This window comes from Tachyglossus aculeatus, chromosome 25 (assembly GCF_015852505.1).
Source record: "Tachyglossus aculeatus isolate mTacAcu1 chromosome 25, mTacAcu1.pri, whole genome shotgun sequence".
NCBI lineage: Eukaryota > Metazoa > Chordata > Mammalia > Monotremata > Tachyglossidae > Tachyglossus > Tachyglossus aculeatus.
The window spans coordinates 17,011,323-17,083,411 of record NC_052090.1 but is presented as its reverse complement, the minus strand read 5'-3'; the positions used below and the strand labels follow the sequence as shown (position 1 = coordinate 17,083,411).

General features: G+C 45.4%; 2 protein-coding genes across 5 annotated transcripts in view; one reads left to right on the top strand and one right to left on the bottom strand.

Annotated features, from left to right (window-relative positions):
* Nucleotides 1-16,792: 16,792 nt before the first annotated feature.
* On the top strand, nt 16,793-37,319 carry SDR16C5 (short chain dehydrogenase/reductase family 16C member 5). The gene is made up of 7 exons (XM_038766735.1): nt 16,793-16,897; nt 24,910-25,257; nt 27,101-27,232; nt 27,838-27,937; nt 29,515-29,659; nt 33,482-33,607; nt 35,981-37,319. Exons 2-7 carry the CDS (start codon nt 24,937-24,939, stop codon nt 36,072-36,074), a joined length of 918 nt encoding a protein of 305 aa, XP_038622663.1. The 5' UTR covers nt 16,793-16,897; nt 24,910-24,936; the 3' UTR covers nt 36,075-37,319.
* A 34,343-nt stretch (nt 37,320-71,662) lies between these two features.
* Nucleotides 71,663-72,089, bottom strand: part of CHCHD7 (coiled-coil-helix-coiled-coil-helix domain containing 7) — a 12,725-nt gene continuing 12,298 nt past the window's right edge. For all 4 annotated transcript variants that reach the window (XM_038766785.1, XM_038766788.1, XM_038766787.1 and 1 more), the window contains exon 4: nt 71,663-72,089. In XM_038766785.1, coding sequence (XP_038622713.1) covers nt 71,985-72,089 — 105 coding nt within the window. In that variant the 3' untranslated portion in view covers nt 71,663-71,984.

The window sequence follows — 72,089 nt, the reverse complement described above, 5'->3', positions numbered from 1 at the left end:
TGAAGCAGTGAACTGATGACCGAATGGCTGCTCTGGAAATTTTGTTAATTGGGATTTTTTCTTCAGAGAGCTAGTCAATCGATCGGTGCTATTTATTGAGCACTTCTTGTTGAGCACCAATTGTTTGGGGGACTACAACAGAGTGGATAGACACATTTCCTAAGGGTAATAGAGTACTTCTCATGTATAAAGCACTGGACTAAGCGCATAGGAAAGTCAATAGAGTGGTAAGTACAATTCCTGTCCACAAGGAGTTTACAGTCTACAGGAGAGAAACGTTAAAATGAATTCGACAGGGAAAATAGTATAATAAATGTGTTCGAATGTCGTAAGTATAAGTGTGGGTCTTGGGTGAGTATCAAAGCGCTAACAGGGTACACAACCGGGTGCATAGTCAACACAGAGGGGAGGGTGGGTAGGAGAATTGAGGGTTTAGTCAGGGAAAGAAAGCACTTGAGGGAAGATGTGATTTAGGAGGGTCAGCCTAGCCCTGCAATGTTATGACATCTCTGAAACTTCAGGCCGGTTTAGCTTCGAAAGAGTCACATGCAGTAGCTTATTCATTCATTCAATCGTATTTATTGAGCGCTTACTGTGTGCAGAGCACTGCACTAAGCGCTTGGGAAGTACAAGCTTATCCCAGTGCTCTAACGTGCAAACAGTTCCCCAGAAATTGCTTGATGGGCATGCTGAAACTCAGTCAGAGATTCCCCTCTCATCTGTCTCTACCATTTGCAGAGCCAGGCTGAGGAAGCACACTGGAGATCAGAACACCTCAGCCACATTCATTCATTCGATCGTATTTATTGAGCGCTTACTGTGTGCAGAGCACTGTACTAAGCGCTTGGGAAGTCCAAGTTGGCAACATATAGAGTCAGTCCCTACCCAACAGCGGGCTCACAGTCTAGAAGCGGGCTAGAAAACGGTGAAATCAGCCTTCCAGTCTGAGGACCCATAAAATTAACCACTACATTGGGATGTTTAGCAGCTTGCATTTAAGATTTACTGCTTCGGGAGTAAAGGGTGGAAAAAAAAGTCTAAATTTGTGTGAAATTAGGTGAAATCAGGAATTAGGATGGAGGTTTTCACCTGTAATACCCAGTTCCACTTCAGCTCTGGACTGACTACCTGATGACTAGTTTCCAGACGGTAAGCCCACTGTGGACAGGGTCTGTCTCTTTTTATCGCTGCATTGTACTTCCCAAGCGCTTAGTACAGTGCTCGGCACACAGTAGGTGCTCAATAAATACGATTGAATGAATAATAATAATAATATGGCAATGGCATTTGGGAGTCAGATGACCTGAGTTCTAAGCCCAGGTCCAGCATCTCGGGCAGCTCATTTAATGTCTCCGTGCTTCACTTACCTTATCCATAAAATGGGGATGAAATAGCTCTTCTCTCTCCCTCTGAGACTGTGAGCGCTTTGTGGGACCAGGCCTGGGACAGACCTGATGATTTTCTATGTACCCCAACGTCTGACCCGCTAGTAAGCACCCATAAAATACCACAATTAGTAAGCCTACGGGCTGGGTCAGAGGGTCCGACCGCCAATCCCAACGAAAACTCGGGATGGAGCATTTAGGGAGCTAAAATGTGGGATTTTTTTCAGCTATTCTCCAGGCATCGGGCAATGGGAGCCCCAGTCCATGGGCTGGAAGCCCTGTCCCCTCAGCTCTGGACCCCGAGGGAGGTTTGTCCCCCCTCAACCCGGCTAAGTTAGAGAAGCAGCGTGGCTCAGTGGAAAGAGCCCGGGCTTGGGAGTCAGCGGTCATGAGTTCTAATCCCGACTCCGCCACCTGTCAGCCGTGTGACTTTGAGTAGGTCACTTGACTTCTCTGGGCCTCAGTGACCTCATCTGTAAAATGGGGATTAACGTGGGACAACCTGATTACCTTGTATAAATCTCGGCGCTTACAACAGTGCTTGGCACAGAGTAAGCGCTTAACAAATACAATAATTATTAATTATTATTGTCTGGGCCTCAGTGACCTCATCTGTAAAATGGGGATTAAGACTGTGAGCCCCACGTGGGACAACCTGATTACCTAGTATCTACCTCGGCGCTTGGAACGGTGCTTGGCACACAGTAAGCGCTTAACAAATACCATAATTATTAATTATTATCATTCTCTGGGCCTCAGTGACCTCATCTGTCAAATGGATATTAAGACTGTGAGCCCCACATAGGACAACCTGATTACCTTCTATCTATCCCGGCGCTTAGAGCAGTTCTTGGCACATAGTAAGCGCTGAATAAATACCATAATTATTAATTATTATTATTCTCTGGACCTCAGTGACCTCATCTGTCAAATGGATATTAAGACTGTGAGCCCCACGTAGGACAACCTGATTACCTTGTATCTATCCCGGCGCTCAGAGCAGTTCTTGGCACATAGTAAGTACTTAATAAATACCATAATTATTGATTATTATTATTCTCTGGGCCTCAGTGACCTCATCTGTTAAATGGGGATTCAGTCTGTGAGCCCGACGTGGGACAACCTGATTACCTTGTATCTACTTCGACGCTTAGAGCAGTTCTTGGCTCACAGTAAGCGCTTAATAAATACCATAATTATTGATTATTATTATTCTCTGGGCGTCAGTGACCTCATCTGTCAAATGGGGATTAAGACTGTAAGCCTCACATGGGACAACCTGATGACCTTTTATCTACTCCTACCTACATAATAGATGACCTTTTATCTACCTTGGCACATACATGTTGCCGATTTGTACTTCCCAAGTGCTTAGTGCAGTGCTCTGCCCCAGTAAGCGCTCAGTAAATACGACTGAATGAATGATAATTTAATCAATCAATCAATCAATCAATCGTATTTATTGAGCGCTTACTGTGTGCAGAGCACTGTACTAAGTGCTTGGGAAGTCTAAGTTGGCAACATATAGAGACAGGCCCTACCCAACAGTGGGCTTACAGTCTGAAAGGGGGAGACAGAGAACAAAACCAAATGTACTAACAAAATAAAATAAATAGAATAGATATGTACAGGTAAGATAAATAGAGTAATAAATATGTACACACATATATACATATATACAGATGTGTGGGGAAGGGAAGGAGGTAAGATGAGGGGGATGGAGAGGGGGAATACCACCATTAATATCATTATTATTGTTATTAAGTGAAGTCACCTGTTCATCACCATTTGTTCCTCGTTCCCTGCTGGGGGAGGGACATTTTCAAAATGCCCTTTTCTTGGTTCACGAAGTTCACGAACTTGCACTTCCCAAGCGCTTAGTACAGTGCTCTGCACGCAGTAAGCGCTCCATAAATACGATTGAATGAATGAATGAATGAGAGCTTAAGCACCTGCGCCTGCGCAGAACGACCCTGCCAACCCAGAGCACGAGGGCGAATTGGTTCACGAGCCTCGCGCCAACGAGAGTGACAGGCCTGCGCCTGCGCAGAACGAAGCCCGCCAACCCGGCGCACGAGGGCGTATTGGTTCACGAGCCTCGCGCCAACGAGAGTGACAGGCTTGCGCCTGCGCAGAACGAAGCCCGCCAACTGGGCGCACGAGGGCGTATTGATTCACGAGCCTCGCGCCAACGAGAGTGACAGGCCGCGCCTGCGCAGAACGAAGCCGGCCAACCTCATCCCCCTCCCCACCCCCCCCACCTTACCTCCTTCCCCTCCCCACAGCACCTGTATATATGTTTGTACAGATTTATTACTCTATTTATTTATTTATTTTACCTGTTCATATTTATTCTATTTATTTTATTTTGTAAATATGTTTTGTTTTGTTGTCTATCTCTCCCTTCTACACTGTGAGCCCACTGTTGGGTAGGGACCATCTCTATGTGCTGCCAACGTGGACTTCCCAAGCGCTTAGTACAGTGCTCTGCACGCAGTAAGCGCTCAATAAATACGATTGAATGAATGAATGAATGAATGAATGAATGAGAGCTTGCGCAGAACGACCCTGCCAAACCGGAGCACGAGGGCGTACTGGTTCACGAGCCTCGAGCCAACGAGAGTGACAGGCCTGCGCCTGCGCAGAACGAAGCCCGCCAACCCGGCGCACGAGGGCGTATTGGTTCACGAGCCTCGCGCCAACGAGAGTGACAGGCTTGCGCCTGCGCAGAACGAAGCCCGCCAACCCGGCGCACGAGGGCATATTGATTCACGAGCCTCGCGCCAACGAGAGTGACAGGCCCGCGCCTGCGCAGAACGAAGCCTGCCAACCCTCATCCCCCTCCCCACCCCTACACCTTACCTCCTTCCCCTCCTCACAGCACCTGTATATATGGATATATGTTTGTACAGATTTATTACTCTGTTTATTTGTTTATTTTACCTGTACATATTCTATTTATTTTATTTTGTTAATATGTTTTGTTTTGTTGATGTCTCTCCCTTCTAGACTGTGAGCCCACTGTTGGGTAGGGACCGTCTCTATATGTGGCGCTTAGTCCAATGCTCTGCACACAGTAAGCACTCAATAAATACGATTGAATGAATGAATGAATGAATTTATTTTACTTGTACATATTTACTATTCTATTTATTTTATTTTGTTAATATGTTTTGTTTTGTTGTCGGCCTCCCCCTTCCAGACTGTGAGCCTGCTGTTGGGTAGGGACCGTCTCTATGTGTTGCCCACTTGGACTTCCCAAGCGCTTAGTACACTGCTCTGCATGCAGTAAGCGCTCAATAAATACAATTGAACGAATGAATTTATTTTACCTGTACATATTTACCATTCTATTTATTTTATTTTGTTAATATGCTTTGTTTTGTTGTTTGCCTCCCCCTATCTAGACTGTGAGCCCGCTGTTGGGTAGGGACCGGCTCTAGATGTGGCGCTTAGTCCAGTGCTCTGCACACAGTAAGTGCTCAATAAATACGATTGAATGAATAAATGAATTTATTTTACTTGTACATATTTACTATTCTATTTATTTTATTTTGTCAATATGCTTTGTTTTGTTGTCTGTCTCCCCCTTCTAGACTGTGAGCCCGCTGTTGGGTAGGGACCGTCTCTATGTGTTGCCCACTTGGACTTCCCAAGCGCTTAGTACACTGCTCTGCACACAGTAAGCGCTCTATAAATACGACTGAACGAATGAATTTATTTTACTTGTACATATTTACTATTCTATTTATTCTATTTTGTTAATATGCTTTAATTTGTTGTCTGCCTCCCCTTCTAGATTGTGAGCCCGCTGTTTTGTAGGGACCGTCTCTATATGTGGCTCTTAGTCCAGTGCTCTGCACACAGTAAGTGCTCAATAAATACGATTGAATGAATGAATGAATTTATTTTACTTGAACATATTTACTATTCTATTTATTTTATTTTGTTAATATGCTTTGTTTTGTTGTCTGTCTCCCCCTTCTAGACTGTGAGCCCGCTGTTGGGTAGGGACCGTCTCTATATGTTGCCAACTTGTACTTCCCAAGTGTTTAGTACAGTGCTCTGCACACAGTAAGCGCTCAATAAATACGATTGAATGAATGAATGAATTTATTTTACTTGTACATATTTACTATTCTATTTATTTTATTTTGTTAATATGTTTTGTTTTGTTGTCGGCCTCCCCCTTCCAGACTGTGAGCCCGCTGTTGGGTAGGGACTGTCTCTATGTGTTGCCCACTTGGACTTCCCAAGTGCTTATTCCACTGCTCTGCACACAGTAAGCACTCAATAAATACAATTGAACGAATGAATTTATTTTACTTGTACATATTTACCATTCTATTTATTTTATTTTGTTAATATGCTTTGTTTTGTTGTCTGCCTCCCCCTATCTAGACTGTGAGCCCGCTGTTGGGTAGGGACCGGCTCTAGATGTGGCGCTTAGTCCAGTGCTCTGCACACAGTAAGTGCTCAATAAATACGATTGAATGAATAAATGAATTTATTTTACTTGTACATATTTACTATTCTATTTATTTTATTTTGTCAATATGCTTTGTTTTGTTGTCTGTCTCCCCCTTCTAGACTGTGAGCCCGCTGTTGGGTAGGGACCGCCTCCCTATGTTGCCCACTTGGACTTCCCAAGCGCTTAGTACAGTGCTCTGCACATAGTAAGCGCTCAATAAATACGATTAAATGAATGAATTCCGTTGCTAAAGTGTCAGCACCACCTTGTGGAAGGCCGAGGAACCAGTAACCCGGAAAACAACGCCGGTTTTTATTAATCACCCCCCTTGGCAGTGATTTAGATGCTCAATCAATCGATCGCATTTATTGAGCACTTAATGGGTGCAGAGCACTAGGGAGAGGACAGTGTAACAGAGAGAGAATGAACATGAGAAGCAGCGTGGCTCACCGGAAAGAACGCGAGCTTGGGAGGCAGAGGTCATGGGTTCAAATCCCAGACCCGCCACTTGTCAATTTGTTGTTTGTTTGTTGATGATGATGATGGCATTTATTACGCGCTTACTATGTGCAAAGCACTGTTCTAAGCGCTGGGGAGGTTACAAGGTGATCAGGTTGTCCCACGGGGGGCTCACAGTTTTCATCCCCATTTTACAGATGAGATAACTGAGGCCCGAGGAGTGAAGTGACTTGCCCACAGCCACCCAGCTGACAACTGGCGGAGCCGGGATTTGAACCCATGACATCTGACTCCAATGCCCGGGCTCTTTCCACTGAGCCACGCTGCTTCTCTATCTTCTATCTTCTAGACTGTGAGCCCACTGTTGGGTAGGGACCGTCTCTATATGTTGCCAACTTGTACTTCCCAAGCGCTTAGTACAGTGCTTTGCACACAGTAAGCGCTCAATAAATACGATTGATTGATTGATTGATCTCCTATCTTCTTTATCTTCTAGAAGATATGTTTTGTTTTCTTGTCTGTCTCCCCCTTCAAGACTGTGAGCCCGCTGTTGGGTAGGGACCGTCTCTATATGTTGCCAACTTGGACTTCCCAAGCGCTTAGTACAGTGCCCTGCACGCAGTAAGCGCTCAATAAATACGATTGAATGAATGAATGAATGTCAGCTGTGTGACCTTGGGCAAGTCACTTCACTTCTCTGGGCCTCAGTTACCTCATCTACAATGGGGATGTAGACTGTGAGCCCCGCGTGGGTCAACCTGATCACCTTGTATCCCCCCAGCACTTAGAACAGTGCTTTAATAATAATAATGGTATTTGTTAAGCGCTTACTATGTGCAAAGCACTGTTGTAAGCGCTGGGGAGGTTACAAGGTGATCAGATTGCCCCACGGGGGGGCCTCACAGTTTTAATCCCCATTTTACAGATGAGGTAACTGAGGCCCAGAGAAGTTAAACGACTTGCCCAAAGTCACACAGCTGACGGTTGGCGGAGCCGGGATTTGAACCCATGACCTCCGACTCCAAAGCCCGGGCTCTTTCCACTGAGCCGCGCTGCTTCTCACATAGTAAGCGCTTAACAAATACCATTATCAGTAGTAGTATTCAATATAAATGAATATGATCATTTAGCCTTTTTCACAAATGCTAAGCAGCGTGGCTCAGTGGAAAGAGCCCGGGCTTTGGAGTCAGAGGTCATGGGTTCGAATCCCGCTCCGCCACTTGTCAGCTGTGTGACTTTGGGCAAGTCACTTCACTGCGCCTCAGTTACCTCATGTGTAAAATGGGGATTAAGACTGTGAGCCCCCCGTGCGACAACCTGATCACCTTGTAACCTCCCCAGCGCTTAGAACAGTGCTTTGCACATAGTAAGCGCTTAATAAATGCCATTATTATTATTATTATTAAGAAGTAGACCTTTACCTGTACACAGACGTGTGCTGTTTAGGAAGTATTCAGTCTTACAAAAGAATAACTTTGGTGTGTATGTGACTTCCGAAGCAAGGAAGTGATTGGCCTAGTCAAGCTCTTCAGAGGGTAATGAATTACTATTTAAACTTTATCAATCAGTAATAATAATGATGGCATTTATTAAGCGCTTACTATGTGGAAAGCACTGTTCTAAGCGCTGGGGAGGTTACAAGGTGATCAGGTTGTCCCATGGGGGGCTCACAGTCTTAATCCCCATTTCACAAATGAGGTAACTGAGGCCCAGAGAAGTTAAGTGACTTGCCCAAAGTCACACAGCTGACAATTGGCAGAGCTGGGATTTCATTCATTCATTCATTCATTCATTCATTCATTCATTCATTCAATCGTATTTATTGAGCGCTTCCTGTGTGCAGAGCACTGTGCTAAGCGCTTGGGAAGTACAAGTTAGCAACATCTAGAGATGGTCCCTACCCAACGGCGGGCTCACAGTCTAGAAGGGGGAGACAGACAACAAAACAAAACATATAAACCAAATAAAATAAACAGAATAAATACGTAGACTGTGAGCCCACTGTTGGGTAGGGACTGTCTCTATATGTTGCCAATTTGCACTTCCCAAGCGCTTAGTACAGCGCTCTGCACATAGTAAGCGCTCAATAAATACGATTGATGATGATGATGTACGAGTAAAATAGAGTAATAAATATGTACAAAAGGCTCTTTCCATTGAGCCACACTGCTTCTCCATTTATTGAGCTCCTGCAGAGAACTATACTAAGAGCTTGGGAGACTCCGGAAGACTTAGTGGACACTACCCCTGCCCTCATAGGGCTGACAATCATCTTCTTACATTACATCATCATCATCATCATCATCAATCGCATTTATTGAGCGCTTACTACGTGCAGAGCACTGTACTAAGCGCTTGGGAAGTACAAATTGGCAACATATAGAGACAGTCCCTACCCAACAGTGGGCTCACAGTCTAAAAGGGGGAGACAGGGAACAAAACCAAACATACTAACAAAATAAAATAAGTAGAAAAGATATGTACAAATAAATTAAATAAATAAATAAATAGATAGAGTAAAAAAAATATGTACAAACATATATGCATTACAGTGATGAAAAAAGCCCCAACAGCAGTGGACTTTCATGCAAATCGTCCGTCAAAATGCCCGAGGAACTAGCAGCCAGCCTTTCTATAACTCCTATTTCCATTATAGATTTTGGAGAGAACGCTGTTGAGTTTTAGGGACCATTTTTCCCACAAATACTGTCCGGATAGAGCATCACGAGTGCCCAAAGAAACAGGTTTGCGCGCGTGTTTGTTGTCTGTCAAGGATCCAGTGCTTAGTACAGCGCTCTGCACACAGTAAGCGCTCAATAAATACGATTGATGATGATAATGCAAGACTCTTTGGGAATATAACCTCAGCCCTATAGAACAACTGACTGTGAGGAGTTTTTCTTTTCTTCTTCCCACACACGGAACTGGGGCCAGACCGGAGCATTTAAGAGACTTGTCGTGGAGGACAAGATTGGAAATTCCCAATGAAAAAAAACCATGTTTTAACAGGATTACATTCCACACTCTTGGTAATACTGAGCTCGATGAAAGAATCAGATGCCAAAGGAAAATCAAAATGGGAAGGCAGAGGAGACACATGAGTGATAGAAACAGACTGCAAACAGTTCCAGTCATGATAGGCCTCACTTTTTGGGGGTTGGGACAAATTGGCAAAGAAAAATGATTTGGAAAAAGCCGCTGGTGTTTTTTTAGACCACCCCTAAAATGGGATGAAAAGCCTCTTCAAATGACTTTATTCCTTTCGTAGGATTCAAATACAGTGCCTAATATTTTATAGGTGACACTGAAAATGTGCGGCCTGTGAAAAAATCTTGCCGATCAGCCCAAAAGTAATCTGGTGACTTAGAAAATGTTCATTCACCTTTCTCATTCTTTGTCGCTGTTGTGGTTGTGCATGTGGGGGCTTGTTGACTTGCCCAAGATCACACAGCAGACATGTGGTGGAGGCGGGATTCGAACCCATGACCTCTGACTCCAAAGCCCGGGCTCTTTCCACTGAGCCACGCTGCTTAGTACAGCGCTCTGCACACAGTCAGCGCTCAATAGATATGATTGATTGATTGATTGATCTCTGGGCAACCAGATAAAGTCCCCTTCTGTGGACATAGTAGCCATACATCAATCAATCAATCAATCAATCGTATTTATTGAGCGCTTACTGCGTGCAGAGCACTGTACTAAGCGCTTACATCACTGACTCATCCTATGTCTCTTTCTCTCTGGTAGGGCCGTGTACCTTGGCTTTCTTTCCCCATTTTCTTAACATGGCGGTACCACTCTTTCCATCATTTTTATTAATGGTATTTGTTAAGCGCTCACTATGTGCCAAGCACTGTTCTAAGCTCTGTGGTAGATACAAGGTGATACGGTTGTCCCACTTGGGGCTCACAGTCTTAATCCCCATTTTACAGATGAGGTCACTGAGGCACAGAGAAGTCAAGTGACTTGCTCAAAGTCACACAGCTAAGTAATAATAATAATAGTAATAATGGTGTTAAGTGCTTTCTATGTGCAAAGCACTGTTCTAAGCGCTGGGGAGGTTACAAGTTGATCAGGTTGTCCCATGGGGGGCTCACAGTTTTAATCCCCATTTTACAGATGAGGTCACTGAGGCACAGAGAAGTCAAGTGACTTGCCCAAAGTCACACAGCTGACAAGTAATAATAATAATAATGGTGTTTGTTAAGTGCTTACTATGTGCAAAGCACTGTTCTAAGCGCTGGGGAGGTTACAAGGTGATCAGGTTGTCCCACGGGGGGGCACAGTTTTAATCCCCATTTTACAGATGAGGCCACTGAGGCACAGAGAAGTCAAGTGACTTGCCCAAAGTCACACGGCTGACAAGTAATAATAATAATAATGGTGTTTGTTAAGTGCTTACTATGTGCAAAGCACTGTTCTAAGCGCTGGGGAGGTTACAAGGTGATCAGGTTGTCCCATGGCGGGCTCACAGTTTTAATCCCCATTTTACAGATGAGGTCACTGAGGCCCAGAGAAGTGAAGTGACTTGCCCAAAGTCACACAGCTAAGTAATAATGATAATAATAATGGTGTTTGTTAAGCGCTTACTATGTGCAAAGCATTGTTCTAAGCGCCGGGGAGGTTTCAAGGTGATCAGGTTGTCCCATGGGGGGCTCACAGTTTTAACCCCCATTTTACAGATGAAGTAACTGAGGCACAGAGAAGTTAAGTGATTTGCCCAAAGTCACACAGCTGACAGTTGGCGGAGGTGGGATTTGAACCCATGACCTGTGACTCCAAAGCCCGGGCTCTTTCAGGGATTGTGTCCAACCCGATTGTCTTGGATCTATCTCAGCCCTTAGAACAATGCCGGGCACAAAGTAAACACTTAACAAATACCATTATTCTTCTTCTTATTACCCCTCAGCCCCACAGCACTCATGTCCACGTCTGTAATTCATTCTCCCGCTCAATCAATCAATCAATCGTATTTATTGAGCGCTTACTGTGTGCAGAGCACTGTACTAAGCGCTCGGGAAGTCCAAGTTGGCAACATAGAGAGACGGTCCCTACCCAACAGTGGGCTCACAGTCTAAAAGGCGGTAAACTCCTGGTGGGCCGGGAACGCGTCTACCAATTCTGTTGGTAGCCCCCCATGCGCTTAGTACAGTGTTCTGCATACAGTAAGTGCTCAATAAATCCCATTGATTGATTGGCGGTCCGGTGACTGTGGAGGCCGCAATAGTCGATGATGTCAGTAGCCCTTGGAGTCAAGTCGAGGGACCAAATTGTCAGTTCCCTGTCATTTCCGGGCAGCTTGGCACCTATGAGGAGTGTTGTGGGAAGGAAATTTCCCCTCCCACTCCCACTGGGAATTTCCTGGAAGTTTTTTGGCACCCACCCAGCCCCAGCTTTGCGCCAGATGTGAGCCTTCGTGTGGTTCCTTGGTTCCTCTCTATTCCGAACAACAAGCGTTGTTCAATCAATCATATTTATTGAGCGCTTACTGTGTGCAGAGCACTGTACTAAGCGCTCGGGAAGTCCAAGTTGGCAACACAGAGAGACGGTCCCTACCCGACAGTGGGCTCACAGTCTAAAAGGCGGTAAACTCCGGGTGGGCCGGGAACGTGTCTACCAATTCTGTTGGTAGCCCCCAATGCGCTTAGTACAGTGTTCTGCATACAGTAAGTGCTCAATAAATCCCATTGATTGATTGGCGGTTCGGTGACTGTGGAGGCCGCAATAGTCGATGATGTCAGTAGCCCTTGGAGTCAAGTCGAGGGACCAAATTGTCAGTTCCCCGTCTTTTCCGGGCAGCTTGGCACCTACGAGGAGTGTTGTGGGAAGGAAATTTCCCCTCCCACTCCCACTGGGAATTTCCTCGGAAGTTTTTCGGCACCCGCCCAGCCCCAGCTTTGCGCCAGATGTGAGCCTTCGTGTGGTTCCTTGGTTCCTCTCTATTCCGAACAACAAACGTTGTTCAATCAATCGTATTTATTGAGCGCTTACTGTGTGCAGAGCACTGTACTAAGCGCTTGGGAAGTCCAAGTTGGCAACATAGAGAGACGGTCCCTACCCACAGTGGGCTCACAGTCTAAAAGGCGGTAAACTCCGGGTGGGCCGGGAACGTGTCTACCAATTCTGTTGGTAGCCCCCCATGCGCTTAGTACAGTGTTCTGCATACTTACAGTAAGTGCTCAATAAATCCCATCGATTGATTGGCGGTTCGGTGACTGTGGAGGCCACAATAGTCGATGATGTAAGTAGCCCTTGGAGTCAAGTCGAGGGACCAAATTGTCAGTTCCCCGTCATTTCCGGGCAGCTTGGCACCTACTAGGACTGTTGTGGGAAGGAAATTTCCCCTCCCACTCCCACTGGGAATTTCCCCGGAAGTTTTCTGGCACCGGCCCAGCCCCAGCTTTGCGCCAGATGTGAGCCTTCGTGTGGTTCCTTGGTTCCTCTCTATTCCGAACAACAAGCGTTGTTCAATCAATCGTATTTATTGAGCGCTTACTGTGTGCAGAGCACTGGACTAAGCGCTTGGGAAGTCCAAGTTGGCAACATAGAGAGACGGTCCCTACCCACAGTGGGCTCACAGTCTAAAAGGCGGTAAACTCCGGGTGGGCCGGGAACGCGTCTACCAATTCTGTTGGTAGCCCCCCAGGCGCTTAGTACAGTGTTCTGCATACAGTAAGTGCTCAATAAATCCCATCGATTGATTGGCGGTTCGGTGACTGTGGAGGCCGCAATAGTCGATGATGTCAGTAGCCCTTGGAGTCAAGTCGAGGGACCAAATTGTCAGTTCCCCGTCATTTTCGGGCAGCTTGGCACCTACTAGGACTGTTGTGGGAAGGAAATTTCCCCTCCCACTCCCACTGGGAATTTCCCCGGAAGTTTTCTGGCACCGGCCCAGCCCCAGCTTTGCGCCAGATGTGAGCCTTCGTGTGGTTCCTTGGTTCCTCTCTATTCTGAACAACAAGCGTTGTTCAATCAATCGTATTTATTGAGCGCTTACTGTGTGCAGAGCACTGGACTAAGCGCTCGGGAAGCCCAAGTTGGCAACACAGAGAGACGGTTCCTACCCACCAGTGGGCTCACAGTCTAAAAGGCGGTAAACTCCTGGTGGACCGGGAACGTTTCTACCAATTCTGTTGGTAGCCCCCCATGCGCTTAGTACAGTGTTCTGCATACAGTAAGTGCTCAATAAATCCCATTGATTGATTGGCGGTTCGGTGACTGTGGAGGCCGCAATAGTCGATGATGTCAGTAGCCCTTGGAGTCAAGTCGAGGGACCAAATTGTCAGTTCCCCATCATTTCTGGGCAGCTTGGCACCTACTAGGACTGTTGTGGGAAGGAAATTTCCCCTCCCACTCCCACTGGGAATTTCCTCGGAAGTTTTCTGGCACCCGCCCAGCCCCAGCTTTGCGCCAGATGTGAGCCTAGTGTGGTTCCTTGGTTCCTCTCTATTCCGCACAACAAGCGTTGTTCAATCATTCGTATTTATTGAGCGCTTACTGTGTGCAGAGCACTGTACTAAGCGCTCGGGAAGTCCAAGTTGGCAACACAGAGAGACGGTCCCTACCCAACAGTGGGCTCACAGTCTAAAAGGCGGTAAACTCCGGGTGGGCCGGGAACACGTCTACCAATTCTGTTGGTAGCCCCCCATGCGCTTAGTACAGTGTTCTGCATACAGTAAGTGCTCAATAAATCCCATTGATTGATTGGCGGTTCGGTGACTGTGGAGGCCGCAATAGTCGATGATGACAGTAGCCCTTGGAGTCAAGTCAAGGGACCAAATTGTCAGTTCCCCGTCATTTCCGGGCAGCTTGGCACCTACTAGGACTGTTGTGGGAAGGAAATTTCCCCTCCCACTCCCACTGGGAATTTCCCCGGAAGTTTTCTGGCACCCGCCCAGCCCCAGCTTTGCGCCAGATGTGAGCCTTCGTGTGGTTCCTTGGTTCTTCTCTATTCCGAACAACAAGTGTCCTTAATGTACACAACAAGTTCTTAGTGTACAACAAGTGCCGTAGTTCCGAACGGCAATTCCGAACAACAATTTCTATTCCGAACAAGTACAGCGCTCTGCACGTAGTAAGTGCTCAATAAATACGATTGATGACTGATGAAGCGTTGTTCAATCAATCGTATTTATTGAGCGCCTACTGTGTGCAGAGCGCTGTGCTTGTTCGGAATAGAAATTGTGGTCCGGAATTGCCGTTCGGAATTACGGGGACGTAACAACGTGAGGGGGTAAAGAGGAGAAGCAGCGTGGCTCAATGGAAAGAGCCCGGGCTTTGGAGTCGGAGGTCATGGGTTCAAATCCCGGCTCCGCCAACTGTCAGCTGTGTGACTTTGGGCAAATCACTTCACTTCTCTGGGCCTCAGTGACCTCACCTGCAAAATGGGGATTAAAACTGTGAGCCCCACGTGGGACAACCTGATCACCTTGTAGCGTGGCTCAGTGGAAAGAGCCTGGGCTTTGGAGTCAGAGGTCATGGGTTCAAATCCCGGCTCTGCCAATTGTCAACTGCGTGACTTTGGGCAAGTCACTTCACTTCTCTATGCCTCAGTGACCTCATCTGCAAAATGGGGATTAACCGTGAGCCCCACGTGGGACAACCCGATCACCTTGTAGCGTGGCTCAGTGGAAAGAGCCCGGGCTTTGGAGTCAGAGGTCATGGGTTCAAATCCCGGCTCCGCCAACTGTCAGCTGCGTGACTTTGGGCAAGTCACTTCACTTCACTATGCCTCAGTTACCTCATCTGTAAAATGGGGATTAAACGTGAGCCCTCCGTGGGGCAACCTGATCACTCTGTAGCCTCCCCAGCACTTAGAACAGTGCTTTGCACATAGTAAGGGTTTAATAAATGTCATTATTATTATTATATCTCCCCAGCGCTTAGAACAGTGCTTTGCATATAGTAAGGGCTTAATAAATGTCATTATTATTATTATATCCCCCCAGTGCTTAGAACAGGGCTTTGCACATTGTAAGCGCTTAACAAATATCATCATTATCATTAAGATAATCCCGGCTCCGCCGCTTGTCAGCTGTGTGACTTTGGGCAAGTCACTTCACTTCTCTATGCCTCAGTTACCTCATCTGTAAAATGGGGATTAACCGTGAGCCCTCCGTGGGGCAACCTGATCACTCTGTAGCCTCCCCAGCGCTGTGCACATAGTAAGGGCTTAATAAATGTCATTATTATTATTATTGTATCCCCCCAGTGCTTAGAACAGTGCTTTGCACATTGTAAGCGCTTAACAAATATCATCATGATCATTATTATTAAGATAATCCCGGCTCCGCCGCTTGTCAGCCGTGTGACTTTGGGCAAGTCACTTTTAACTTCTCTGTGCCTCAGTGACCTCATCTGTAAAATGGGGATTAAGACTGGGAGCCCCCTGTGGGACAACCTGATTACCTTGTGTCCCCCCAGCGCTTAGAACAGTGCTTTGCACATAGTAAGCGCTTAATAAATAGCATCATTATTATTATTATCTAGCTTTATTTCTATTTATTCTGATGACTTGACACCTGTCCACTTGTTTTGTTTTGTTGTCTGTCTCCCCCCTTCTAGACTGTGAGCCCGTTGTTGGGTAGGGACCGTCTCTAGATGTTGCCCACTTGTACTTCCCAAGCGCTTAGTACAGTAAGCGCTCAATAAATACGAATGAATGAATGAATGAATGAATGAATGAATTGGCAAGTCTCTTAAAGGCGACCTGCCGCGCGTGCGCAGCAGAGGCCGAGGCCTCTCAGAGTCTGCGCGTGCGCGTTCACGTGCTTCTGGAGGGCAGAGCGCGCCCCGCCGTGTGCGCAGGCGCAGTAAGGGCGCGCCCCGCCGTGTGCGCAGGCGCAGTAAGAGAGCGCCCTGAGCCGGCTCCCCGCGCTGGGGAGCGGAAGGCGTCGGAGCCCGAGCCGGAGCCGAGCCCGAGCCGAAACCCGAGTGGGAGCCGAGCCGAAGCCCGAACCCGAGCTGAAACCCGAGTCGGAGCCGAGCCCGAGCCGAAACCCGAGTCGGAGCCGAGCCCGAGCCGAAGCCCGAATCCGAGCCCGAGCCCAAACCCGAGTCGGAGCCGAGCCCGAGCCGAAGCCCGAACCCGAGCCGAAGCCCGAGTGGGAGCCGAGCGGGAGCCGAGCCCGAGCCGAAGCGCGAGCCCGAGTCGGAGCCGAGTTCGAGCCGAAGCCGGAGCCCGAGCCGAGCCTGGGCCGAAGCGCGAACCCGAACCCGAGCCGAAGCCGAGCGCGAGCCGAAGCCCGAGCCGGAGCCGAGCCCGGGCCGAAGCGCGAGCCCGGGCCCAAGCGCGAACCCGAGTCGGGGCCGAGCCCGAGCCGAAGCCGAAGCCCGAAGCCCGAGCCCGAGCCGAAGCCCGAAGCCGAGCCCGAGCCGAAGCCCGAGTCGGAGCCGAGCCCGGGGCCGAGCCCGAGCCGAAGCCCGAGCCCGAGCCGAAGCCCGAGCCGAGCCCGGGCCGAAGAGCGAACCCGAGCCCGAGCCGAAGCCCGAAGCCGAGCCCGAGCCCCGCGGGACGGACGGTGAGCCTGCCCGCCAGCCGCGCGCGCCAAGGACCTACTAAGCGCCATAGCGATTCCATTTGGTAAGCGCTTCCTAGATAGCAGGCCCTGTAGTAAGCGCCGCGGAGAGAGCAGCCAATCGGGTTGGACCCAGCCCGTGTCCCCCGGGGGCGCGCCCACCCAGGATCCCCATTCATTCCCCACAGGTCCCCACAGCACCTGTATATATGTATATAGGGTTGTACATATTTATTACTCTATTTATTTATTTATTTTACTTGTACCTATCTATCCTATTTATTTTATTTTGTTAGTATGGTTGGTTTTGTTCTCTGTCTCCCCCTTTTAGACTGTGAGCCCACTGTCGGGTAGGGACTGTCTCTATACGTTGCCAACTTGTACTTCCCAAGCGCTTTGTACAGTGCTGTGCACATAGTAAGCGCTCAGTAAATACGATTGATGATGATGGTGATGATTCATTCATTCATTCCTGTCTGTATGTATGTTTGTACCGATTTATTACTGTATTTATTTGACTTGTACATATCTATTCTATTTATTGTGTTAGTATGTTTGGTTTGGTTGCCTGTCTCCCCCTTCTAGACTGTGAGCCAGCTGTGTGACTTCGGGCAAGTCACTTCACTTCTCTGTGCCTCAGTTACCTCGTCTGCAAAATGGGGGTTAAAACTGTGAGCCCCCGTGGGACAACCTGATCACCTTGTAACCACCCCAGTGCTTAGAACAGGGCTTTGCACCTAGTAAGCGCTTAACAAATACCATTATTATTATTATTAGGGACCGTCTCTAGATGTTGCCAACTTGGACTTCCCAAGCGCTTAGTCCAGTGCTCTGCACACAGGAAGCGCTCAATCAATACGATTGATTGATTGATTTACTTTATTTGTACATATTTATTCTGTTTATTTTATTTTGTTAATTTGCTTTGTCGTCTGTCTCCCCCTTCTAGACTGTGAGCCTGCTGTTGGGTAGGGACCGGCTCTAGATGTTGCCAACTTGGACTCTCCCAAGCGCTTAGTCCAGTGCTCTGCACACAGGAAGCGCTCAATCAATACGATTGATTGATTGATTTACTTTATTTGTACATATTTATTCCGCTTATTTTATTTTGTTAACTTGTTTTGTTGTCTGTCTCCCCCTTCTAGACTGTGAGCCCGCTGTTGAGTAGGGACCGTCTCTAGGTGTTGCCAACTTGGACTCTTCCAAGCGCTTAGTACAGTGCTCTGAACACAGGAAGCGCTGGATAAATGCGATTGATTGATTGACTTTATTTGTACATATTTATTCTGTTTATTTTATTTTGTTAATTTGTTTTGTTGTCTGTCTCCCCCTTCTACACTGCGAGCCTGCTGTTGGGTAGGGACCGTCTCTAGATGTTGCCAACTTGGACTTCCCAAGCGCTTAGTCCGGTGCTCTGCACACAGTAAGCACTCAATAAATACGATTGACTCATTCATTCATTTAATCGTATTTATTGAGCGCTTACTGTGTGCAGAGCACTGGACTAAGCACTTGGGAAGTACAAGTTGGGAACATTTTGCAGAAGAGGGAACCGAGGCCCAGGGAAGGGAAGTGACTTGCCCAGGGTCACATAGCCGACCAGTGACAGAGGCAGGATTCGAACCCACGACCTCCCGGCTCCCAGGCCCGGGCTCTAACCACTAGGAGAAGCAGCAGGGCTCAGTGGAAAGAGCCTGGGCTGGGGAGTCGGAGGTCATGGGTTCGAATTCAGCTCCACCCCTTATCAGCTGGGTGAGTTGGGGCAAGTCACTTCATTCATTCAGTCAGTCAGTCGTATTTATTGAGCGCTTACTGTGTGCAGAGCACTGTACTGAGCACTTGGGAAGTACACATCGGCAACATAGAGAGACGGTCCCTACCCAACAACAGGCTCACAGTCTAGAAGGGGGAGATGGACAACAAAATAAAACATGTAGACAGGTGTCAAAATCGTCAGAACAAATAGAATTAGAGCTCTGTGCACATCATTAACAAAAAAGAATCGTAAATATGTACAAGTAAAATAAATAGAGTAATAAATCTGTACAAATATATACGAGTGCTTTGGGGAGGGGAAGGAGGTCACTGATAATTGTTGAGTACTTAGTCAATGCTGACTACTGTACTAAATTCTTGGCAGAAAACAACAAAAGCAAGACACATATCCTCTGCCCGTAAGGCACTTGCAATATAAACGGGGGAAAGAGACACACAAAACTATTTACAAATAGTGAGAGCTGGAGAAAGTACAAGTCGGCAACATAGAGAGACGGTCCCTACCCAACAACAGGCTCATAGTCTAGAAGGGGGAGACAGACAACAAAACAAAACATGTAGACAGGTGTCAAACTCATCAGAACAAATAGGATTATAGCTCTATGCACAACATTAACAAAATGAATAGAATAGTAAATATGTACAAGTAAAATAGAGTAATAAATCCGTACAAATATATATAAGTGCTGTGGGGAGGGGAAGGAGGTCACTGATAATTGTTGAGCACCTAGTCAATGCTAACTACTGTACTGAATTCTTGGCAGAATACAACAGAAGCAAAGCACATATCCTCTGCTCGTAGGGCACTTGGAATATAATGAGGGAAAGAGACACACAAAACTATTTACAAATAGTGAGAGCCAGAGAAAGAACAAGGATGGCTGGAAGTTGTATGTAGGCTTACTGTGTGCAGAGCACTGTACTAAGCGCTTGGGAAGTACAAGTCGGCAACATATAGAGACGGTCCCTACCCAGCAATGGCCTGACAGTCTAGAAGGGGGAGACAGACAACAAAACAAAACATGTAGACAGGTGTCAAACTCGTCAGAACAAATAGAATTAGAGCTCTATGCACATCATTAACAAAATAAGTAGAATCGTAAATATGTACAAGTAAAATAGAGTAATAAATCTATACAAATATATACAAGTGTTGTGGGGAGGGGAAGGAGGTCACTGATAATTGTTGAGTACTTAGTCAATGCTAACTACTGTACTAAATTCTTGGCAGAATACAACAGAAGCAAGGCATATATCCTCTGCTCCTAAGGCACTTGGAATATAACGGGGGAAAGAGACACACAAAACTATTTACAAATAGTGAGAGCTGGAGAAAGTACAAGTCGGCAACATAGAGAGACGGTCCCTACCCAACAATGGGCTCACAGTCTAGAAGGGGGAGAGAGACAACAAAACAAAACATGTAGACAGGTGTCAAACTCATCAGAACAAATAGGATTATAGCTCTATGCACATCATTAACAAAATAGAATAGTAAATATGTACAAGTAAAATAGAGTAATAAGTCCGTACAAATATATATAAGTGCTATGGGGAGGGGAAGGAGGTCACTGATAATTGTTGAGCACTTAGTCAATGCTAACTACTGTACTAAATTCTTGGCAGAAAACAACAGAAGCAAGGCACATATCCTCTGCTCCTAAGGCACTTGGAATATAAACGGGGGAAAGAGACACACAAAACTATTTACAAATAGTGAAAGCCGGAGAAAGAACAAGGATGGCTGGAAGTTGTACGTATGCTTACTGTGCGCAGAGCACTGTACTAAGCGCTTGGGAAGTACAAGTCAGCAACATATAGAGACGGTCCCTACCCAACAACGGGCTGACAGTCTAGAAGGGGGAGACAGACAACAAAACAAAACATGTAGACAGGTGTCAAACTCGCCAGAACAAATAGAATTAGAGCTCTATGCACCTCATTAACAAAATGAATAGAATCGTAAATATGTACGAGTAAAATAGAGTAATAAATCTGTACAAATATATATACCGGTGCTGTGGGGAGGGGAAGGAAGTCACTGATAATTGTTGAGTACTTAGTCAATGTACAAAACATGGAGACAGGTGTCAAACTCGTCAGAACAAATAGAATTAGAGCTCTATGCACATCATTAACAAAATGAATAGAATCGTAAATATGTACAAGTAAAATAAATAGAGTAATAAATCTGTACAAATATATACGAGTGCTGTGGGGAGGGGAAGGAGGTCACTGATAAATGTTGAGTACTGTACTAAGTTCTTGGAAGAATACAACAGAAGCAAGGCACATATCCTCTGCCCGTAGGGCACTTGGAATATAAACGGGGGAAAGAGACACACAAAACTATTTACAAATAGTGAGAGCCGAAGAAAGAACAAGGATGGCTGGAAGTTGTGCGTACACGCTCACATACACACCACACACTCCCCCATTCTGATGCATTACTTCACACAAAAGCCCGACTGCCCTGGCAGTCCTTCTGGCCAAGGGTTACAATCAATCAATGGCATTTATTGAGCACTTACTATGTGCAGAGCACTGTACTAGGCGCTTGGGAGAATACAGCAGAATTAGCAGACACATCCCCTGCCCGTAAGGAGCTTACATTCTAGAGGATGAGCTTACAGGTAAGCAAACCCCTACATCCCTCCTCCTTACCAGAGTTGAAATCTAGCCATCAGCCACGATCGGATTTTGGAATTCGCCCTGTCCGCATTGGAGACGCAATCCCTGAGCAGATAGCCTAAAAGAGTTGTTGAAGTGGGGAGAAAACCAATTTAAAACTGATTGATGGAGGAGTCAGTGAGTTAATTGCCTCACATTCAGAGGACTCCTTCTGCGAGGACCTCATTGCACCTTGGAAATCATCATCATCATCATCATCAATCGTATTTATTGAGCGCTTACTATGTGCAGAGCACTGTACTAAGCGCTTGGGAAGTACAAATTGGCAACATTTAGAGACAGTTCCTACCCAACAGTGGGCTCACAGTCTAAAAGGGGGAGACAGAGAACAAAATAGAATAGATATGTACAAGTAAAATAAATAAATAAATAGAGTAATAAATATGTACAAACATATATACATATATACAGGATGGAAGAAGTTACAGTCTCTCCTCCACCAGCTAGAATTTGGGGAGTAAAGAAGCCATGCATCAATTTTCAAGAAAGCAGATGAATGTACAGAAATGACGGGAAGATCTGGTTGGAGAGCAGAGCTCAGAGATGGGCAGTAGTGTTCGGAAGGAGTTAACAGGCTTTGAGGTACCTAGGGAAAAAAAGAAAGCAGTTCCATCTAAATTGAACAAATTTTCACTAGAGTTGAAAAACCACAACCAAATCAATAGAACAGTCTGCTGTTCTGTCGGTTCAACCTTCAGAGCATCGCTAAAATCCGCCCATTCCTCTCCATCCAAACTGCTTCCATGTTAATCCAAGCACTTATCCTATTAAGAACAGTGCTTTGCACATAGTAAGCACTTAATAAATGCTATCATTATTATTATTATTATTAAGGGAAGCAGCGTGGCTCAGTAGAAAGAGTCCGGGCTTTGGAGTCAGAGGTCATGGGTTCAAACCCCGGCTCTGGCAATTGACAGCTGTGTGGCTTTGGGCAAGTCACTTCACTTCTCTGTGCCTCAGTTTCCTCATCTGTAAAATGGGGATTAAGACTGTGAGCCCCACGTGGGTCAACCTGATCACCATGTAACCTCCCCAGAGCTTAGAACATAGTAAGTGCTTAATAAATGCTACCATTATTATTATTATTATTATTATAATTATTATTATTATTATCCCGCCTCGAATACTGCATCGGCCTCCTTGCTGACCTCCCTGCTTCCTGTCTCTCTCCGGACCATACTTTACTCTGCTGCCTGGATCATTTTTCTACAGAAACGTTCAGTCCGTGTTTCCTCCCTCCTCAAGAACCTCCAGGGGTTGCCCATCCACCTCCACAGCAAAAAGAAACTTTTTACATCTGCTTTAAAGCACTCAATCATCTTGCCCCCTCCTACCTTTACCTCGGTGTTTTTCTACTCCAGCCCCGCCCGCACATCTATTCAGTCGTATTTATTGAGCGCTTACTGTGTGCAGAGCACTGTATTAAGCGCTTGGGAAGTATCATCAATCATCATCAATCGTATTTATTGAGCGCTTACTATGTGCAGAGCACTGTACTAAGCGCTTGAGTACAAAGTATGTACTTTGCTCCTCTGATGCCGTCCTACCCACTGAACCTTGATCTCATCTATCTCTCCACCTACCCCTCGCCCACGTCCTGCCTCTTAATCTCTGACGGACGGTCGACTTTGCCCACCTTCCAAACCGTATTAAAAGCATATCTCCTCCAAGAGGCCCTCCCTAACTAAGCTCTCATTCCCTCTTCTCCCACTCTCTTCCGCATCACTTGGATTTGCGTCCTTTATCGGCCTCTCTGTCAACCCCGCAGCACTTGACGTACAGATTCGTAGTTTATTTTTATATTGACATCTGTCTCCCCCTCTAGACTGTAAGCTCGTTGGGAGCAGGGGACGTGTCTGCCAAGTAACTGCTCAATAGATATGATTGATTCTGCAGACTTCTGCAGATCGTTACTCAATGGCATCACCACTTCTGGTGAAATACACCGATAGGAGTGTGGCTGTGAAAGCCAATATAGGGCCACGGTGCCTATAGCAGTAGCACACGCAGAAACCGTGTGCTAGTACACGCTTAGTACAGTGCTCTGCACATAGCAAGCGCTTAATAAATACGATTGATGATGATGAAACCGTGTCGTGATGTTCCTGGTGTTTTCTGAATGGCAATTTCTTCTGATTATTTTCACACGTACTAAATTACAGCCCCTTCTTCCACAGGGTGTGCGTGGATTATGGGCTTCGGCTCAAACGCGACGGCAGAATTAGGGCAAGTTCTTCCGACGGCACACGTCTCTTTAGCTGGAACCCGACGCAGTAGTGGAAGAAACGGTCGTGTGAACGTTCAGGTTGGACCCAGAATGAGGCCCCAAGCCTGCGTTTCCAAAAGCAACCTCAGTGATACCAAATAATAGAATTTACTGAGCACCTCTGTCTGCAGAGCACTGTACCAAGCACTTGGGAGAGGACAGTCAAATCGGTACACACGATCCCTGCCCCAAAGGGGTTTATAATCTTGAGAGGGAGGCAGGGAATTACAGATAAGAAGACTGGGTGGATTCCGTGTACTTAGACTCTGATCCCCCCGTGGGGCAGGGACTGTGGCCAATCTGCCTATAATAATAATAATAATGATAATGATAATAATGATGGCATTTGTTAAGCGCTTACTATGTGCAGAGCACTGTTCTAAGCACTGGGGGGGATACACGGTGATCAGGTTGTCCCACGTGGGGCTCACAGTCTTAATCCCTTCGAGACTGTGAGCCCGCTGTTGGGAAGGGACCGTCTCTCTAATAATGATGGCATTTATTAAGCGCTTACTATGTGCAAGGCCCCCCTTCCTTCCTCTCCCCCTCGTCCCCCTCTCCATCCCCCCCATCTTACCTCCTTCCCTTCCCCACAGCACCTGTATATATGTATATATGTTTGTACATATTTATTACTCTATTTATTTTATTTGTACATATCTATTCTATTTATTTTATTTTGTTAGTATGTTTGGTTTTGTTCTCTGTCTCCCCCTTTTAGACTGTGAGCCCACTGTTGGGTAGGGACTGTCTCTATATGTTGCCAATTTGTACTTCCCAAGCACTTAGTACAGTGCTCTGCACATAGTAAGTGCTCAATAAATACGATTGATGATGATGAAGGCACTGGAGAGATTACAAGGTGATCAAGTTGTCCCACGTGGGGCTCACAGTCTCAATCCCCATTTTTACAGAATGAGGGAACTGAGGCACAGAGAAGCGAAGTGACTTGCCCAAAGTCACCCAGCTGACAAGTGGCGGAGCCGGGATTTGAACCCATGACCTCTGACTCCAAAGCCCGGGCTCTTTCCACTGAGCCACGCTGCTTCTCTATTCCCTTTAGTCCCTCTACCCCCAGTGCTTAGTACAGTGCTTGGCTCCTAGTAAGTGCGTAACAAACATCACAAATATCATTATCACCTCTCCTGTGGAACACATAGGGTGCAAAGTAGATTATTAGGTACTTAGCATTTATAACTGCAAATAGCCACGAACCTTGCAGTTAATTTCCAGTGTGGTGTCGAGTTTCTAACGTAATGGTTTGGCCAGCAGACCTACCTACCTAAAACTACGAAGGGCATTCTTCGCTTTCATGTCCCTGAATTTCAGACTCTTCTCCTACAGCAGGTGTTCACGGGTGCTGCTTCCAGGATGGATTCCGCGATCAGCACGCTCAAGTTTGTGGGGAAATCTTTGTACTACATGTTGGAAGCCCTCTTCTTCTGCATAGTCCCAAAGAGAAGGAAGAGCGTGGCTGGCGAAATCGTCCTTATAACTGGGGCAGGAAGCGGGATCGGGAGGCTGCTGGCCCTCAAATTTGCCCGTCTTGGCGCCATCCTGGTTCTCTGGGATGTCAATGAAGAGGGCAACAAGGAGACGGCTAAGTTGGCCCAAGAAACTGGCGCCGCGAGAGTACACGCTTATACCTGTGACTGCAGCCGGAAGGAAGAAGTCTACAGTGTCGCCAGTCAGGTGAGTCCCTAGAATGGGATCAATCAATCAATCAATTGTATTTATTGAGCGCTTACTGTGTGCAGAGCACTGTACTAAGCGCTTGGGAAGTCCAAGTTGGCAACATATAGAGACAGTCCCTACCCAACAGTGGGCTCACAGTCTAAAAGGGGGAGACGGAGGAACAAAACCAAACATACTAACAAAATAAAATAAATAGAATAGATATGTACAAGTAAAATAAATAGAGTAATAAATATGTACAAACAGATATACATATATACAGGTGCTGTGGGGAAGGGAAGGAGGTAAGGTGGGGGGGATGGAGAGGGGGAGAGGAAGGAATGGGATGATTTGTGAGCCTGGGCAACTCTTAGACTTAACGTCCTCTTCGGGCGAGTACTTCAGTCTAGTTTTCTAGACTGTGAGACCACTGTTGGGTAGGGACCGTCTCTGTATGTTGCCAACTTGGACTACCCAAGTGCTTAGTACAGTGCTCTGCACACAGTAAGCGCTCAATAAATACGACTGATTGATTGATTGAGTCCCTTGAAAAGAGTTGGGAACTGGTCTTTCGAACTCATCCGTTGTGCGGGTCCAAGGACCTCGTTCCGTGCTGTGACTGACCTGATCAACTCGTCATGGATACGCTACCGGAATGATCGCACGTGGAGAGTGGGGCATTCTGAGAGCGATGAATCCCTGGATTTGCTATGAGGCGGACAGCATAAGGCAAGATCCCAGCGCTTAGAACAGTGCTGGACACGTAGTAAGCACTTAGCCAATGCCATTAAAAAAAAAAGTGCTGTGGATGACTCTCTTAGTTGAGAGTTGATATAATAATAATAATAATAATAATAATGGTATGTGTTAAGCGCTTACTATGTGCCAGGCACTGTTCATTCATTCATTCAATCGTATTTATTGAGCGCTTACTGTGTGCAGAGCACTGGACTAAGCGCTTGGGAAGTTCAAGTTGGCAACATATAGAGACGGTCCCTACCCAACAGTGGGGTCACTGTTCTAAGCGCTGGGGTGGATACAAGGTAATCAGGTTGGACACAGTCCCCGTCCCATGTGGGGCTCATAGTCTCAATCCCCATTTTACGGCTGAGTGAAGTGGCTTCTCTGTGTCTCAGTTTTCTCATCTGTAAAAGGGGAATTTAATACCTGTTCTCCCCCCTACTTGACTGTGAGCCCCAAGCGAGTCAGGGACGGTGTCCAACCAATTCATCATGTATAATAATAATAATAATAATAATAATAATGGCATTTATTAAGCGCTTACTATGTGCAGAGCACTGTTCTAAGCGCTGGGGAATTTACAAGGTGAACAGGTTGTCCCACGTGGGGCTCACAGTCTTCATCCCCATTTTACAGATGAGGGAACTGAGGCCCAGAGAAGTTAAGTGACTTGCCCAAAGTCACACAGTTGACAAGTGGTGGAGCCGGGATTTGAACCCATGACCTCTGACTTCAAAGCCCGTGCTTTTTCCACTGAGCCACGCTGCTTCTCTAATCATGTCTAATGTATCTTCCCTTAACACTTAGGACAATACTTGGCTCATAGTAAGCACTTAGCAAATACTGTTATTATTATTAGTAGTAGTAGTATTATATTATCAACTCTTGATAGTAGCAATAATAACAGTGACAGCAGCAAGAACTGAGGGAGCGATAGGTCATAGCACTCCCACCACACCCTCCCCTCTTTCTGTAGGTGCCATAAAAAAGAAAAAAGCTTTGCTTTAAAATGAACTCAAATGCAGCATCCTGTAAATACCCGAGTGAAAAGATTGTGAAAAATTTAGGAAAACAAAACTTTGAGAATATAAATTAGAGCCTTTCCCCCCACCGTTTTCAGGTTAAAAGGGAAGTTGGTGACGTTACCATCCTCGTCAACAACGCTGGAGTTGTAACCGGAAAGCGTTTCCTTGATTCACCAGATGAAATGGTGGAGAGATCCTTCCAAGTGAACTCCATAGCACACTTCTGGGTAAACTGGGATTTGCAGACTTCTCGTGAGAGTCCAGAGTAGCTTGAATTCCAATTTCTATTTTCTTATGTTCTTTTCCTTATACTCGGTTGTTTCCCTTATCATTAATTTATTTTACTGTCTGTCTCCCACTAGAGTGTAAGCTCCTTGAAGGTAGGCATCATGTCTTCCAACTCTGATGTATCCTCCCAAGCAGTTAATATAGTGCTCAGTAAATATCACTGATTGATTGACTGTGCTCTCTTGCATGACAACTATCACTAATTGTGGGTTTCTATGCCTGCTGTGTATTTATGGGCCTCAGTTTAACTGCCTGTTTATAAAAAAGAATCTTGAAATCCGATTTGAAAAGCAGAAAATTCCTTTAATTCATTCATTTGCTGGGCACTTACTGTCTGCAAAGAACCATCCTAAGTGCGCGGGCGGGTACAATAAAACAGTAAGTAAGCATTTAAGGAGATGGACTGAACAGGTTAAAATAGAACTGTCTCCAAATGCAAATCGGAACCCCCTCAATTCATTCTGTTATAGTTTCTGTTTTTTCCTTGGGATTGTCGAGCGTGCCCAGCCGAAGTTCAGTATTCTCTTCCAACAATGTCTCCTAGACTTATAAAGCCTTCCTTCCTGCCATGGTGGCTTCCAACCACGGACACCTTGTTTCTATTTCAAGTGCCGCTGGGTTAATCGGCGTCAGTGGCCTAGCAGGTGAGTGGACAACAGATAATGATAATAATATATATGATTATAATATATATATAATGTATATGATTATACATTGTATAATATATATGTGTGTATATGATAATATATATGTACATATATATTATCATATACACATATATATACATTATACTATATATACATATATACATTATATATACATTATACAATATAATACAATACAATACAATAATATAATACAATATATGTACATTATACAATATAATATATTTGCCCAAGGTCTCACAGGAGAAAACTAGCAGAGCCGGGATTAGAACCTAGGTCCTTCGGACTTCCAAGCCTGTGCTCTGTCGGCTTATATATATATATATATATATATATATATAAGCAGCGTGGCTCAGTGGAAAGAGCACAGGCTTTGGAGTCAGAGGTCATGGGTTCAAATCCCAGCTCCGCCAATTGTCAGCTGTGTGACTTTGGGCAACTTCTCTGCGCCTCAGTTCCCTCATCTGTAAAATGGGGATGAAGACTGTGAGCCCCCCGTGGGACAACCTGATCACCTTGTAACCTTCTCAGCGCTTAGAACAGTGCTCTGCACATAGTAAGCGCTTAATAAATGCTATTATTATTATTATTATAATGTTAAACTCTATATGTCAGGCACCGTACTAAGCACTAAGGGAGATAGAAGATAACCGGGTCGGCATGGTCCCGATCCCACATAGAGCTCACAGTCTTAATCCCCGTTTTACAGATGAGGAAACTAAGGCCCAGAGAAGTTAAGTGATTTGCCCAAGGTTTCACAGGAGAAAACTAGCAGAGCCGGGATTGGAACCCGGGTCCTTTGGACTTCCAAGCCTGTGCTCTGTCGGCTTCCCTAACAGAGAGCATCTTGTGACCTGCTTTACGAACGAGGGTTTTCACTCTCCGCTGGGGAAATGTTAAGTCCTGGCCCAGACTCTCATCTGTAAAATATTAATCAATCAATCAATCAATCAATCGTATTTATTGAGCGCTTACTATGTGCAGAGCACTGTACTAAGCGCTTGGGAAGTACAAATTGGCATCACAATTGGCATCACAATTAACACGGCAGAGGTCCAGGCTGCTGCTGGGCCTTGGGAAACCCCACCTCTCCCCCCCCCACAATCTTTTTTTGTGCTACCCCGGCAGCCAAGGGCTAGAGAAGTGGCTGGGTTGTGGCCACCCTCCCCACACTGGGGCTGCTCGTGACTCCACAGATCATTTTTGCTTGCCCAGAAACGCGTACCCCAACCCACCTGTCCCTACTACATCCTCACTCGCGAGACTCGTCCGCCGTCACACCAGACGCAGGTACCAACTGGGAAATACCCTCATACTGTTCCCGGTCGGAACCAGTGCTCACAGAAAACCGTACATGCAGTTCATTCATTCCATTCAGTCGTATTTATTGAGCGCTTACTGCGTGCAGAGCACTGTACTAAGCGCTTGGGAAGTCCACGTTGGCAACATATAGAGACGGTCCCTACCCAACAGTGCGCTCACAGTCTAGAAGACTGTTAAGTAAATAACTTGAAAAATCTGTTAGCATTACGTTATGAATGTTTCCTTCTTTACAGATTATTGTGCGAGCAAATTTGCTGCATATGGATTTGCAGAGGCTATTTCTTTAGAAATGTTTGCCCAAGGGGTGACTGGAGTTAAGAGTACTCTGGTTTGTCCGTATTTTACGAACACTGGAATGTTTGACGGGTGTTCGACCAGGTAAGTAATGAGCGTGTTTATGGTGCTTAAGGGGGGCTAAACCCTGTATTAAGCACTAGGGTAGTTACAGACACGTAAGGCTCACAAACCAAAAGGTAGAGCGAGCTGGTAATTTATTCCCATTGCTCAGTTCAGGAAACAGGTAGGGTGGTCCTGTAGCAGACTAGTGTCGGGACTAGGATTGGGACTCAAATCTCCTATCTGCTGGTCCACAGTTCACTGGGCCGTGCTGCTGCGGACCGTAAGTGACCACTTTGGTTTGATAAAGAAAATGCACATTAAAAGAGTACACGCGTCCCCCGGTCTTATCTTTGCCATGCATTCATTTAATCTTATTTCATTCAGTCGTATTTATTGAGCGCTTACTGTGTTCAAAGCACCGTACGAAGCGATTGGGAGAGTACAGTGTAACAACAGACGTATCCCTGACCACAGCGAGCTCAAAGTCTAGAGGGGTCAAAGTCTTTGTGGGGCTGAAGAGAGAGGAGTCAGTGAGGACTGAGGGGAGCCAACTGGGGTAAATTAGGAGGGCAAGGCAGTTGAAAAAAGAAAATGAATTCAGTTTCGGGATGGGGGGTCACCAGGACAGAGGTGGTTATCCCTAAAGCTGGAAGATGGGGCGTAAACTTAAATCAGGAGTCAGTGAGGACTGGGAGGAGCCAACTGGGATAAGTTAGGAGGGCAAGGCAGTTGAAAAAAAAAATGAATTCAGTTTCGGGATGGGGGGGTCACCAGGGCAGAGGTGGTTATCCCTAAAGCTGGAAGATGGGACGTAAACTTAAATCAGGAGTCAGTGAGGACTGGGGGGAGCCAACTGGGGTAAGTTAGGAGGGCAAGGCAGTTGAAAAAAAAAAAATGAATTCAGTTTCTGGATGGGGGGTCACCAGGGCAGAGGTGGTTATCCCTAAAGCTGGAAGATGGGGTGTAAACTTAAATCAGGAGTCAGTGAGGACTGGGAGGAGCCAACTGGGGTAAGTTAGGAGGGCAAGGCAGTTGAAAAAAAAAATGAATTCAGTTTCGGGATGGGGGGGTCACTAGGGCAGAGGTGGTTATCCCTAAAGCTGGAAGATGGGGCGTAAACTTAAATCAGAAGTCAGTGAGGACGGGGGGGAGCCAACTGGGGTAAGTTAGGAGGGCAAGGCATTTGAAAAAAAAAATGAATTCAGTTTCGGGGTGGGGGGTCACCAGGGCAGAGGTGGTTATCCCTAAAGCTGGAAGATGGGGCGTAAACTTAAATCAGGAGTCAGTGAGGACTGGGAGGAGCCAACTGGGATAAGTTAGGAGGGCAAGGCAGTTGAAAAAAAAAAATGAATTCAGTTTCGGGGTGGGGGGGTCACCAGGGCAGAGGTGGTTATCCCTAAAGCTGGAAGATGGGGCGTAAACTTAAGTCAGGGATGGGGACAGAAGACCAGGACTTCCTGACAGTAACTGTCAGCAACAGCTCACCCGTCTATCTGCCAGACACTTAGGCTCACTTTTTCACTGGGATTCATTCATTCAACCTTATTTATTGAGCGCTTACTGTGTGCACTGTACTGAGCATTTGGGAAAGTACAAGATAACAATAAGCAGACATCCCCTGCCCACATTAAGCTTACGGTCTAGAGGAGGAAGAGAGATTGGCCTCGTTCTCGCCTGTCCCGCCGTCAACCCCCGGCCCACGTCCTCCCCCTGGCCCGGAATGCCCTCCCTCTGCCCATCCGCCAAGCTAGCTCTCTTCCTCCCTTCAAAGCCCTACTGAGAGCTCACCTCCTCCAGGAGGCCTTCCCAGACTGAGCCCCCTTTCTCCTCTCCTCCGCCCCATCCCCCCCGCCCTATTAATAATGATGGCATTTGTTAAGCGCTTACTATGTGCCAAACACTGTTCTAAGCGCTGGGGGGATACAAGGTGATCAAGTTGTCCCACGAGGGGCTCACAGTCTAATCCCCATTTTACAGATGAGGTATCTGAGGTTCAGAGAAGTTAAGTAATAATAATAATAATGGCATTTGTTAAGCGCTTACTATGTGCAAAGCACTGTTCTAAGCGCTGGGGGGTTACAAGGTGATCAAGTTGTCCCACGTGGGGCTCACAGTCGAATCCCCATTTTACAGATGAGGTAACTGCGGCTCAGAGAAGTTAAGTGTCTTGCCCAAGGTCACACAGCAGATATGTAGCGGAGCCGGGATTCAAACCCATGGCCTCTGACTCCAAAGCCCGGGCTCTTTCCACTGAACCACGCTGCCCTACCTCCTTCCCCCCACCACTGCACCTGTATATATGTTTGTACAGATTTATTACTCTATTTTACTTGTACATATTTACTATTCTATTTATTTTGTTAATGATGTGCATCTAGCTTTACTTCTATTTATTCTGACGATTTGACACCTGTCCACATATTTTGTTTTGTTGTCCGTCTCCCCCTTCTAGACTGTGAGCCCGTTGTTGGGGAGGGACCATCTCTATATGTTGCCAACTTGTACTTCCCAAGCGCTTAGTACAGTGCTCTGCACACAGTAAGCGCTCAATAAATACGATATGAATGAATGAACTGGCCCCAGTTTGAAGCAGTTTGAAGCCCTACTGAGAGCTCACCTCCTCCAGGAGGCTTTCCCCTCATTCATTCAATCATATTTATTGAGCGCTTACTGTGTGCAGAGCACTGGACTAAGCGCTTGGGAACATATGGAGATGGTCCCTCCCCAACAACGGGCTCACAGTCTAGAAGGGGGAGACAGAAAACAAAACAAAACAGCCCTACAACGCTTACGTACTTAGCCATCATTTTTTTTAACGCCTGCCTTCCCCTCTAGACTGTAAACTCCTAATGGACAGGAAATGAGCCTACCAACTCTGTTGTATTGTTGTATTGTTGTTGTATTGTGTTGTATTGTTCTCTTGCGTGCACTTAGTACAGTGCTCCTTTTAGACTGTGAGCCCAATGTTGGGTAGGGACTGTCTCTATATGTTGCCAATTTGTACTTCCCAAGCGCTTAGTACAGTGTTCTGCACATAGTAAGCGCTCAATAAATATGATTGATTGATTGATTGCTCTGTACATAGTAAACGCCCAATAAATATGATCAATTGATTGATGGATTGTTGAGCGGTGCCCTCTGGGGAGGATTGGTGGCAGATGGGGAACCCGGTGGGGAATCACATCCAGGGGAGAACATCAGAAGAGAAGCAGCGTGGCTCAGTGGAAAGAGCCCGGGCTCTGGAGTCAGAGGTCATGGGTTCAAATCCCAGCTCCGCCAACTGTCAGCTGGGTGACTTTGGGCAAGTCACTTCACTTCTCTGGGCCTCAGTTCTCTCATCTGTAAAATGGGGACTAAGACTGTGAACCCCCCGTGGGACAACCTGATCACCTTGTAACCTCCCCAGCGCTTAGAACAGTGCTTTGCACATAGTAAGCGCTTAACAAATACCATCATTATTATCAGGGAGATCACAGAGACCAGATAGCCACACGAGAAGGGAGACAACAGAAAGGTAAGAATGGGGGAGACAGGCACCGCCGCCACACAGAGCCGTGCATGTACTTGCCTAGAGTTCAGTGCTTGGAACAGTGCTTTGCGCATAGTAAGCGCTTAACAAATGCCATTATTATTATTATTATTATTATTATTATTATTAGAGCAAATGCTTTTTGCAGTGTTCTAAGCTGTGTGTCGGTGGGGATGCGCTGATGGGAGGGCCTCCTGGTCACTCGGATGACACCCCACTGACGGTGACATCAGTGTAGAGGAGAAAGAGATCGATGTCAGATGAAATTGAGGAGGAAATTGCCCTCAGACAATCTGTTAAACCAAACCCAAGATGGACTTTCTGTTTTCCAGATCTCCTCATCTACTGCCTATTCTGGAGCCAGAATACGTAGCCAGTAAAATTGTGGACGCGATTCTCCAAGAGCAGGTTTACTTGTATATTCCACGATCTTTGTACTTCCTCATGGTTTTAAAAAGGTAATCTTCCTCCTTTACTATCTCTCTTCCCCTCCCCGGCTCCTACCGTCTTTTCATCTGAATAACAAGTAACAACCATTGAACTCGCTCCTGTCGGGCACTTGATATTTCTCCTTTTAAAAGGAGGAGCGAGTTCAATGGTTGTTACTTATCTTATCCTTGGGGATAAGACTTGGGCTGGGTTTGTGTCGAAAAGGGTTTCACCCTTTATGCTGCCTTCTTGGGTTGTGGTATTGCAGAAAGAAGCCGCTAAAATTCAAGAGTGGAAATTGGTTTGCTGGGCCATGGTCCTTGAAGCGTGGCTACGGGTGGGGTCTTCTGGGTCCCGGACTGAGCAGGTGACAGAGGAAGTTGAATTTTGACCTAATGAGAGCTCAGAGGAAATAAACTTCTGCCCAGACCCTCTCCTTCTGCTGTCATTCCTAGTCACAGGTTTAAGGAGAACATGAGAGCCCTCGGTTCTTTTAGAAGCACATTTTCAGTAATCATCATCATCAATCGTATTTATTGAGCGCTTACTGTGTGCAGAGCACTGTACTAAGTGCTTGGGAAGTACAAGTTGGCAACATATAGAGACATATATATAGCATATATATATATATATATAGACATATATAGCAACATATATGTCTATATATATAGCAACATATATGTCTATATATAGCAACATATATATACCCAACAGTGGGCTCACAGTCTAAAAGGGGGAGACAGAGAACAAAACCAAACATATTAACAAAATAAAATAAATAGAATAGATATGTACAAGTAAAATAAATAAATAAATAGAGTAACAAATATGTACAAACATATATACATATATACAGGTGCTGTGGGGAAGGGAAGGAGGTAAGATGGGGGAATGGAGACGGGGACGAGGGGGAGAGGAAGGAAGGGGCTCAGTCTGGGAAGGCCTCCTGGAGGAGGTGAGCTGGAATATTTGGCTTGTTCAGAGGGAAAGTCAGTGCTCCCCTGCCCACCTCCTCTCCCGGCAAGAACCCAACTGGGAGAAATGCGAGCGTGTGAATTGCGCTTCAAGATCCCCTAGCATTGTAATCAACTACTTCACGCTGATTCTCAGTTCCGAAACCTCAGGGCCGCGGCTCGTGTGTCATTCTTGTTGGGAGACTCCCTTAGCGTCATCACTGTCGTCCCCTCAGAGATGCCGTTGGCTTTCAAGAGCTCATCAGGAACAGATTTCGTATTTCTTCGGTCAAACCCATTATATCCCGTTATTGCGCCAGACACATTTTTCACCGATCTTAATTGCCAGACAAAACAAAAGTGAGTTTTGTCTTCTCCTCCCCTCAGCAACGTAGCCTCTCGGCGTCTCCCTCTCCTCTCCCTCTGTATAGCCCTGATTCAGGCTGAGCCCAGATTCCTCCCGGTGAAGTTGGGGAATGAAATGCCAAAAAAAAAAAACAACAACCCCCCAAAAAAGTTAGTTTTGCAGGACATGCGTCACTGGACGAGGGCTCTTTTGAGATCGGTTCTCCTTATTACTAGCAACTTCAGCTTCTTTTGTTTAACCAGAAAAGTAATGGTTTATCTCTTTTTGCTTGAAATGGGAGCTGGTTTATTTAGCTATGTGCTCAGGAGAGAGCTCTTCACTTTCCTAATATTTTCATGGAAAAGCTTCGCTTTACGCGCATGGGAGGGGAATCGTGTGTCTTTAGTTTTGAGAAAGGGGAGCTGACTTTTGTGCAAGAGTGTTTTCAAGAAAAAGTTTCGGTAGAAAAATCCATTTCAGGCCCCGTCTACTCTAAGCCAACCTTAAATCAGTGGAAGTTAGACTGGGAAGATGAGGTTAACTGATTCATAGCCTCATCTCTTCCTTGCATGGGTCCCCGAGAGAAAGGTCTTCAAACAGAAATTAAGATCTCCGATTGAAGATCATCTCTGATCGGATGAAGATGGTCTCTGTCTGGATTTCCAGACAAGAAGAAAGGGTTTCTAAATAGAGCCAGCCTCTGCTCAAATGAGAAGGTCTCCATTCAGTGATGAGTTGTAATAATATGCATGATGGATGATGATGATGCCGGTATTTGTTAAGCGCTTACTATGTGCCAAGCACTGTTCCAAGCGCTACAATCAGTTCTTCCGATATTGGGAGACAAGGTGGCCGTAGCTAGGATGGAGAAAGAGAAGACGTGCAGAGATGAAAGCAGTTCCAGGAGCAGATGTCAGTTAGCCAGACTGCTGAGCCAATCGGTGATACATACAAAGTGGCAAACTTTTGGCAACGATAACCAGTTTCTAGGGGTTCAGCCTTACATTCTGGAAGTTTTCCCATTGTGGACCTGACCACTGAATCATCTCAAAAATGTCAGACTAAATATTAACACAGAAATCCCACTCTCCTGTTTTCTCCAGTATGTTTCCTTCAAAACTGGGATTGGCCCTGGGTGAGTTCTTGGGAGTCTTCAATTCAATGGATCACTTCAGAGGCCGAGAGAAGAAGGACTGAAGCGTACGGTCTAGTGGAGATGGTACCTGGAAATCCAAAGCAGTGCCGCAGGATGTTCGCTAGCTCATGCGACGAGTAACAACTACTTTTTAAATCTGCCGTTATGATCCTTATTGCTCTTTTCCCACCAATTATCCAGTCCGTATTTTGTATGCCGGGAGGTAAATTTCTCTCCCTCCAGTAGCTGTTCTCTCTTCCAGGGTGCCCAATTTAGCCAGTTTTGGGGGAGGGAGAAGTGAGCCGTTCCTTGGTCCGGCCCCCCAGCAGGAAGTGTTTGCATTTTCCTTGCCCGACCAGAGTGGATGTACCGACCCATGGTAAAATTGGCTTTCTGAGGCTGTAAACTGGTGGGAGTGGAGGGCGAGAGTGGGAAAGGTGTTAGTGGAACAGAAATAGTTTCTGCTCCTTAAACCGCCCCTCGCGCAGACCAAGCTCAACATGGCTTTCTAGAATCAAGGTCTCCTGGGGTTCAAACCCTGGAACGGGCACGGAATTCCAGTTGTCCCAAGGCCACGGGATGGCTAGCACCGGTCTTGGTGTCGAATAAATCCATTTCTCACAAGTTGTGTGCGGGGGGCATCCCCTGCCTTTAGGGAGTCTCCCCTCTGGCAAGGCCTGGAACCGATATAAGCGTGTCCCTATGAACCAGACGGCTTTAGCTAGACCACCCGGAAGGAAAAGAAAAGAAGTCAGAGAGTTGAACGTTCATGGCAGGAGGGCTTTCCCCACAGCTCCCAGGTTTTCACGTTCTCGTTCTTGCTCCTGGCATGGGCGGCCTTCAGACAAATATAGCCCCATCCATCTAGGGCTTCCTAAAGAACAGTAACTTAGCCTCCTTTCTTACGCTCCCCTAAGCCGGCGGGCACGAGGGATATCATTTTGGCACTGGCCAGAGGACAGCAGAAAAATTGAGAGAATTAACCGGCACTAAGCATGTGAATATTGGTTCCGTGAGGTGGAAACTGATTCTCTCTTGGAAAAAGTTTCCTCTAAATAGCTGATTCTGATCAATGTGATCTGGCATCTTGAAGGGAGTTTTCCAGGCAAAAGGCACCCCTAATCAGTTTTCCACAAGTGCTGCAGTGGGGGGAGAAAAATATTTGGAGCCAAACAAAAGCCAATTGTTGGAAAATGCTTGCCTTGTGTAAATAGCACTTTTGGGCCTATGCTCACTATTAAAACACTATATTCTCATTCAGCAGCCTCAGCGTATTTGGGGAAAATTGGGCTCAATGTATTAATAATAATAATAATAATGGCATTTATTAAGTGCTTACTATGTGCAAAGCACTGTTCTAAGCACTGGGGAGGTTACAAGATGATCAGGTTGTCCCATCGGCGGTGTGGGGGGGGGTGGGGGGGGCTCACAGTCTCAATCCCCATTTTACAGATAAGGGAACTGAGGCTCAGAGAAGTGAAGTGACTTGCCCAAAGTCACACGGCTGACAAGTGGTGGAGTCGGGATTTGAACCATGGGGAAGCAGCGTGGCTCCGTGGATAGAGCCCGGGCTTTGGAGTCAGAGGTCTTGGGTTCAAATCCCGACTCCGCCACTTGTCGGCTGTGCGACTTTGGGCAAGTCGCTTCACTTTAGACTGTGAGCCCACTGTTGGGTAGGGACTGTCTCTATATGTTGCCAACTTGTACTTCCCAAGTGCTTAGTACAGTGCTCTGCACACAGTAAGCGCTCAATAAATACGATTGATTGATTGATTGACTTCTCTGGGCCTCAGTTCCCTCCTCTGTAAAATGGGGATGAAGACTGTGAGCCCCACGTGGGACAACCTGATTACCTTGTATCTACCCCAGTGCTTAGAACAGTGCTTGGCACATAGTAAGCGCTTAATAAATGCCAACATTATTATGACCTCTGACTCCAAAGCCCGGGCTCTTTCCACTGAGCCACTCTGCTTCTCAATAGGGTAGTTTCATGTACTTGATATTCCTGGTGCCCCTCAATTCCGAAATTCATTCAATTTATTGCTGTTTCTTGTGCAGCCGGGGTCTTTGGGGATAGCTAAGAGCAATGAAAAAATTGTATTTCACTCTTCTTAGAGTCTCTAAAGCCCAATAGTCAGTGAGGACCCAAAGAATCAAAGCCATCGTGCAGAGATGATGACTCTTCCAGTCCTGTAGTCATCAAAGCCCAATATCGCTCTTATTACAGTTCTGAAGGCAGACCATTTTTACGGTCTTAGTTAAGGAATAAAGGCACAGGAATTAGGGAATTGAACAAGAGGATGTGCATCCACTATATCCTAACACTATTAACAGCAATTATTTCTAATTGGAGTGCATTTTCCCTGCTCTGTCGGAAAGTAGTGCAATTCAATTGCGGTCTCACAATGCCCATAAAGTTGTCTAAACAAATTTTATTTAAAAGCTCATATGACTAGGGAAGAGACCACAGTGGAAATTAGAGGATATTGCAGAATCATTAATAACAAGGTGGTTTAGAACTAGCAAATATTGAATTATCTTACCCACGTATGCTTTACGCTTCGCTCAGTGGAAAGAGCCCGGGCTTTGGAGTCAGAGGTCATGGGTTCAAATCCCGGCTCCACCACTCGTCAGCTGGGTGACTTTGGGCAAGTCACTTCTCTGGGCCTCAGTTACCTCATCTGTAAAACGGGGATTAAGACTGTGAGCCCCACATGGGACAACCTGATCACCTTGTAAATTCCCCAGCGCTTAGAACAGTGCTCTGCACATAGTAAGCGCTTAATAAATGCCATTATTATTATTATTATTATTATTATTATCCATTGAGAAGCAGCATGGCATAGTGGATAGAGAGCACCAGCTTGGGAGTCAGAAGGTTGTGAGTTCTAACCTCAGCTCCCACTTGTCTGCTGTGTGAACTTGGGCAAATCACTTTACTTCTCTGTGCCTCTATTTCCTCATCTGTAAAAAGGGGAGCGAAACCGTGAACCCCACGTGGGACAGGGACTGTGTCCAACCCGATTTGCTTGTATCCACCCCAGCGCTTAGTACAGTGCCTGGTACAGAGTAAGCGCTTAACAAATCCATAATTTTTTTATTATTGGATAAGGTAGCTGAGGCACAGAGAAATGAAGTGGCTTGCCCAGGGTCACATGGCAGACACATGGTTAGAATCCAAGACCTTTGGCTCCAATAGGGCACACTGCATCTCATCAGTCTTCTCTGTCAATCAATCAATCAATCAGTCAATCGTGTTTATTGAGCGCTTACTATGTGCAGAGCACTGTACTAAGCGCTTGGGAAGTCCAAGTTGGCAACATATAGAGACAGTCCCTACCCAACAGTGGGCTCACAGTCTAAAAGGGGGAGACAGAGAACAAAACCAAACATACTAATAAAATAAATAGAATAGATATGTACAAGTAAAATCAATACATAGAGTAATAAATATGTACAGACGTATCAATCAATCAATCGTATTTATTGAGCACTTACTGTGTGCAGAGCACTGTACTAAGCGCTTGGGAAGTACAAGTTGGCAACATATAGAGACAGCCCCTACCCAACAGTGGGCTCACAGTCTAAAAGGGGGAGAGAGAGAACAAAACCAAACATACTAACAAAATAAAATAAATAGAATAGATGTGTACAAGTAAAATAAATAAATAGAGTAATAAATACTCTAATAAATGAAGTCCTTCCGCTGTCTTTCCGAGAGGGGCCATTTACCCCGCGTTATACCCGGCAGTCCAGCTATACAATCCCTGGCCTGATATGGACTACTTTGTTTCTGATATTTTGATTTTAAGCTCCCCGTCAGTATCCACCCAAGTTCCTATCTCAGGGTCCTGCCGCTCAGCAGCGGGGCCTGCGACAGATAGGAAAAGGTTTCCGAGTGAATCAATCAATCAATCAATCGTATTTATTGAGCGCTTACTGTGTGCAGAGCACTGGACTAAGCGCTTGGGAAGGACAAGTTGGCAACATATAGAGACGGCCCCTACCCAACAGCGGGCTCACAGTCTAGAAGCGGGAGACAGGGAACAAAACCAAACATATTAACAAAATAAAATAAATAGAATAGATATGTACAAGTAAAATAAATAAATAAATAAATAGAGTAATAAATCTGTACAAACATATATACATATATACAGGTGCTGTGGGGAAGGGAAGGAGTGATAGAGGTGGAGGGGTAGGGAGTCCCTGGAGAAAATGCCCTACGTTGGGACAGATTTCCGCCGAGCGTTCCGTAAGATGTCATGACATTATGCCGCGTGCCCAGGGTGGCGTGGCTCAGTGGAAAGAGCCCGGGCTTTGGAGTCAGAGGTCATGGGTTCGAATCCTGACTCCACCACATGACTGCTGTGTGACCTTGGGCAAGTCAACTTCTCTGAGCCTCAGTTACCTCATCTGTAAAATGGGGATTAAGATCGTGAGCCCCACGTGGGGCAACTTGATCACCTTGTATTCCCCCCCCCCAGCGCTTAGAACAGTGCTCTGCACATAGTAAGCGCTTAACAAATGCCATCATTATTACTATTATTCTCTGGGCCTCAGTGACCTCATCTGGAAAATGGGGAGTAAGACTGTGAGCCCCACGTGGGACAACCTGATCACCTTGTATTCCCCCCAGCACTTAGAACAGTGCTCTGCACATAGTAAGCGCTTAACAAATGCCATCATTATTACTATTATTCTCTGGGCCTCAGTGACCTCATCTGGAAAATGGGGAGTAAGACTGTGAGCCCCACGTGGGACAACCTGATCACCTTGTATTCCCCCCCAGCACTTAGAACTGTGCTTCGCACATAGTAAGCGCTTAACAAATGCCATCATTATCATTATTATTATACCTGTAATGTCTCATTCATTCAATCGTATTTATTGAGTGCTTACTGTGTGCAGAGCACTGTACTAAGCGCTTGCAAAGTACAAGTTGGCAACATATAGAGACGGTCCCTACCCAACCGCAGGCTCACAGTGGCTGCATGTGTGAGATCGGCCAGTGCCGTCGCTGGCCACCCTAAGTTAAGTGACTTGCCCAAGGTCACACTGCAGGCATCCTTGTACCTCAACTCTTCATCCCCTGCCTTCTCCACCTGTTTTCTCCCCTTGACGGCCACTTGGTTCTTCTCTTTCCCATTTTTGTTTCTCTCCCTCTCAGCTTCCTTCTAGGCTACTGGGCCCGCCTGCCTCATTTTACCTCCCCTTTCTATGTCCTGCCTCTGACTCCCTCCTCCTCCTCAAGGGACTATCTTCCTTACCTGCTGCTTCTATTTAATAATAATAATGATAGCATTTATTAAACGCTTACTGTGTGCAAAGCACTGTTCTACGCGCTGGGGAGGTTTCAATCAATCCATCGTATTTATTGAGCGCTTACTATGTGCAGAGCACTGTACTAAGCGCTTGGGAAGTACAAATTGGCAACATATAGAGACAGTCCCTACCCAACAGTGGGCTCACAGTCTAGAAGGGGGAGACAGAGAACAAAACCAAACATACTAACAAAATAAAATAAATAGAATAGATATGTACAAGTAAAATAAATACATAAATAGAGTAATAAATATGTACAAACATATATACAGGTTGCAAGGTGATCAGGTTGTCCCGCGGGGGGCTCACAGTCTTCATCCCCATTTTGCAGATGAGGGAACTGAGGCCCAGGGAAGGGAACTGAGGCCCAGAGAGGCCTTTCTTTTCCTCCTTGGGTGTTGAACGGTCCCCAGTTACCCACACAGCCTGTTCCTCGTTCCCCCTGCTTCTGCTTTTGTGTTTCAGGTCTAATTTTGCTTGCTTCAACTCTGGTAGGGACCGTCTCTATATGTTGCCAACTTGTACTTCCCAAGCGCTTAGTCCAGTGCTCTGCACCCAGTAGGCGCTCAATAAATACGATTGATTGATTGATTGATTGGTACGTCCTTCCGTCCCGGCCACCTCTTGCCCTTCTCCTATGGCCTCTTGTCTCCACCCCGCCATCTTCCTCCTCTTGGGATCCTGGTGATCCACACCCGCGTAGAGGAGGCAGGACCGACTCCCGGCCGGCCGCCCTCGGCATCACACTTGACACATTCCATTCCTTTGGAACCAGGAATCTTAGAACCAGAAGGACCGGCTCATCTAGTCTCGCCTTGTAATTGGGGTTGGAAAATCATGCCCAGGTTGCCGCTTGCCCCCACGCCAAGGGAGAAACCAAGCAGAAGCGGCAGAGCGCCTTAGAGAGGGATTCATTCATTCATTCAATCGCATTTATTGAGCACTTACTGTGTGCAGAGCACTGTACTAAGCACTTGGGAAGTACAATAATAATAATAATCAATCAATCGTATTTATTGAGCGCTTACTGTGTGCAGAGCACCGTACTAAGCGCTTGGGAAGTACAAGTTGGCAACATAGAGAGACAGTCCCTAATACGCGCTTGGTTATTCATTCATTCAACTTGTACTTCCCAAGCGCTTAGAACAGTGCTCTGCACACAGTAAGCGCTCAATAAATACGATTGATTGATTGATTGGGAAGTACAACAATAATAATTATGGCATTTATTAAGCGCTTACTATGTGCAAAGCACTGTTCTAAGCACGGGGGAGCTCACAAGGTGATCAGGTTGTCCCATGAGGGGCTCACAGTCTTCATCCCCATTTTACAGATGAGGGGACAGAGGCCCAGAGAAGTGAAGTGACTTGCCCAAAGTCACACAGTGGCGGAGCCGGGATTTGAACCCATGACCTCTGACTCCAAAGCCCGGGCTTTTTCCACTGAGCCACGCTGCTTCTCTATAGACTAATAAATAAATATATAAATTACAGCAGCAAGTTTTACAGCAAAGAATAAATGGGCAACTTGCAGTGTCCCTTCCTGTGGTGCTGGTCTCGGCTCCGCCGACTGTCAGCCGTGTGACTTTGGGCAAGTCACCTAACTTCTCTGTGCCTCAGTGCCCTCATCTGTAAAATGGGGATTAAGACTGTGAGCCCCCCGTGGGACAACCTGATCACCTTGTAACCTCCCCAGTGCTTAGAACAGTGCTTTGCACATAATAATCAATCAGTCGTATTTATTGAGCGCTTACTGTGTGCAGAGCACTGTACTAAGCGCTTGGGAAGTCCAAGTTGGCAACATATAGAGACAGTCCCTACCCAACGGTGGGCTCACAGTCTAGAAGGGGGAGACAGAGAACAAAATAAATAATAATTAATAAATGCCATCATTATTATTATAGGCGGGGAAGGGAAAAGAGTCAAATAGGAGTGCCATTCCCAGTCCTCCAATGTGGAAGGCAGGGAGAGTAGGGCTACCTAGGAATTCTCCCTCCGCTCCTCCAGCAAAACTGGCAGCCGAAGTCTCATTCCTCTGCAGGAAAAAGGTTCTGCTCATCTTGAAGGAACGTGGCTTTTTCCCCCCATCTGAGAAAAAAAAAGTCAGGAAACAACACCGTCCCCAGATTTGTCCGGTGCGGATCGGGCGGCTATTCAACAGCAAAAGCTAAAATGGCACCATTGGTATCTTACATATCTATTCTATTTATTTAATTTTGTTAGTATGTTTGGTTTTGTTCTCTGCTCCCCCTTTGAGACTGTGAGCCCACTGTTGGGTAGGGACTGTCTCTATATGTTGTCAACTTGTACTTCCCAAGCGCTTAGTACAGTGCTCTGCACACAGTAAGCGCTCAATAAATACGATTGATGATGATGATGATCTTCCCTGTTCTATTCTATTTATTTTATTTTGTTTTTATTTTGTTAGTATGCTTGGTTTTGTTCTGTCTTCCCCTTCTAGACTGTGAGCCCACTGTTGGGTAGGGACTGTCTCTATATGTTGTCAACTTGTACTTCCCAAGCGCTTAGTACAGTGCTCTCCACACAGTAAGCGCTCAATAAATACGATTGATGATGATGATGATCTTCCCTATTCTATTCATTTTATTTTGTTTTTATTTTGTTAGTATGTTTGGTTTTGTTCTCCGTCTCCCCCTTCTAGACTGTGAGCCCACTGTTGGGTAGGGACTGTCTCTATATGTTGCCCACTTGTACTTCCCAAGCGCTTAGTACAGTGCTCTGCACACAGTAAGCGCTCAATAAATACGATTGATGATGATGATGATCTTCCCTATTCTATTCTATTTATTTTATTTTGTTTTTATCTTGTTAGTATGTTTGGTTTTGTTCTCTGTCTCCCCCTTTTAGACTGTGAGCCCACTGTTGGGTAGGGACCGTCTCTATATGTTGCCCACTTGGACTTCCCAAGCGTTTAGTACAGTGCTCTGCACACAGTAAGCGCTCAATAAATACGATTGATGATGATGATGATCTTCCCTATTCTATTCTATTTATTTTATTTTGTTTTTATCTTGTTAGTATGTTTGGTTTTGTTCTGTGTCTACCCCTTTTAGACTGTGAGCCCACTGTTGGGTAGGGACCGTCTCTATATGTTGCCAACTTGTACTTCCCAAGTGCTTAGTACAGTGCTCTGCACACAGTAAGCGCTCAATAAATACAATTGATGATGATGATGATCTTCCCTATTCTATTCTATTTATTTTATTTTGTTTTTATCTTGTTAGTATGTTTGGTTTTGTTCTCCGTCTCCCCCTTCTAGATTGTGAGCCCGCTGTTGGGTAGGGACCGTCTCTAGATGTTGCCAACTTTACTTCCCAAGCGCTTAGTACAGTGCTCTGCACACAGTAAGCGCTCAATAAATACGATTGATGATGATGATGATCTTCCCTATTCTATTCTATTTATTTTATTTTGTTTTTATCTTGTTAGTATGTTTGGTTTTGTTCTCTGTCTACCCCTTTTAGACTGTGAGCCCACTGTTGGGTAGGGACCGTGTCTATATGTTGCCAACTTGTACTTCCCAAGCGCTTAGTGCAGTGCTCTGCACACAGTAAGCGCTCAATCAATACGATTGATTGATTGATTCAAGGGACAGACCCCAGGATCTAGAATGTAGTCACACTGTCAAAGAGCATTTCTGCAAGGAGCCTCGGGCTCTTTACAAACATTAATTGCCGATCTGAACAAACTAGCCCTTTTCCTTTGAAGTTCCTAATAAGAACAACATTGAGGCAATCTGTCACAGATTTAAAAACTCCGGTTTCATCTCCCTGAATCCATTCATTGTTTAATGGGCCAAGAGAGAGTCCGGGAGGGAGAGCACAAATCTACATAATGTCCCCAAATGCTATATTTTGAAGTCTGGCTCTAGGATCCAGCCAACAGATGTGAAAAGCACACTCATTCAAACAACTCCCCGGAGACGGTACACATGTAGACTCCGAAAACAACGAGTTATTCCAGCTACGCTCGGCATTAATTTTCGCTCCAAATTTTCCCTCCTGATCTGCATTTTTAGGGTGATATAACATGGCACGTAGTATCACAGTTTTGATCACACCCTCTTTTCTGGAGGCTTCCTAATATGGATGACGCGGGAATCAGATTTAATTGAAAACCAGCACATCCAGAAGTGACCGGTTTGTTTTTTTAAATATAATTACACAATTACTTTTATGTTGAAGGAAATACACAGTGAAAAAAACACCCACTGGGGCTCAGGGGATGCTTGGTAAGTGACTGCTGTAAGCAGCAGGAGTGTGGCCTTGTCCTTTTTTATTTTCTTGGTGGTATTTGTTAAGCACTTACGATGGACCAAGAGAAGCAGCGTGGCTCAGTGGAAAGAGCCCGGGCTTTGGAGTCAGAGGTCATGGGTTCAAATCCCGGCTCCGCCACTAGTCAGCTGTGTGACTTTGGGCAAGTCACTTCACTTCTCTGGGCCTCAGTTCCCTCATCTGTAAAATGGGGATTAAGACTGTGAGCCCCCGTGGGACAACCTGATCACCTTGTAACCTCCCTGGCACTTAGAACAGTGCTTTGCACATAGTAAGCGCTTAATAAATGCCATTATTATTATTATTACCAGGCACTGTAATAATAATAATGATGATGATATTTGTTAAGCGCTTACTGTGTGAGCCCCGTGTGGGACAACCTGATCACCTTGTAACCTCCCCGGCACTTAGAACAGTGCTTTGCACATAGTAAGCGCTTAATAAATGCCATTATTATTATTATTATTATTATTATTACCAGGCACTGTAATAATAATAATGATGATGATATTTGTTAAGCGCTTACTGTGTGAGCCCCGCGTGGGACAAGCTGATCACCTTGTAACCTCCCCGGCGCTTAGAGCAGTGCTTCGCACATAGTAAGTGCTTAATAAATGCCATCATTATTTTCCAGCGCTTAGTACAGTGCTTTGCACATAGTAAGCGCTTAATAAATGCCATCGTATCATTATTATTATAAAGCACCGTTCTATTAGTTGTGCTGAGAACAGCCGTATGTTTTTGTGGTTGCCGTTCTCTGTTGTTTCTGTGCAAAAAAGTGCAAAAGAATCCCCCGACCTTTGCTCAACCACAGTAACACCCTCAGCCATGGCTTAAGAAATGGATAGAGTCAGTCGATGATATTTATTGAGTGCTCTGTGCACTGTACTAAGTGCTCAGGGGAGCACCATACCTCAGAAATCATCGGTTCTGTGACCACTGGCTGCCCCAGTGTTTCAACTCGCCACCTCTCACTCAATGTTATCGGGCAGAGGGGGACTGGGACTGTGAGCCCACTGTTGGGCAGGGACCGTCTCTATATGTTGCCAACTTGGACTTGCCAAGCGCTTAGTACAGTGCTCTGCACACAGTAAGCGCTCAATAAATACGATTGATTGATTGATTAACCAGAAAGGAAGCAGCATGGTTCAGTGGTAAGAGCAAGGGCCTGGAAGAGGATGTGGGTTCTAATCCCAGCTCCGCCACTGGTCAGCTGTGTGACTTTGAGCAAGTCACTTCACTTCTCTGGGCCTCAGTTCTCTCATCTGGAAAATGGGGATGAAGACTGGGAGCCCTACGTGGGGCAACCTGATCACTTTGAATCAACCCCAGCGCTTAGAACAGTGCTTGGCACCTAATAAGCACTTAACAAATACAACATTATTATTATTAACCAGAAAGGAAGCAGCATGGTTCAGTGGTAAGAGCATGGGCCTGGGAGAGGATGTGGGTTCAAATCCCGGCTCCGCCACTTGGCAGCTGTGTGACTTTGGGCAAGTCACTTCACTTCTCTGGGCCTCAGTTCCCTCATCTGGAAAATGGGGATGAAGACTGGGAGCCCCACGTGGGGCAACCTGATCACTTTGTATCAACACCAGTGCTTAGAACAGTGCTTGGCACATAGTAAGTGCTTAACAAATACCAACATTATTATTATTATTATTATTATTATTAACCAGAAAGGAAGCAACATGGTTCAGTGGTAAGAGCTAGGGCCTGGGAGAGGATGTGGGTTCAAATCCCGGCTCCGCCACTTGGCAGCTGTGTGACTTTGGGCAAGTCACTTCACTTCTCTGGGCCTCAGTTCCCTCATCTGGAAAATGGGGATGAAGACTGGGAGCCCCACGTGGGGCAACCTGATCACTTTGTATCAACACCAGTGCTTAGAACAGTGCTTGGCACATAGTAAGCGCTTAACAAATACCAACATTATTATTATTATTATTATTATTAAACAGAAAGGAAGCAGCATGGTTCAGTGGTAAAGAGCATAGGCCTGGGAGAGGATGTGGGTTCAAATTCCAGCTCCGCCACTGGTCAGCTGTGTGACTTTGGGCAAGTCACTTCACTTCTCTGTGCCTCAGTTCCCTCATCTGGAAAATGGGGATGAAGACTGTGAGCCCCACGTGGGACAACTTAATTAGCTTGTATCTACCCCAGCGCTTGGAGCAGTGCTTGGCACATAGTAAGCACTTAACAAATACCATAATTATTATTAACCAGCGTGAGCAATGCTCAGTAAGAAGCCAGAAAAGGTCGACTAGTGTACTTTGTATCTACCCCAGCGCTTACAGCAGTGCTTGGCACATAGTAAGCACTTAACAAATACCATAATTATTATTAACCAGCATGAGCAATGCTCAGTAAGAAGCCAGAAAAGGTTGACTAGTGTACCTTGCCAGCGCTTAGAACAGTGCTTGGCACATAGTAAGCACTTAACAAATACCATAATTATTATTAACCAGAGTGAGCAATGCTCAGTAAGAAGCCAGAAAAGGTCGACTAGTGTACCTTGTATCTACCCCAGCGCTTAGAACAGTGCTTGGCACATAGTAAGCACTTAACAAATAGCATAATTATTATTAACCAGAGTGAACAATGCTCAGTAAGAAGCCAGAAAAGGTCGAATAGTGTACCTTGTATCTACCCCAGCACTTAGAGCAGTGCTTGGCACATAGTAAGCACTTAACAAATATCATAATTATTATTAACCAGAGTGAGCAATGCTCAGTAAAAAGCCAGAAAAGGTCGACTAGTGTACCTTATATCTACCCCAGCGCTTACAGCAGTGCTTGGCACATAGTAAGCACTTACAAATACTATAATTATTATTAACCAGCATGAGCAAGGCTCAGTAAGAAGCCAGAAAAGGTCGACTAGCGTACCTTGTATCTACCCCAGCGCTTACAGCAGTGCTTGGCACATAGTAAGCACTTAACAAATACCATAATTATTATTAACCAGAGTGAGCAATGCTCAGTAAGAAGCCAGAAAAGGTCGACTGGTGTATTTTCATAGATACAGCAGTGTGCAAGTGAGCAAGATATTCTCAGTGTGACAGTCACCCCTTAGATCACAATCTCACCGTCCGTTTCTAGGGCCGGGGCACTGTACAACTGAAGCATAGGATATGTCCCCTGTCTACAAGAAGCTCACCTCTAATGGAGAAGAGAGACGGAAAAATACTTGCAAAAAAGTGAACTCGGAAAAAAAATATATAGATATAATCGACTGCGCATTTATACACCAGGGCACAGGAGGAATAACAAAAAAATACACTTAAGTGCCAGAGGTTTGAGTATTGCTGCTACCAAAAAACAAGTAGAATTAGCAGAAACGGCCTTAAAACTGGCAAACTAGAGTCAACCCTGTTCTCACCGGATAGTAAACACCTCTGAGGAAGGAATGTGTCTCAGGCTCCAACCTCCTTGTTCAGGGCAGTGCTTTGCACATAGTAAGTGCTTAACAAATGCCATCATTTTTATTATTATTATTATTAATAACGGTATTTGTTAAGCACTTACTATGGGCCAGGTATCATGCTAGGCACGGCAGCAGATGTACTACAATCAGATCAGCTACAGTCCCTGTTCTATGTGGTGCCCGTAGATAGGGCGAAAACAGGGGTGTAAACCCCATTTTTTTAAAGATGAAGAAATTGGGATACAGAGAAGTGAAGTGACTTGCCCAAGTTCACACAGCAGGCAAGTGGCTGCGGCTGGATTTGAACTCAGATCTCTAGACTCCCAGTCCTATGCTCTTTCCACGAGGCCATACTACTACTTGTATGAAAGTTATGCAGCATCTGTTGACTGACTTTTCACCATCACCAATTCCATGCCAATTTACTCTGTTATTCTCCCAGCGGCTCAAAGAACAATAGTCCAAGTATAGTGAACATTACCTATGCAACCTCAAATTTGGCTTAAAACAAAAAAATCCTTCCTTAGCCTTTTTTTTCCCCCCCAGTTAGAGCCTGCCTACATTATATTGGGAAAATTGTTTGGGTTTAAAATCCAGCACTGCAAGTGTACCTCTGAAATAATTGATTTTCCAAATGTCAGCACACCTACTTTGTGTTGGTCAAGTTTACACAAATGTAGAAACATGGCGGGATGTGGTTGGCTGCATTTCCACCTTCAGTGCCGAAAATTCGCAAAGAAATTCATCTTGGGGAGCTGGGGAAGGGTTCAACTGGAAGCAGTGCATTTAAAAAGTCATTGGAAATGGCACATATTTATCCTTTTCAAACACAGTGTCTATGTATTTGCAGCTGGAGCCTTTCAAAGACTCCTGTAAGGAATTTTACCGGGCACACACAGTATTGGAAGGGGGCCAAAATACATATTAACATGATAAACCACAATGGATTTAAGTGTTTAAAGGCAGAAACACACGTTTTAAAGTAAGTACTTAACTTGGCCAATTGAGCAAATAATGCCTGGATCCCGAATCAGACATGTTCAGCATAGGCCACAGAGCAAATTCCATTTTTAAAGATATTTTGCTATGAAGCGGAGAACAGCAGGAGGGAAGAAAGCATAACTCCCTCATCCTTTCCCTCACAATATGGAGCGACTGCAACTTGAAGCCTACTTAGATGACTCTAAAAATGCAAAGATCCCAATTGGAAACAAGTCCTCGGATCTTGGATCCTACACTTGGATCTGTGACCTTTGGGCATTTGATATCCACCCCATCCTGAACCCTATAGCACTTATGTCCTGTAAGTTAGACCGTAAACTCATTGTAGACAGAGAACGTGACTGTTATATTGTTATATTATACTCTCCCAAGCATCAGCACAGTGCTCTGTACGCAGTAAGAGCTCAATAAAAATAATTATCTGACCATATTTCTTTAAATTACATATTCTATATTACTTCTCTATATTAATGTCTCGCCCCTTCTGAACGGTAAACTCGTTATGAGCAGGGAACGTGTCTGCTAATTCTGTTGTACTCTCCCAAGTGCTTAGTATACTGCTCTGCACATAGCAAGTGCTCAATAAATCTCAATAAATGATTGATTTATTCTAGGCTGTGAGCCCGCTGTTGGGTAGGGACTGTCTCTATATGTTGCCAACTTGTACTTCCCAAGCGCTTAGTACAGTGCTCTGCACACAGTAAGCACTCAATAAATATGATTGATTGATTTATTGATTAATAATAATAATGATGGCATTTATTAAGTGCTTAATATGTGCAAGGCACTGTTCTAAGCACCGGGGAGGTTACAAGGTGATAAGGTTGTCTCACAGTCTTACTCCCCATTTTACAGTTGAGGTAACTGAGGCACAGAGAAGTGAAGTGACTTGCCCAAAGTCACACGGCTGACAAGTGGCGGAGCCGGGATTTGAACCCATGACCTCTGACTTCAAAGCCCGTGCTCTTTACACTGAGCCACGAAGTATCCCTCCATGGACCTGGGCTCCAAATTCCTCTCTATTTAACATCCTTTAATCTGCTTTCCTTGATTTTTGTTCCTCTTCCCCAATCCCGGATAATAATAATCAATAATTATTACGGTGTCTTTTAAGCACTTCCCATGCATCAGGCACTTTTCTAAACAATGGGGTAGCTACAAATTAATCAGGTCGGACAAGCCCCTGTCCCACATGGGGCTCATAGTCTAAGAGGGAGATGAGGTACTGAACCCCCTTTTACTGATGAGGAAACTGAGGCACAGAGAAGTGAAGTGAATTGCCCAAAATCACACAGCAGGGAAGCGGTGGCGTTGGGATTGGAGCCTAGGTCCTCTGACATCTAGGTCCATTTTCTTTCCATTAGGCCATAAACTAATCGGCCAAATATATATCTTAAAGCATACCAAACAAAATGTTTGCATAATGACCTCATCTTCCACAGCACTGACTGAATTCCCGCTGCTTGCAAACGGCTGAACTGAGTCCTCGATCTATTTCAATCTCTTTTATCTCGCCTCCGACCCTTCCCGCCTCTGGCCTGGAAAGCCCTCCCTCTTCCTATCAGACAGATGATCACTCTCCCCACCTTCAAAAGCTTATTAAAAGGACATCTCCCCGACTAAACCCTCATTTCTTCTTCTCCCACTCCCTTCTGCATCACCCTTGCACTTGAATTTATATCCTTTATTCTCCCCTCCCTCAACCCCACAGCACCTATGTACACATCTGTAATTTATCCCCCCATCTTACCTCCTTCCCTTCCCCACTGCACCTGTATATATGTATATATGTTTGTACATATTTGTTACTCTATTTATTTATTTTACTTGTACATATCTATTCTATTTATTTTATTTTGTTAGTATGTTCGGTTTTGTTCTCTGTCTCCCCCTTTTAGACTGTGAGCCCACTGTTGGGTAGGGACTGTCTCTATATGTTGCCAACTTGTCCTTCCCAAGCGCTTAGTACAGTGCTCTGCACACAGTAAGCGCTCAATAAATACGATTGATGATGATGATGATGATATTAATGCCTTCCCCTCTGGATTGTAAGCTCTTTGTGAGCAGGGAACGTATCTACTAACTCTGTTACGCTGTATTCTCCCAAACGCATAGTACAGTGCTCTGCACACAGCTGGCGGTCAATACATATCATCATCAATCGTATTTATTGAGCGCTTACTATGTGCAGAGCACTGTACTAAGCGCATATGATTGATGGAGTGACTGAGTGTGTGGAGAGAAAGAGAAGAAATCAAAGATGAGATCTTGACCCTCGAAGATTTACGATTGACTGTGTCGGTGCGGCCTTGGTTGTCGTCTCTATTCATTTTGGGGTTTCGTGAGAGCAATCAGTCACTCGAAGGTATATATGTATATATGTTTGTACATATTTATTACTCTATTTACTTTATTCGTGCATATTTATTCTATTTATTTTATCTTGTTAATATGTTCTGTCTTGTTGTCTGTCTCCCCCTTCTAGACTGTGAGCCCGCTGTTGGGTAGGGACCGTCTCTATATGTTGCCGACTTGGACTTCCCGAGCGCTTAGTACAGTGCTCTGCACACAGTAAGTGCTCAATAAATACGATTGAATGAATGAATGAAGGTTTTAATGGTATTTCCATGTGCAGAAGTACTCTATTTTATTCATACATATTTATTCTATTTATTTTATCTTGTGAATATGTTCTGTCTTGTTGTCTGTCTCCCCCTTCTAGACTGTGAGCCCGCTGTTGGGTAGGGACCGGCTCTATATGTTGCCAACTTGGACTTCCCGAGCGCTTAGTACAGTGCTCTGCACACAGTAAGTGCTCAATACGATTGAATGAATGAATGTAGGTATTAATGGTATTTCCATGTGCAGAAGTACTCTATTTTATTCATACATATTTATTCTGTGTATTTTATCTTGTTAATATGTTCTGTCTTGTTGTCTGTCTCCCCCTTCTAGACTGTGAGCCCGCTGTTGGGTAGGGACCGTCTCTATATGTTGCCAACTTGGACTTCCCGAGCGCCTAGTACAGTGCTCTGCACACAGTAAGCGCTCAATAAATACGACTGAATGAATGAATGAAGGTATTAATGGTATTTCCATGTACTAAGCACTTGGAAGTGCACAGCACAATAGAACTAGTAGACACGATCCCTGCTCTCAAGGAATATAAAGTCCAGCGGAGAAGCTTACAGCTTTATAAAGGAGCTTTCAAGACCTAAGGACTCTAGGTCTCCCGCCAACCCCGTACCTTGTTTAGCCCACAGGGTAGCCCAGTTCAGAGTCCCCAGGCTCTGGCTATAGTTTCCAAAGGCTCTTGGAGCTAGAGGAAGCTTTTCACTTCCTAAGTCCCCAGCGCATTCACTTACCGAACCCGCTGGGCTGCCTCGCACATGTCAGTGATGAGTTTGCCTCAGGTCATTTAGAATTTGAACCCCCCAGGTTTGCTGCCTCCATAACACAGAAATGAGTACAGAATCATACGAGCCTTCAAGCACCGGCTCGGGGGGATGGAAGGAACAGTGAATTTCCTGTTGCAACAGTGAAATTCCGGTTGGCCTCCGCGGCGGAGAATCCTGGCCTAACCACCGTGGTTTGCCCAAGCCACGGGTAAGCACGGTTTGGAGATGAACGGACTGAGTTCCAGAGCTGTTTTATCAGGGAAGGAAGGCAGGAGGTGGATTCAGGATGGCCAGTGGCAGGATTGTCTGCTCCTCCCACACCCCCCAGCCCTCAGTCATATGGCCAGGCCTCTAGAGTTGGGTTTTTTTGTTTTAATGGCATTTATTAAGCGCTTATTATGTGCAAAGCACTTTTCTAAGCGCTGGGGAGGTTACAAGGTGATCAGGTTGTCCCATGGAGGGCTCACAGTCTTAATCCCCATTTTGCAGATGAGGTAACAGAGATGTGAAGTGACTTGCCCAAAGTCACACAGCTGACAAGTGGTGGAGCCGGGATTGGAACCCATGACCTCTGACTCCAAAGCCCGGGCTCTTTCCATCGAGCCACGCTGCCGTTCTCCCACAGCAGCTAAAAATTGCAGGTATGGAATCGGCAGACTCTTGCCGCTTGTGTCAAATGCTAAAAAAGTCATGGAGCTCTTAAATAATAATAATAATAATGATAACATTTATTAAGCACTTACTATGTGCAAAGCACTGCTCTAAGCGCTGGAGAGGTTACAAGGTGATCAGGTTGTCCCACGGGGGGGCTCACAGTTTTAATCCCCATTTTAAAGATGAGGTAACCGAGGCCCAGAGAAGTGAAGTGACTTGCCCAAGGTCACACAGCTGACAATTGGCGGAGCCTGGATTAGAACCCATGACCTCTGACTCCCAAGCCCGGGCTCTTTCCACTGAGCCACGCTTAGCGCGAGTGCTCCGCATGCAGTAAGCACTCAATAAATCCCACTGCTTGACGCAGTCTTGTCCCAGGGTGGTTCTGGGGAAACGGTAAGGTTAGAAAAAGCCCGGGGAAACGGCGGGTAAACTTTATTTTCTAGAAGGGACCTCACTTAAATACACTGCTGTGACGGGAAAAGGCATTCTTAGAAAGCAGGGCTGTGAGGGAGGAGTTGCCATCCCTCCATTGCCCAACTGGGAACTACAAAAAGCCCGGTGTGGGCAGGGATTGTCTCCTTTTACTGCTGAATTGTATTTTCCAAGCGCTTAATACAGTGCTCTTCACACAGCAAGTGCTCAATAAATATGATCGAATGAAGTCACGTCCTCTCTAGGAGCCCCGATTCAGGTTGGAGATACAGGACTAGGCCAAAATTTCCCCACTCTTCCCCACTCCACTTTGGGACCAAGCCATTTGGTATATGTGTCTGTCAAACCCCATCAGCTAGCGGGGAATTCTCTTGGTGGCAGGGAGCCATCGGAACCACACCTCTGCCCGGCTGAGGAATTTCATTCGTACGGTATTAAGGCAGTAAGTCCCAAAAAAAGCAGCTCACTAACCTCAAAGGAAAACATTTGTATTCCTTCCTTTGCCCCGAACTTGGCTTACTGTTTCAAAATGATCCTCAGTCACTTTCTAGCAAGTTTTAACCCAGCTTAGAGACAGAACACTTTTGTCTTATTCTTCTTGTTCAAATTATTGTTTCAAATTAAAGGTGTCCCTTGAATTCAAAGAATCCAAATTTCTTGCATCGTTTTCCCAGATTCAGTATATGTGTGTGCATGGATCATCATCATCGATCATATTTATTGAGTGCTTACTATGTGCAGAGCACTGTACTAAGCACTTGGGAAGTACAAATTGGCAACATATAGAGACAGTCCCTACCCAACAGTGGGCTCAGAGTCTAAAAGGGGGAGACAGAGAACAAAACCAAACATACTAACAAAATAAAATAAATAGAATAGATATGTACAAATAAAATAAATAAATAGAGTAAAAAATATGTACAAACATATATACATATATACAGGTACTGTGGGGAAGGAAAGGAGGTAAGATGGGGGGGATGGAGAGGGGGTGGATACCTATGCCTATTTGTAAGTCAAGCAGTAATCTCCAGCTACTCTCTATTTCCCCTTGTAACCTCCTCGGCACTTAGAATGGTGCTTTGCACATAGTAAGCGCTCCACCTCATGTCTGCTGTGTGACCTTGGGCAAGTCACTTAACTTGTTGGAGCCTCAGTTACCTCATCTGTAAAATGGGGATGATAACTGTGAGCCCCATGCGGGACAACCTGATCACCTTGTATCCCCCCCAGCGCTTAGAACAGTGCTTTGCACATAGTAAGCGCTTAATAAATGCCATCATCATCATTATTATTATTAGAGATATGAGGAATTTGTCACAGAGCTTCTCCACACATTCATGTATACTGTTCAAGACTTCAGGATCAGAAAAGATCATTTCTGCACATAGTAAGTGCTTAACAAATGCCATTATTATTATTATTATTATTATTATTATTATTATTATTATTTTAGGTCTGAAACTCGACTGAATTTACTCTTGAGTGTCTTACCTTCCTTGGGGACTCATTGTGTGAACACAGAAATTCTACGCTTTCACGGGCTTAAATTTCACCCAACTCACTTCCATTTCCCCAGTCATAAGAAATCTTCCAACGCTATTCCTTCACGTTTTTAAACCTTGGGAGGTTTAAGAAAAATACTAGACCCCGAAAACACACCCGAATAATACTGATGGCATTTATTAAGCGCTTACTATGTGCAAAGCACTGTTCTAAGCGCTGGAATAAGTTGCTGGGAGAGGAGAGGCCTCAATGTCCCTGTTCGTCCACAGCCAAAGAAATATTGTCACCGTGACCATTGTTGAATGGATGCCAGCTGAATGGTGAGCCCTGTGCCAGGCTTTTAGGAGACAAAGAGATGAAGTAAAATAAATGGTCCTTGCCCTCAAGGAAACTGCAGTGTAATGGGACGGCAAATTAACATGAATTGATGAATATTTAATGCTCTGAACTGGGCTCTCACAGTATGACCCGGTGGAAAGGACACAAGACTCAGGAGACCTGGTTCCCAGTTCCAGCTCTGCCACTCTCTTGTCCGTGTGACTTTCTGCAAGTCACTCAACTTCTCTGTACCTCAGTTTCCTCACTGGCAAAATGGATATCGTCCAGTCCATGCTCCCAGTGGTTATTCATTCACTTCCACGTCAAACAGAAATGCCTTACCATTGGCTTTAAAGGACTCAATCACCTTGCCCCCTCCTACCTTACGTCTTTGATTTCTTACTAAACCAAGCCCACACACTTTGCTCCTCTAACGCCAATCTACTCACTATACAGGGGAAGCAGCGTGGCTCAGTGGAAAGAGCACGGGCTTTGGAGTCAGAGGTCATGGGTTCAAATCCCAGCTCCACCACTTGTCAGCTGTGTGACTTTGGGCAAGTCACTTCACTCCTCTGTTACCTCATCTGTAAAATGGGGATTAAGACTGTGAACCCCACGTGGGACAATCTGATAACCCTGTATCTCCCCTAGTACTTAGAAAAGTGCTTGGCACAAAATAAGTGCTTAACAAATACCACCATTATCATTAATAATAATAATAATAATCCTGACTCTCCCATTTGCCTGCTAAGTGACTTTGGGCAAGTCACTTCACTTCTCTGTGCTTTAGTTTCCTCATCTGTAAAATGGGGATGAAATCCTAGTCCCAGACTGTGAGCCCCATGTGGGACAGGGACTGTGTCTGGCCTGATGATCTTAATACAGTGCTTGTACAAATACCACAATCATCATAATTCTTCTAGGATGTGGGGGTGGAGTTCTTGACAAACCTCACGTTGAGAAATCCACAATACGATATTCCAGCCTAATGGCAAGCACATGTACACAACTATGTCTATCAACACCATATTGCATTGTATCCGGGCAGGCGAATGTCATCAGAAAGACATTCCCTAATTCTGCCATCCTGTCCTAGCCAAAGTGCCTCGGGAAAGCTCACGTTGTAGGAGAACTGATGGCATTCAAACTGATGGCATCGCATCTTCCCAAGCGCTTAGTACAGTCCTCTGCACACAGTAAGCGCTCAATAAATACAATTGATGATGATCTGCAGCCAGGATCACGGCTTTAAAATAATAATAATAATAATAATTACAATTGTGGTGTTTGTTAAGCGCTTACTATGTGCCACATTACTTACTATATTAAGCGCTGGGGCGGATACAAGCAAATCAAGTTAGACATACTCCCTGTCCCACATGGGGCTCACAGTCTCTGTCCTCATTTTGCAGATGAGAGAATCGACCTGGGTTAGATACAAGGTAATCGGGTTGGACGGAGTCCCTGTCCCATATGGGGCTCACAGTCTTAATCCCCATTTTACAGATGAGGTAACAGAGGCCCAGAGAAGTGAAGTGACTTGACCAAGGTCACATAGCGGACAAGTGGCAGAGCCGGGATTAGAACCCACGACCTTCTTGAGTTGAAGGCCCATACTTTAGCCACTGTGTCACAGCTGGGAGGACTGGGGAGTCTCTGTCTCCCCCTTTTAGACTGTGAGCCCACTGTTGGGTAGGGACTGTCTCTATATGTTGCCAACTTGTACTTCCCAAGCGCTTAGTACAGTGCTCTGCACACAGTAAGTGCTCAATAAATACGATTGATTGATTGATTGGGACCAATGGGCCACTTTCTCGGGCTGCTCAGGCTCAGCAGACGGGCCAGTGTGGGTGAGGTGCAGTGTATTATGTTGGTCTAGATGTACTTAGTGGAGAGGAGAGAAGGCTGTTGAGTAGGGACCGTCTCTATATGTTGCCAACTTATACTTCCCAAGCGCCTAGTACAGTGCTCTGCACACAGTAAGCGCTCAATAAATACGACTGAATGAACAAATGAAAGTATACTATCAGCACACGCCCACCACCCCAGGTGGAAAAGTGGTACAGATATTCAGCTATATTTTCTAGACTGTAAACTCGATGTGGGCAGGGAGCATGTCTACCACCTCTGTTATATTGTAGTCTCACAAACACTTAGTAACAGTGTTCTGCGCACAGAAAGTGCTCGATAAATACGATCGGGGCTTTTTTTAAATGATATTTGTTAAGCGTTTACTATGTGTCAGGCACTTGTCTAAGGTCTGGGGTAGATTCAAGATAATCAGGTTGGACACAGTCCATGTCCCTCATGGGGCTCAGTCTCAATCCCCGTTTTACAGGTGAGGTAACTGAGGCCCAGAGAAGTTAAATGACTTGCCCAAGGTCACACAGCGGACAAGAGGCGAAGCCAGGATTAGAACCCAAGACTCCCAAGCCTGTGCTCTTTCCACTAGGCCACGCTGCTTCTATCAATACCCCTGGTTCATTCGTTCAGTCGTATTTATTGAGCGCTTACTGTGTGCAGAGCACTGTACTAAGCTCTTGGGAAAGTACAATACAACAATGAACAGTGACATGCCCTGTCCACAGCGAGCTTACCTTCTGGTGGGGGGGGAGACAGACATCAATACCAATTCAATCAATTATTGATGGATTGCTATCCCTGGTGGGTCTCTCAGTAAACAGGTCTCCTAGCTTGTGTGGTCTATCTTCACTGAGACCCAATCAGTCACTGCAGACTGATCAAAAGAAATAATTTAAAGGATTAAACTTCTATCAGTTATGATATAACACACTGTATTCATTACCTGATTGGGGTTGGATGAGATGGTAGAAGAGGAGATCATAATTACCATAGCACTGCCGGGAATGGTGGTAATTTGATAGAGCACAGCCAGGAATGCCGTTTCAAAGCAGATCCAGGGTTGTGTGGAAATCCTGTTATCGGTCCTCCATTAGTCTTGCAAAGAGAACCAATTGCAAGCATTTAAGATGCCTCCTTTACTAGAAACGAATGTTAAGCTGTGCAAATAATAGCCACTGATAAATTTAAGATAAGTGTCAGAGAAGCAAGTGAAGTTAAATATTTCACTTCAAGTTGCAACAGGCATTGATAAGTCTCATAAGCCTTTTTCACCTTCTACAACCTTTTTGATTTTCACCAAGTGTGAGTGAAGGCATGGATTATTTCGGTCGTTCAGACCGACATCCCCCTAACTCCTGATTTCCCTCTAAAATGATTGTTCAGGTAATATGATTTTGCGATAACCCAGGGCTTTTGCAGGAATGCAACGACCGTGTTGCAGGAGAAATGCTTCTGCAAATGAATGAATCCATGCCCAGCTCTGCTCTTCTAAAACTCTGACGTCTTTTTTAAGGTATTTGTTACTCTGTGCCACACACTGTTCTAAGAGCTGGGGTAGATAAAAGTCCCTGTCCCGCATGGGGCTCACAGTCTTAATCCCCATTTTACAGATGAGGTAACTGAGGCCCAGAGGAATGAAGTGACTTGCCCAAGGTCAAACTGCAGGCGAGTATAGGGTTGGGTCTAGAACCCAAGCCTCCAGATTCCCAGTTCCATGCTCTTTTCACTAGGTCGCATGATGTTTCTTGCTTAATGAGGGACGGCTCCGTGGAAGAAACAGATTCCACAGGGAAATTCTTAGGTGTGAGGGGGGCAGCCTGCTACAGACTTAAGAAGTCAATATTGGGGAAGGGCTGGAGGCCCATCGAGGAGGAGTGAAAGTCCTCGGAGGGTGAGCAACTTAGCCTGCCCGGTAAAGGAACTAACCGTGGCATTTTTTTCCTGTTCGGGTTTGTTTTGCCAAAAGGTAGGGCGCGGGGGTTGATTAGGAGTGTTGAAGGCATCCGTCCAAAGTGGAAATCATATCCAGAAGCCGTCAAAGGATTGGAATGACGTTCTACAAGGTGACAGATGCGTTTGAAATGCCAGTGGCATGGAGACGGGACAAAGCTCGGGCCGTTAAGAATGCACTGAAAATGAAAAGCAATTCAAGCTGGCGGACGAGCCAGGAAGTCCTCCAGATCACGAAGAGGATTCAGTCAACTCAATTATCCACAGGGAAGTGATCCATTTGGGGGAATGTCAGGTTCCTAGCCTCCCCCTGTCCTGTAACCTAGCACTGACCAATTTCATTACTCACTACCAATCAATCAATCATATTTATTGAGCGCTTACTGTGTGCACAGTACTGTACTAAGTGCTTGGGAAGTACAAGTTGGCAACATATAGAGACAGTCCCTACCCAACAGTGGGCTGACAGTCTAAAAGACCCCATCCACCCTCATTTCCCCTACTCCCTCTCCCTCCCGCATCACCTACGCACTTCATTCATCCAGTCCTATCTACTGAGACTTGATTATGTGCAGAGCACTGTACTAAGCGCTCAGGAGAGTACCATGCAATGCTAAACAGCCGCATTCCCGCTTTCTCCCAAGTGCTAAGTTCAGCGCTCTGCTCCCAGTAAGCACTCAATTAATACCACTGAGTGCTGGATTGACTCCGGGTTAAGGAGGAGAAATTCAAATCGGTTCATCGATTTTATATAGCATTCGCAGCACCTAGTTAATTAGGCAAGGGAGGAGTTTGACACTTACTAATCAGTCCAGAATTCTTATTAAACACATGAGGGCAGATAGAGATTGCTTCAGGAAGAAATGATACAGTCGCAGCCCTTGGGCAGTAAATGACCTCTTGAGAGAATCGGGATATGCACAAGTATTTTATAGTCACTAAAAACGACTGAAAGAAGCAAAGGAATAACTTCAGCCACTTCCCTACTGGGTGATTTGGGGCAAGTCACTTCACCTCTCTATGCCTGAATGTCCCCATCTGTAAAAAGGGGGATAAAATACCTGTTCTCCCGCCCTGTAGTCCGTGAGCCCCTTGTGCGACAGGGACCGCGTCTGTTCTGATTAGCCTGTTTCTACCCCAGGGTTTAGTCCAGTGCTCGGCATTTTGTAAGCACTCAACAACCACAGTTGCTATTGTTATTGTTACGGTCACGCAGGGAGATATGGAAGCTAAGTAACGTCGGGATCCGGAAGGGTGTAGGGTGAGGGGAGACAGGTGGGATACTGGGAAGGTAACTGAGGAGAAGTGGAGCTCATTGGAGAGTGAATGGAAAGCTTTCTGGATAACTGAATCTTGAGCAGAGGTCTTAGTGGGAGGGGGAGATTTGGGAAAACGGTAGCACACATGAAAACGTGAACAATGCCCGTTCTGTATTCATTCATTCAAATTTATTGAGCGCTTACTGTGCGCAGAGCACTGTACTAAGCGCTTGGGAAGTACAAGTTGGCAACATATAGAGACGGTCCCTACCCAACAATGGGCTCACAGTCTAGAAGCAGTGTGGCTCAGTGGAAAGAGCACAGGCTTTGGAGTCAGAGGTCATGGGTTCGAGTTCCGCTCCACCACAAGTCTGCTGTGTGACCTTGGGCAAGTCACTTAACTTCTCTGAGCCTCAGTTCCCTCATCTGTAAAAATGGGGATTAAGACTGTGAGCCCCAAGTGGGACAACTTGATCACATTGTATTCCCCCCAGCGCTTAGAACAGTGCTTTGCACATAGCGCTTAACAAATGCCATTATTATTATTATTATTATAGAAGGGGGAGGAGGACAACAAAACAAAACATGTGGACAATAGCAATTGGCTGTATGGAGGAACTATGTGCTGGTTGCCCTTTTTGACAGTCATCTTTACATTCAGGTACAGAAGAGCTAACTTCTCTACTCTTTCTACATCCCTACCTTCACTATTTCTTGAAATGAAGTGAAGCTCATCCATGAGTTTCTCCAAATCCTTCTTGAACCTACTGATCTTCCTGCCTACTCAACTTCTGGAAGGAACGAATTCCGTAGGGTCACACCTGCAGGACAAGAGCAGAGGAAAGGAGGCGAAATTCAAAATCGACCAGTTTTGCTGATTTCGAGAACCCCGGGTAGAGATAAGGTGGTCAGAGAATCTGCAGGGGAAGCCGCATGGTCTAGTGGATAGAATACGTAGGACCTGGGTTCTAATCCCGGCTTCACCATTTGTCTGCTTGGGTGACCTTGGACAAGTCACTTCACTTCTCTGGGCCTCAGTGACCTCATCTGTAAAATGAGGATTAGGGCTGTGAGCCCCACGTGGGGCAGGGACTGTGTCCAACTTGCTTAGCTTGTAGCTACTCCAGCACTTAGTACAGTGCCTGGCACATAGTAAGCATTTTACAAATACCACAATTATTACTATGACTAATTATAATTATTACTATTATTATTCCCAGATCCAGGGGCGGGGCATCTTATGCTCCTCCCTCTTTTACTAATAGGTGATGTGGAAGTTAGAAAATCTCTTTAGATACAAGCCTGAGAGACACACATGGAGCTTGGTAGCTTTAGTTTTCCCATTCATTCATTCATACATTTATTCAATCGTATTTATTGAGCACTTACTGTGTTCAGAGCACTGTAGTAAGCACTTGGGAAGTAAAAGTCGGCAACATATAGAGACTATTCCTATCCAACAATGGGCTCACAGTCTAGAAGGGGGAGACAGACAACAAGACAAAACATGTAGACACATTGCTTCTGTATCCACCCTGTCAAAACTAAATGACAGGTAGACAATTACTGAGATACTTGTGTTACTCTCTATCATATCTTTGTAGACCGTAAATTCCTGGAGGGCAGGGATTGCGTCTACCGACGCTGTTGTATTTTCCTGAGCGCTTAGTACAGTGACCCGCACACAGTAAACACAAGAAAATAGACATTGAAATATTGACAAGTAATCGGAGGGAATAATCGAATGTATAATTGAAAAGTATGTGTACAAAAGTGCTCAGGATGGGTATAAATTACTGCCGAAGTACTGGAGATGGCTGGTGAGTTTGTGTGACTGGGGGTACTTTTAGCTCAACCATTAACTGAGACAGAGAAAGGGGCAGGAGCAATCCTCAAAATTGTTTTACTGGCCTGGTCTGATACATCTTTCACCATTTGTCTTGTTTCCATTCTCTTGCTATAGTCCCTCTTTTGATCCACCTCAGATCATTTTCAAGTATTATTTTATTATTCTTTTTTCAAGATTTCCAAAATCACATCTCTTCCAGGTGGCCTTCCTTAACCTTTCATCTCCCCACCCTATCTCCACCCTCCTCCACGCCACTCCAGAGCTTCTGTGTCACTTAAGCACTTGGGGTTCTCACTTCTCAACGCTCCTGGTAGCGCTTATGTCCGTATATTTCCAAACTCTGTTGCTTTCCCTTATCTTGAATCTATTTTAGTATCTGTCCCTTCTGTTCGATTGTAAGCTCTTTGCGGGTCTATTGTGCTTTCGCCTTACCTCCTTCCCTTCCCCACAGCACCTGTATATATGTTTGTACGTATTTATTACTCTATTTATTTATTTATTTTACTTGTACGTATCTATTCTATTTATTTTATTTTGTTAATATGTTTTGTTTTGTTCTGTCTCCCCCTTCTAGACTGTGAGCCCACTGTTGGGTAGGGACCGTCTCTATATGTTGCCAACTTGGACTTCCCAAGCACTTAGTACAGTGCTCTGCACACAGTAAGTGCTCAATAAATACAATTGATTGATTGATTGATTTCCCAAGTGCTTAGTACGGTTCTCTCAGAGTACAGGGTAAGCACTCTAATAGCACTGATCGAATGATTGATCAAAGTCTGTAGCTGAGCTTGTTAAATGGGGAGTCCTACAAGATTTTGACTGTATCATCATCATCATCAATCGTATTTATTGAGCGCTTACTATGTGCAGAGCACTGTACTAAGCACTTGGGAAGTACAAATTGGCAACATATAGAGACAGTCCCTACCCAACAGTGGGCTCACAGTCTAAAAGACTAAGTCTAAAAGTCTGTAGACACGTGCCCTCTTACCCTAGTGCACAGGGAAGCAATAGAAGGGAGGGGGTTGGAGTAGTTAGGACTAGATGGGGCTGATGAAAATATCTGCAGGCTGGTACATTTGGGGGGAATTTATTTGGGGGGAATTTATCTCCAAGATGACTCTAGAGCACTGCAGGTATGCTAGTCACACTGCAACATTCAGCTGCTATGCAATAGCACCATCCAGTTGTCAAACCCCAAAGTGTAAACCGCATAACTGGGCTCTGAAAACCCCGAGGGAAAATCTTGCCACGCTAGAGCGGTAAATTGACGGCCACTGGATATTTCTGAACAGCAATAAAGAGCAGTTTCAAAAACAGATTTGATCTTACGGAAATAGAGTATTTGCATTTCCTTTTAATTAGCAGACGGCTAACAACCCTCTCCTTCTCATACCAAAACACTAGAAATGAATGAAAAAGTTCTCTGTCTCCCCCTTCTAGACTGGGAGCCCGCTGTTGGGTAGGGACCGTCCCTATATGTTGCCAACTTGGACTTCCCAAGCGCTTAGTACAGCGCTCTGCACACAGTAAGCGCTCAATAAATACGATTGAATGAATGCCATTTCCTCCTCTTTCCCCTCAAGGATATGACACAATACACAGAGGAAATGAAACAGTCATCTTTCAGAAAGAGCTTACTTAAAGCTTTTTCAGATTCCCCCATACCAAAAAACAAAAACAAAAACTATTTCAGCAGAGGAAAAACTTGGAAGCTAAAAAAGAATACTTGGGAAGGATAGAGTGGACTTAAAACCCAAATATACCTTGAAAATTTTGGTTGATTGCTCACAACTCATTATGGGCAGGGAACGTGCCTGCTAATTCTGTTGCATTGTATTTTGTCAAGCGCTTAGTACAGTGCTCTGCACATAATAAGTGCTCAATACATACGAATGATTGATAACTGTGTTTCATAGGAAATCAATCCATCCTTTCAGAAAGATAGCTAATAGGTCTATGGAATAAATCACTGGAGTCCCCCCCCCCTCACACAAATTAGGTTAGACTCCCCCCCACAATTAGATTGTAAGGAACTTGTGGGCAGGGATAATGTCCAGCTCTTGTTCTCGCCCCAGCGCCTAGCACAGGGCTCTGCAGGCAGTTCTATATGTTGCCAGCTTGTACTTCCCAAGCGCTTAGTACAGTGCTCTGCACACAGTAAGCGCTCAATAAATACAACTGAATGAATGAATAAATATTCATTATATTCATAATCTCTGACTATGGCCTGAAAGCAAACTGTAGTCATGATCATATTCAAATTGAGGTGAGAACCAGTTCCCAGACACTCAAAATATGATAACGAAATGCTCATTATAGTATTTATTAGCTTTTCACTATGAGCAGAGCGGGGGGAAATGCAAAAAAAGCAGACTGGAAATAGTCCCTCCCTACAGGGAGCTCACAGTCAGAGGGGTAGGGAAGCAGCGTGGCTCAGTGGAAAGAGCCCCGGCTTTGGAGTCAGAGGTCATGGGTTCAAATCCCAGCTCTGCCAATTGTCGGCTGTGTGACTTTAGGCAAGTCACTTAACTTCTCTGTACCTCAGTTACCTCATCTGTGAAATGGGGATTAAGATTGTGAGCCCTCTGTGGGACAACCTGATCACCTTGTAACCTCCCCAGCGCTAAGAACAGTGCTTTGCACATAGTAAGCGCTTAATAAGTATCATTTTAAAAAAAGGAATCTTACCTTCTTTGAAAAAATGAGGGCACTGAAGCCCAGAGAGGTGAACTGATTGATCAAAGTCACCCAACAGGCCAGAGGCAAGGCTGGGAATAAAAGTCGGGTCTCTGACTGGGCCAAGCTGTCTTTCAGCGGTGACTTTTTTTTTTTGGTGGTATAATAAAAAGAACATTTCTGATCAAGTCCCAAACCATTCATCTTCATTTTTTCCCAAATGCTGAGCATGCAGTAAGCACTCAATAAATACTTTAGATGATTTTGCAGGATACCTCCAGACACTTTATTTCAGAAATCATCTCTGCTTGCTATTTGAAAAAGAGAAGGCAGCCCGAATTATTTAGATTTTTAACAGCAGAATTGAAACATGAATAGCAGACTTGGACTTCCCAAGTGCTTAGTACAGTGCTCTGCACACAGTAAGTGCTCAATAAATACGATCGAATGAATGATTGAATATCATATTGATCTGCTAAGGTTGATTATACGATTCCCTTTGGTTGAGATGGTCAGAATTTTCAAGGAGCTCATTCTCCCAGGAAAGCACTATTTGATGTAAAAAAAAGCATTTATAACTTCTGAGGAAAGTAACTGCGAGGGGCAAATATGCACATATGGAAGAAATAAGGGGAACAACCATACAGTTCAGTTCCATGTGGATTCTTTTTTCCTTCCTTCTCACTCCCTATGGCAGGGTCGGCGAGAAAAGCCAAATGAAATAAAAGCTCGGAGCCGTTGGTGAGCCGACAGCCATCCAATTTACTCGCCGCCTGTACGTGAGGTGCGATGTCATTACGATGTCATAGCTCCGCAGCCTGATGATGTCATCGGGCCTTGCAGCTGTTTCATAGCAACAGCTGTTGCCGCCAGCAGGGTTAGGCAGGGGGAGAGGATGGGAAAAGGAGAAGGGGAATGGAAAAGGGGAAATGAAAGGGAGGAAGAAGGGGGGAATATGTGCCAAGAAGCCCACTGGGAGACCTCTGCCACTGCTCCCCAAGGACGTCACGGGCCTGCCGTCTGGCTCCGAAGCTTCTCAGCCAACTCTGGTCCCATGTCCCCAACTCCAAAGAGCTGCAGAGCCAGGAGGGAAGGAGACAGGCCAAGGACTGGGGTTGGAAAGGGGCATTCGCCCTTTCCTCTCCATCCATACCGCTACCCTGCTCATTCAAGCTCTCATCCTATCCCGTCTGGACTACTGCATCAGCCTTCTCTCTGATCTCCCATCCTCGTGTCTCTCTCCACTTCAATCCATACTTCATGCTGCTGCCCGGATTATCTTTGTCCAGAAACGCTCTGGGCATGTTACTCCCCTCCTCAAAAATCTCCAGTGGCTACCAATCAATCTGCGCATCAGGCAGAAACTCCTCACCCTGGGCTTCAAGGCTGTCCATCCATCCCCTCGCCCCCTCCTACCTCACCTCCCTTCTCTCCTTCTCCAGCCCAAGCCGCACCCTCCGCTCCTCCACCGCTGATCTCCTCACCATACCTCGTTCTCGCCTGTCCCGCCATCGACCCCCGGCTCACGTCATCCCCCGGGCCTGGAATGCTCTCCCTCTGCCCATCCGCCCAGCTAGCTCTCTTCCTCCCTTCAAGGCCCTGCTGAGAGCTCACCTCCTCCAGGAGGCCTTCCCAGACTGAGCCCCTTCCTTCCTCTCCCCCTCATCCCCCTCTCCATCCCCCCCATCTTACCTCCTTCCCTTCCCCACAGCACCTGTATATGTGTATATATGTTTGTACATATTTATTACTCTATTTATTTATTCTACTTGTGCATATCTATTCTATTTATTTTATTTTGTTGGTATGTTTCGTTTTTGTTCTCTGTCTCCCCCTTTTAGACTGTGAGCCCACTGTTGGGTAGGGACTGTCTCTATATGTTGCCAATTTGTACTTCCCAAGCGCTTAATACAGTGCTCTGCACATAGTAAGCGCTCAATAAATACGATTGATGATGATGATTCTCCCACACCCCCTCCTGCCCAGCCCATGGACCCCATTTGGGAAAACCTCCATTTGTCTTAGTGCCAGCAGGGAAAGCTGGGTGAGATGAGAAGCAGTGTGGCCTAATGGGTAGAGCACGGGCCTGTGAGTTAGGAGGATCTTTTCTTTCTTTTGGGTATCTGTTAAGCCCTTATTATATAATAATAATAATAATAATAATTGGCATTTGTTAAGTGCTTACTTTGTGCAAAGCACTGTTCCAAGCGCTGGGGAGGATACAGGGTGATCAGGTTGTCCCACGTGGGGCTCACAGTCTTAATCCCCATTTTACAGATGAGGGAACTGAGGCCCAGAGAAGTGAAGTGGCTTGCCCAAGATCACACAGCAGACATGCGGCGGAGTCGGCATTCAAACCCATGACCTCTGACTCCAAAGCCCGTGCTCTTTCCACTGAGCCACGGTGCTTCTCTATTATTATTATTATTCTCTATTATATGCCAGGCACTGTACTAAGCACAGGGGTGGATACCTGTGAGCCCATTGTTGGGTAGGGACCATCTCTCTATGTTGCCAACTTGTACTTCCCAAGCGCTTAGTACAGTGCTCTGCACACAGTAAGCACTCAATAAATACGATTGATTGATTGATACAAGCTAATCGGGCTGGACACAGTCCATGCCCCACATCAAATCAATCAATCAATTGTATTTACTGAATGCTTACTATTCATTCATTCAATCGTATTTATTGAGCGCTTACTGTGTGCAGAGCACTGTACTAAGCCCTTGGGAAGTACAAGTTGGCAACATATAGAGACGGTCCCTACCCAACAGTGGGCTGTGCAGAGCACTGTGTTAAGCACTTGGGAGAAGTAGCGTGGAGCAGTGGAAAGAGCATGGGCTTTGGAGTCAGAGGTCATGGGTTCAAATCCTGACTCTGCCAATTGTCAGCTGTGTGACTCTGGGCAAGTCACTTCATTTCTCTGGGCCTCAGTTCCCTCATCTGTAAAATGGGGATTAAGACTGTGAACCCCCCGTGGGACAACCTGATCACCTTGTAACCTCTACAGCGCTTAGAACAGTGCTTTGCACATAGAAGTGCTTAACACATGCCATTAATATTATTAATATTATTATTACTATACAATAGAATTAGCAGACACATTCCCCAAGGCCAATGTCCCAGGCATGAGGAAAATCATCAGCAGTGATTCTGGGATGCATAACTCATAACACATTAACCCATTCATTATATTTTATTAGGTTCTTTCTATATGCCAAACACTGTAATAATACTACTAATAATAATTATGGTATTTGTTAAGCGCTTGCTATGTGCCAAGCACTGTTCTAAGCACTGAACCTCCAGGGGTGGTATAAAATAACCAGATTAAACAGTCCCTGAATCACAAAGGCCTCTCAGTATAAGAGGTAGGAAGAGCAGCTACTTTAATCTCCATTTTACAGATGAGGAAACTGAGGCCCAGAGAGGCTAAGTGACTTGCCCAAGGTCACACGGCAGGCCAGTGGCGAAGCTGGGATTAGAACCTGGGTCCGACTCCTGGCCCCACAATGTCCTTGAGACTGCACAATTTGTACTTCCCAAGCACAGTACTTCCAGGTACAGTGCTCTGCACACAGTAAAGTGCTCACTAAATAGGATTGAATGAATGAATTGCTGGTTTCTAAGTCATTAGAGGAGCCACTAAAATGAAATAAAATTGTATTTCCAGGTATTTCACTTCCCATCACCTTTAAAATTTACCAACCATCCTGATTTCACGCAGAATCTGTTGCTGGGAGGGAGTCTATGATTAAAAGTCTTTAAATTTTCTTTCCATACGGAGCACTACCCCCATTCTTGCACGATAAAATGGGGAAAAAGAAAATGTTAGATCTCTTATCTACAGGGATCCTGTACAGACATTAAACCTACAACCTCACTACCCTTACAGCCTCAAATGCCTAGATCAAACTTGTGGCCTAAATTTTAGTTTTTAGCCTTCAGGTGGTTGATCTCGGCATTTCCCCTGCCAGTCAGCTAAGGACCCTTTAAGTTAACTTCAAACAAGTCTCCCTTTTAAAAGCCTAGACTTCGGCAGATTGGATATCCTGAGGGCAAGGACATACACTCATTACTACATTGTCTGAGTTGGAGTAATCAGCTGGGATTAGATGGCTAAAATTTCCCTCTCCCCACTTCAACTCATTAGGGGTATCAGAGCCTAATCTCTATTATCTGTTGCTGAGCTAATTGGCCAGGAGGCAGCAATCTACATTTTCCCTTAATACCACATCACTGCGTTCAACTTTAAATCGCACCCTCCCTACTCTGAGGCTCTAACCCCTTTCGGGATCTTCTCACATCCAGGACGTCACCTTTAACTGCTATTCACCAAGTGGGTTTGGATTTTTTTTTTTTAAAAAAAGGTATTTGTTAAGCGCTCTGTGCCAGGCACTGTTCTAAGGGCTGGGGTAGATACGAGGCAATCAGGTTGGACACGGTCCCTGCCCCACATGGGGCTCACGGTCTTAAATTCCCATTTTACAGGCGAGATCACTGAGGCAAGGAGAAGGAAAGTAACTTGCCCAAAGTCACGCAGCAGATTGGTGGCAAAGCTAGAACTAAAACCCAAGTCCTTTGGACTCCTAGGCCCATGCTCTATCCACTAGGCCACACTGCTTCACCTCTACTAGCAATAGTTCCTTCCATTTAAATTAAATGCTATTATTCTCTTTTGTAACATCTGCTCAGTGATCAGCCTATTTCAATACTAGATTGGCCTACTAAATCATACTTTTCATGTAACATCTTCCCTTAAACACATTTCCCCCAAAGTTAAGAATCTCAACCCCTTGTTTTCCCTTACATCTTATTGTTAGGAAGGGAGCAGGTATTTCCAATGTCTGGTTGTCTTCCTCCTCCGATCAAACCTAACTTTAAATCATAATAATACTAATGATGGCATTTGTTAAGCGCTATGTGTGAAGCACTGGGGGGATACAAGGGGATCAGGTTGTCCCATGTGGGGCTTACAGTTTTAATCCCCATTTTACAGAAGCGGTAACTGAGGCTCAGAGAAGTTAAGTGACTTGCTCAAGGTCACACAGCAGACATGTGGCGGAGTTGGGATTGGAACCCATGACCTCTGACTCCTAAACCCGGGCTGACTGAGCCATGCTGCTTCTCATCTTGCCACATTTCCTCTTCCCTTGTTTTCACTATATGTCAAGCATTTACTAGGTGCCAGGCACCGTACTAAGAACTGAGGCAGATAAAAGCTGATCAGTCCAAATCCCACACGGGGCTTAGTCTTAGCTTCCCTTTTACAGATGAGGTAACTGAGGCACAGAGGTGTGACTTGCCCCCTGTTCCTAAGAACCCAATGTTTTGTTCACAATCATCAGGAAGTTTCCCGGTTGTCTCCGTTCTGTAGTAACTGGGGGTCTACACTGAGACATCTGCTTTCATTTTGGCAAAAAGTCACTTAGGGGAAATAAGTTCTTGCTAATAACTCCACTACTGAAACACTTACTTCAGATGATCATGAATTCCTGATATCCTTCTCAGAACCCATTTGGAATTTCGAGCAGGCAAGATGTACCTGCTTCCATGTAGGGGATGGTTTCACACAAGTTTGGGTAGGCGAGTTCTGTTGTGCTTAAGTATCACCTTGGGAGAAGAAAGTCACTCTTCAAAAAGGGAGTAGGAGCTGGCTACAGTCAAATAACGCACTAGATATTCTCATTGGTGAATTTAAGTTAGTGAAGTATTTTATTCATTTTCTTTACTAGATCAAGGTTTGGTCACATAGGGAAGAAAGTCCCTTAATAGAAAAGTTATTAAAAGTAAGAACTGGCTTTCTGAATGTACATGAGTCCTATGCCTATTTTTAGGCCTCTTGGGAGGCGTGTTTGAATTCATTTAAACAAAGGTCATGCCAAATAAATCCGTGTTTACAGGAGCCTGGAAATGAAAATAATAGTTTAAGGATTTGCCTAAGGTGTTCAGGCAATTCCTCAGCTTAGAAGTCCTCATGTTATACACAGAAACAATATAAATTAAGTCAGTCCTCAATAAGGTCTCTCTCCCATAGCTCTCAACATTTCTTCTCTTTCTGCTGCGGGGGGCAGAGGAGGATGAACTCCGCTTCGTCGTCTTTGTACCATAACAGAATT

Bases quoted from the DNA above. Each gene is read 5' to 3' on its own strand.
- SDR16C5 (XM_038766735.1), top strand. From the start codon at position 24,937: ATGGATTCCGCGATCAGCACGCTCAAGTTTGTGGGGAAATCTTTGTAC. The intron at 27,233-27,837 runs GTAAACTGGGAT...AATGTCTCCTAG, and splicing joins ACTCCATAGCACACTTCTGG to ACTTATAAAGCCTTCCTTCC. The intron at 29,660-33,481 runs GTAAGTAATGAG...TCTGTTTTCCAG, and splicing joins TTTGACGGGTGTTCGACCAG to ATCTCCTCATCTACTGCCTA.